The sequence below is a fragment of the Capricornis sumatraensis genome, chromosome 13, assembly GCF_032405125.1.
Source record: "Capricornis sumatraensis isolate serow.1 chromosome 13, serow.2, whole genome shotgun sequence".
In the NCBI taxonomy this organism is placed as follows: Eukaryota; Metazoa; Chordata; class Mammalia; order Artiodactyla; family Bovidae; genus Capricornis; species Capricornis sumatraensis.
In genome coordinates, this window is record NC_091081.1 from 83,378,373 (window position 1) to 83,441,560 (window position 63,188).

At 47.8% G+C, this 63,188-nt stretch overlaps 1 protein-coding gene across 2 annotated transcripts; it reads left to right on the top strand.

Annotated features, from left to right (window-relative positions):
• The first annotated feature begins 869 nt into the window (after window positions 1-869).
• On the top strand, window positions 870-38,795 carry LOC138089829 (solute carrier family 22 member 1). Of its 2 annotated transcripts, XM_068985386.1 has the most exons (11): window positions 873-1,337; window positions 7,146-7,249; window positions 10,186-10,340; window positions 13,287-13,455; window positions 13,925-14,039; window positions 14,287-14,393; window positions 18,552-18,766; window positions 22,909-23,017; window positions 32,817-32,929; window positions 34,913-35,012; window positions 37,448-38,795. In XM_068985386.1, the coding sequence occupies exons 1-11, from the start codon at window positions 942-944 to the stop codon at window positions 37,554-37,556; spliced, it is 1,692 nt and encodes a 563-aa protein (XP_068841487.1). In that variant the 5' UTR covers window positions 873-941; the 3' UTR covers window positions 37,557-38,795. The 2 variants fall into 2 exon arrangements, with proteins under 2 accessions (XP_068841488.1, XP_068841487.1); XM_068985387.1 differs by lacking the exons at window positions 22,909-23,017; window positions 32,817-32,929; window positions 34,913-35,012; window positions 37,448-38,795 and adding an exon at window positions 19,365-20,313 and having other exon boundaries at window positions 870-1,337.
• Window positions 38,796-63,188: the final 24,393 nt, after the last annotated feature.

Sequence of the window (63,188 nt, forward strand, 5' to 3'; positions counted from 1 at the left end):
CAGTGCTCAGCCCAAGTAGGGAAGTAGTTTGCAGAGCTGCAGCCTCCTCCTGTCTCACCAGAGCAGCTGGTGCACCGCTGGGCTTGGGGCCAGCTCCCCGTGCCCACGGAGCAGAGAAATGAGGGTCCCGGGAACGAGAGGGCACCCGGCACTCATTCGTCTGTTATCTGTCCCTCTTGCATGCGCGGAGGGGGGACCCAACCTTAATGTTCTGTGTCCTCCCAGGCTGCAGTCGTGGAGGGGGAGGTGTTCTCTGCCTGCGGCCCTTTGATCTTTTCTACCAGCATCTCTGCCCAGGAAACCCATCAGGATCTGTGCTCAGAGGACCCCTGTGGCCCACTTTCCTGGGGATTCAGGGTGGGTGCATCACGGTCCAGCGACCACGGGCCTGCCTGCGGACATAGTGATGCCAGGAGAAGTCCTTTGTGGGTCCCGAAGAAGGCAGTCGTCCTACCCTGGGACAAGGACGTAAGGACCAGTCTGGGAAGCGTGGCTCTCCCATTGCCCGCGGCCAGACCCTCGATGCACACTGCTTGAGACACCCCATCGTGAGTAGCAGGTCCGATAGCAGTGTGCTATCCTTGTTTACCTGGATGATAAAACATCTTTCAAGAAGAGGATCTCTTTGGAAGAGCCTGAAAGAGACTGCTGGGAGGGTCACGGCCACCTTCGCTCACTCCCTTGGCCCTGGGAACCCTGGTGCCACAGAATCAGGTCCTCGGCCCAGGTGACTTCCCCCAGAGCAGCAGTCTGACCAATCGTCATCCTCCTATCCTTGCCTGAAACCTGCCCTGCGGGTGAAAGATTGTTTCCAGCTGGTTGGCTTCCAATTGCTTAGACAGCAATTCGACTTCAGACCAGCCCATTGCAGAGAAACCCACATAAGTCCCTGACCCCGGGCCCTGTGGTCCACTCAGAGCGATGTGCGTGGAGGCTCAGTCATGCTCACCGTAGATGATGTACTGGAGCAGGTCGGGGAGTTCGGCTGGTTCCAGAAGCAAACCTTCTTGATCCTGTGCCTGCTCTCAGCCGCCTTCGCCCCCATCTACGTGGGCATCGTCTTCCTAGCCTTCACCCCGGACCACCGCTGCCGGAGCCTGGGGGTGGCGGAGCTGAGCCGGCGATGCGGCTGGAGCCTGGCGGAGGAGCTCAACTACACGGTGCCGGGCCCGGGGCCCGAGGGCCAGTGCCTCCGCTACGAGGTGGACTGGAACCAGAGCACCCTCAGCTGCCTGGACCCGCTGGCCGGCCTGGCCGCCAATGGCAGCGCCCTGCCCCTGGGCCCCTGCGCGCAGGGCTGGGTGTACGACACGCCCGGCTCCTCCATCGTGACCGAGGTAAGAGCGGGCCTTTGCTGCGGGGATAATGATGCGGTTTCAGGGCAGAGAGGAAACATGATGGATCCTACAGGCTTCGACCCCACATCAGCAAAGAGGCAGCGGGGTCGTGCTCTCTGAACTCCGGCGCATCAGACTCCGTCCCGGGCACTGCTGTGCCTCCCTTGTTCAATCCTCTGCACACTCTGGGTGTTAGAGGAGGGAACTGGGGCGCAGAGACACCATCGCCTGCCAGGCTGAGCTGGACTGCTTGGATGGGGGGCCCCCGAGGAGACTGGCTCCTTCAGCCTTCTGCCCCACTGGCTTCTCCATGGGTCTGCAGAATCCACCTGGGGGCCAGTGGCCCCACCATCAGAGATGTGAGGCCCCATCCCTCCATTCACAAGCCGTGGACATGTGACAGCTCAATGCTGGTCTCTGAGGTGGTGTGGAAGCTGCCCTGGAGTCCGACTGAGCCCCAGCTATGCCCCGAGTTGGCTGAGTGTCGCTTTGTAGGTTACTCAGCCTCTCTGAGCCTCAGTTCCCTCATCAGTAAACCAGCGATGACAATGCCCTGCTTCCCAGGGGTCAGCCGAGGACAGCGAAGGTGCTGATCAGACAATCCAGAAGAGTGGCCAGGTCAGCACCCCTGGGTGTCCAGCACCCAGCTGCACCGGGTATCCTCTCCACGGCCCACAGGAGAGCAGGATGGTGGCAGAGCGCTTGCCTGGATAGGTTGCTGGTTTATCTGAGCGTTTGCTTTGAGAATATCTTACCGAGAAGCTAGCAGATTTCTCTCCTTCGTGGGCCCTTTGGAAAGTGCTATGCTGTGTCAAGCATGGGCACTTGGAAACTGACCTCAAGGTCGCTTGGTGAAGTCACAGGAGACGTTTAGACACATTAGTTGCTCAGTCATGTCCGACTGTTTGCAACCCCACGGACTGTAGCCTGCAAGGCTCCTCTGTCCATGGGATTCTCCAGGCCAGAATATTGGAGTGGGTAGCCATTTCCTTCTCCAGGGGATCGTCCCGACCCAGGGATTGAACCTGGGTCTCCTGCATTGCAGGCAGATTCTTTACCATCTGAGCCACCAGGGAAGCCATTTGGTGAAGCCACAGACCAGAACTACGCAGAGTCTGTCTGTTAGCAAACTGCTCACCTGAAACAAGGTAGCTGAGTGGCCTGAGCAGCACACGTCCAGCTGGAGAAAAGCGCCGTGTCCACCCCTCCAGCCCCACGGCCCGCTGTCTTGGGGGCCGGGGAGCAGGTATGGGTGCCCTTGCTCAGACATCCAGTCTCTGAGGCGTCTCCAATCGCAGATGTCCAGGTAGAGGACTCGCCTCCCAGGGATGCTGAACTGGCCGCTCTTCTTGCTGGGAATCTAGAAACAGACCCTGACGGGGATGTATTGTTCTCCGTGGCTGCGGCACACTCTGCTTGGAAAGGATCAGCTAGATGCATGAATTCATCTATTCACCCCTCCATCTATTCCCTCAGTAACCATGTCCTGAGCTTTTCCTCTGTTCTGGCACTGGGTATGATGCCAGGAGGGACACAGAAGAAGCCCGTGAGGTTCAAGGAGTTTGCAGTCTCCAGGGAGTGAGGGAGGGGTGGTGGCCGTGAGAATAAGATCAGTGTCTCAGACAAGGAGGGGGACCTTATCGTTCAGCTGGCCGCTGGGGTCTTCCCGTGGGAGGCGGCAGACTTTCTGCACTGGAGTGTAGCTGATTTACAGTGCTGTGTCAGTTTCAGGCAAGGTGATTCAGCTATGCCGTCCCAGACTAAGTCGCTTCAGTCGTGTCCGACTCTTTGCGACCCCATGGACTGCAGCCCGCCAGGCTCCTCTCTGTCCGTGGGATTCTCCAGGCAAGAACACTGGAGTGGGTTACCGTGCCACCTCCCTGACTCAGTTATATACACATAGATATCTATTTTTCTCAGATTCTTTTCCCTTCTAGGTTATTACAAAATATCAGGTATAATTCCCTGTGCTACACAGTACGTCCTTAGGAAAGAGTATTTGAATGGGGCCTAGGGTGGTATTTTGAGCTGCTAGGAGAGCAAACAGGGTGCGTCGGGGAATGTGAACCGAAGCTCACGGGAGAGGGGGCAGGGACCACGTTCAGGGAGCAATAGTTGTTGAACTGACTGGAATTCAGTAGAGGAGTCATGAACAGAATGGTGGTGGCTCAGCTTTGGGCCAGAGTGCTGAGATCTTACATCAGGTCACCAGATAAAATGCTGGACGCCCATTAAATTTGAATTTTGGGTAAACAACGAATATTTATTTAGGATAATTAGGTCCCAGATATTGCATAACATTTGATACTGACAGCTGAGGCTGGGGATTCAGATACTGCTGAGGACATGATTGCACTAAAAAAAAGTGTTGTTTATCTGAAATTCCAGTTTGGAGGGGCACCCCATATTTTTTTTTTTGCTCTAAAACTGGCAACCCTACCTTTGTGCCAAGTGGCAGTTCAGGCAGCGGAAGAAGACAGTCCTCACGGGACCTTGGGAATGGTCCAGGCGCTGGTGCGGAGTGGGGGTGACGCTCCCCAGAGGTGGGGAGAGCTTGAAGAGGCCGACATGGGCCCTGGCAGGGCTGTCAGTCAACGCGGCTGCCACAGGGTCGAAAAGAAGGATCGATTTTAGAGACGCAGACCCGGCAGGGGTTGGGGAGGAGGAGGGGCCCGATTTGCCAGAGGGTCCTGGCCAGGGAGGCAGGGCGGCTGAGACCCTGAACAGTGAGGCTGGGACACAGGGAAGTAGCAGGTCATGCATGTGGGGGGCCTGGGCTGGGCGGGGGCCTGGGGAGGGGACACAGCCCCGACTGGCTGACGGTGGGACCCGCGCACTCTGGGGAGGGCTGGGGGAGACGGTTTGGGGTTGTGGCTAGGGCTCAGCTGGGGGCACGCTAGTGTGCTGGGGGTGGGACCCAGCTGGAGGTGATGCAGGCGATGAGACGCGGGGCCTCAGGAGTGGAGGACCGCTTCTCCTGGGCGGAACGCGCCTCCTCTGACTCACCCTTCCCACTGCTTCACAACAACTTTTGCCTCCCCCCCTTGGCTTAAGCTGAAGCTTATTTGGGGGAGAACCCTCCCTAGTTATTCATTTCTGCAGAAATAATCTTTAACATGGCCTTGCCTTGGACGTTGGAATTGGCTGAAGGAAAGACGATGAGCTGACCTCTTTGAACACCCAGCTCCCCGTCCCTCCCCACCCTGAGGGCAGAGGTCAGGGTCCATTTGGGGCAGGAAGGTGCTGGTTTCCCAACTCACCTGATCCCTGGGATCACCTGGATTCCAACCCATGATCTGCTGAGACAGAACCCACGGGAACCTGGACTCTATCGAGGACGCTGGGTGACTCTGTGCCCTGTGAGCTTGGCCAGCCTGCTGCTCTATGGGTCACGTCCACCATACAGCCTGGCCCCGGAGAAATCCCCAGTGAAGTCCCAGCAGGGAGAGGGATCCGATCTAGGAGACCCCACCCCACCCCGTGTGCCCCCTGTACAAACCCAAGGCTTTCTGTCTTCCTAGGGGCACAGAGGGGCCCCAGGGACAGTGGCTGGGTCTGGGATCACAGAGGGCAGGCAGGTGCCTGCAGACAGAGCCCCTAGGCATAGCTGGGGGCAGAGTTCTTAAGGGAGGCGGCGTCAGTAGGGAAGGCCAGGCCCCCTTCCTCCAGTTCCATGAGCTCCCCGGCTTCTGCACGCCCCCAGAGCAGAATGGCACGCAGGGCATCTCAGGGAGGGTGGCAGAGACAGGGAGGGTGGCAGAGACATCTTACAAAGATGCTGATTGCAAAGAGTAGAAGAAACACCCCCAAACCATCGCCCTGTGGCTTTGGGGGCATCTAGTACACAGAGAACATCGTCCTGGGTGACGTAGGTGGAGGCTCCAGAGAGGCCGCTGGAGAGGCTGACCTGGGCCAGCGAGATAACAACTCCCAGGAGCGGCCTCCCCTGAGTTCCACTGATGGGGCCCAGGGCCGCAGACAAACCAAACAGCAGCAGGAGAAACTCCCCAGGGTGGTGTGCTTCCAGCTGAATTTTCAAGGGAATAAACACCTGGAGTGAGAGTTGGACCATAAAGAAAGCTGAGCACCAAAAAACTGATGTTTTTGAACTGTGGTGTTGGAGAAGACTCTTGAGAGTCCTGTGGGCTGCAAGGAGATCCAACCAGTCCATCCTAAAGGACATCAGCCCTGAATATTCATTGGAAGGACTGATGCTGAAGCTGAAACTCCAATCCTTCGGCCACCTGATGAGAAGAGCCGACTCACTGGAAAAGACCCTGATGCTGGGAAAGACTGAAGGCAGGAGGAGAAGGGGGTGACAGAAGATGAGATGGTTTGATGGCATCACGGACTTGATGGCATCATTGACTCTATGGATATAAATTTGAGCAAATCCCAGGAGATAGTAAAGGACAGGGAAGCCTGGCATGCTGCAGTCCCTGGAGTTGCAGAATCAGACATGCCTGAGCGACTGAACAACAAAAAGTAAAGCCTCCATTTAAAAAGTTAAATGGTTCAGTATTTACTAAACCACGGGCACATGGTTTCTCCCGCAGTGCCCACAGGGGCTTCACGAAGGTGATCGGAGCAGCTCCACACATGCCTTCCAGACAGGAGACCAAGGCCCCCCTGCTTGCTGCCCCTCTGTGCTCCAAGTGGGGATGCTTCTGCACTCGGGCCTCCCAGAGCACCCAGGCCTACTGGCATCACCACGCATGTGCCAAGCACGGAGGGGCGATCCCTGGACCTCACTCCCAACAGAGACCAGGCAGATTGGCCCCTGTCTTTGCCTCTGTCCTTCTGCCCTGGTTCCTCCCAGGCACATGGGACCCTCCGCATCTCCTGCCGTCTCTGGGCTCCCCCATCCCTGCCATGCAAGGCTACACAGGGCTGCTCCCCAGATGCCCCCACCAGCTGGCCTCTGCGTCTTTGGTAAGAAATTCTCACGTTGATACTGTTCCATCAGTCATGACATATTGACACAATTATTGGGTAGAATTTATGGAATAAAACATGTGATTCAGTTCAGTTCAGTCACTCAGTCATGTCCAGCTCTTTGCGACCCCATGGACTGCAGCACACCAGGCCTCCCTGTCCATCAGCAATTCCTGGACCTTACTCAAACTCATGTCCATCGAGTCGGTGATGCCATCCAGCCGTCTCATTCTCTATTGTCCTTTCTCCTCCTGCCCACAATCCCTCCCAGCATCAGGGTCTTTTCCAATGACTCAGTTATTCGCATCAGGTGGCCTAAGTATTGGAGTTTCAGCTTCAGCATCAATCCTTCTCAGGAATATTTAGGATTGATTTCCTTTAGGATGGACTGGTTGGCTCTCCTTGCAGTCCAAGGGACTTTCAAGAGTCTTTTCCAACACCACAGTTCAAAGCATCAATTCTTTGGCGCTCAGCTTTCTTAATTAAGGGTTTTTACCAATTCTGAGAAGCACGTCATATTTATTTTACATCATTTTTGTTTTTGGATAATTACTTTGCTGTATTTCCTTTAGAAACCTTACCACTTGGCCACACTGTCCTTTGAAAACTATCAGGGGTACCTGACAACAGACTCTTTAATTAGTGTGTATTGAGGGTAAACCCAAGATAAAGATATCAGGCATATAATGACACTGCCTGAGATTCCTCAGAAACCTTGCATTTGTCTTATGAAAATGTGGTGAAAGGAAAGACTGTGAGGGGCCCCAGGATCCCGCATTTTTGCGTAGTGCATTGACATTTTCTGCAGGGAAAATGGTAGGCGTAGTTTAATTTACAAACGGTCTTTTGTGTCTTGGCCCTTCCGACCCGCAGTTTAACCTGGTGTGTGATGACTCTTGGAAGGTGGACCTCTTTCAATCCTGTGTGAACTTGGGCTTCTTCCTGGGCTCTCTGGGAGTCGGCTACATCGCAGACAGGTATGTAAAGGCGGATCCGACCAAGCACAGCGCCAACACCGTTGGGGAGAAGGGACTTCAGCAGCCGGAGGTGGGAGAAGTGGCCAGAGGGAATCTTCGCAGAACTTGAGACCCGACACGGTAGGGAGTGAGGGACGATGTGGGGCAAGGCAATGGGAGGAAGCTGGGGACTTAGGGGGGACTTCAGAGGTTGAGACCGCAGGTGGGTTGTGTAGCTGGGATGCAGGGCTCAGAGGAAGGGGGCAGAAAGCCAAGGATTATGCTTCTGGCAGATGGGTGGAGGGGGGCAGGGCCATTTTTTGAGACAGAGAGGGTTAAGAATATCCTCCACTGCAGCTTTTAGGAGATGTGTTTCAGAGCATCGTGTGAGACAGAGAAGAGTGCCAAGTAGACAGTTGGATACATAAGGTTCAGGCTGGAGTTAAGTATTTGGGATTTGCCACCAGTAATTGGTATTTAAAGCGATAAACCAGGTTTGAGATAAGCTAGAAGAGGGTGTGCAGAGAGAAGTTCAACATGTAGAAGCTGGTGAGCAAGGACAGTGTCAGTGGGAGGTTGGAAATGAGAGATGAGCAAGCGGATTTTTGTGTGCGGACAGCTCTTTCTCCCCCCGCAGTATTTCCCTAAAGCGTGTTAATCATCTTTGCATGTGGGAAGTAGGTAGAGCGAATGGTTCCATCACTAATATTTTTAGGATTTATCTATTTATGTATCTATTTTCAGGAGTAGATAATTGTCATTAGAAGCTATATTTGTTTTGTTTCTTAAATCTTGCGTATGAGTGAGGTCACATGTTATTCGTTTTTCTCTGACTGCTTTCACTTAGAGCCTTACCCTCCATGTCCATCTGCACTGTTACAAATACATCCTTTCTTATGGCTGAGCACTACTGCATTGTCTACATATATATAATATATAATAATATAATATATAATAATTATAATATATAATATTATATATATATGCTGCTGCTAAGTTGCTTCAGTCGTGTCCAACTCTGTGCGACCCCATAGATGGCAGCCCACCAGGCTCCCTCGTCCCTGGGATTCTCCAGGCAAGAACACTGGAGTGGGTTGCCATTTCCTTCTCCAATGCATTAAAGTGAAAAGTGAAAGTAAAGTCGCTCAGACGTGCCTGACTCTTAGCGACCCCATGGACTGCAGCCTACCAGGCTCCTTCGTCCATGGGATTTTCCAGGCAAGATTTATCTATTTATGCACCTATTTTCAGGAGTAGATAATTGTCATTAGAAGCTATATTTGTTTTGTTTCTTAAATCTTGCGAATGAGTGAGGTCACATGTTATTCGTTTTTCTCTGACTGCTTTCACTTAGAGCTTTACCCTCCATGTCCATCTGCACTGTTACAAATACATTCTTTTTTATGGCTGAGCACTACTGCATTGTATACATATATATAATATATATAATAATAATGTAAATATAATATAATATAAATATATAATAATAATATATAATATTATATATACACACACACATATATATACACACACATCTTTATTCATTCAACTATCGATGGACACTTAGGTTGCTTCTGTATCAGTTCAGTTCAGTTCATTTCAGTCACTCAGTCATGTCCAACTCTTTGCAACCCCACGGACCACAGCATGTCAGGCCTCCCTATCCATCACCAACTCCTGGAGTCCACCCAAACTCTTGTCCATTGAGTCAGTGATGCCATCCAACCATCTCATCCTCTGTCATTCCCTTCTCCTCCTGCCATCAATCATTCCCAGCATCAGGATCTTTTCAAATGAGTCAGTTCTTCACATCAGGTGGCCAAACAAAGTATTAGAGCTTTAGCTTCAGCATCAGTCCTTCCATGTATTGCTTATATTGGAATATATTCCATATATTGCTTTCATATATTGGCAATTTAGCTAATACTGCAATAAACATGGGGCTGCAGATGTCTTTTTGAATTAGGGTTTTTGTTTCCTTTGGAGAAATATTCAGACCTGAGATCGCCGGATTGCATGGTGGTTCCATGTTTAATTTTTTGAAGAACCTTCGTCCTGTTGCTTCCGTTTTCCATGATGGCTGCCTCAGTTTCTATTCCCATCCACAGTGTCCTAAGCTCCCTTTTTTTCACGTCCTTGCCAACACTTATTGTTTATTGTCTTTCTGATAATGGCCATTCTGATAAGCATGAGGGGATATCTCATTGTAGTTTTTTTAAAAATGTTTTTTAAAAATTATTTTTAATTGGAGGATAATTGCTCTAGAATATTGTGTTGGCTTCTGCCGTACGCCAGTGTGAATGAACCGTAAGCATACACATGTCCCTTCCCTCTTGAACCTCCCTCCCCCACCCCCACCTCACCCCAGCCCTCTAGGTTCTTACAGAGCGCCGGTTGAGCTCCCTGTGTTTACAGCAACTTCCCTGCTCTCATTTGCATTTCCCTGATGACTAGGGATATTGGGCATCTCTTCACGTGTTTGTTGGCCCACTTTACTCACGAAAAAAGAAAGGAAAAACACTTTTCAATAATTATACTATTAGAATTAAATATTTCCCCAGAAAAACCTTATGAGCATTGATAAGGTTAACTATGTGGGTGGGTGGGGACCTGATTTCTGGTGCACCCTGTTAAGTCTGTGAATAGTAATGCAATCTATTAAATACAAAGATAACGAGAGGGGATGAGTCTGAGGACTGGGCGGGTCACAGAGGGAGACCCTGGTCCTTGACTGAGAGTGGTCAGGATTCCTCTTCCGAGTGACTTCGTTAAACCTGCAAGAGTTGCCGGTCGCTGTCACGGAGTGGGGACCAGGTCAGGCTTGGAGAAGGGGCCGCGATGTGTGATGGACTGCACGATGCCGCAGAGAAACTGTCTTGTCTCCCAGTAGAGAGCCTGCTGTCCCTTCGTCCCTGTGAACACTCAGCGCTCACCTCACTGTCTGCTTGTCTCGGAAGGTTTGGCCGCAAAGTGTGCCTCTTAGCCACCACCATCACCTGCGCCATCTCGGGCGTCCTGACGGCCGTGGCTCCGGACTACGCATCCCTGTTGCTCTTCCGCCTGCTGCAGGGGCTGGTCAGCAAGGGCAGCTGGACGGCTGGCTACACCCTGAGTAAGCATCTGCTGGCCCGAGGTTTCCAGCCACTTTGAGAAGCCCGGGAGGTCAGACAGTGGGGTAGAATGGGACGAAGCCGAACGTGCAGACGGGTTTGTTTTGGAGGAAGCCTAGAGAAAGTGTGGCCTTGCTAGCTGTATTTGTGTTTGTGTGATTGGAACTGAGTGTGCCGTCAGAATGGCCTCTGTCTCTTTGTTTGAGAGACACTTATATAACCACTCATATGGGTCCTTGTTTCCATATCAACTAATCTGTTTGAGAAAAGGAGATCACATGTGATGTGTTTACAGTGATGGGGTGTGTAGGAAGGGGAGACAGGTGGGAGAGTATTTTAACATTTTAAATATAAACTAACCAGCCTCTTCCAAAAGAAATACAACAAACTCCACTAGTTTGAAGGACGCTCAAGAGTTAGGCTGCAGTCCATGGGGTTGCGAAGAGCCGGACACAACTAAGCGACTCCACTTTCACGCCTTGGAGAAGGAAATGGCAACCCACTCCAGGGTTCTTGCCTGGAGTCCCAGGGACGGCGGAGCCTGGTGGGCTGCCATCTATGGGGTCGCACAGAGTCAGACACAACTGAAGCGACTTAGCAGCAGCAGCAACAGCAAGAGTTAGGGGAGAAGATACAAGAGGAAATAAAAGAAGCTCTTATACTTTGGCCGACTCATTGGAAAAGACCCTGATGCTGGGAAAGACAGAAGACAGCAGGAGATAGTTAGACAGCATCAGCCACGAATGGACATGAGCCTGGGAAAACTCTGGGAGGTGGTGAGGGACAGGGAAGCCTGGCGTGCAGCTGTCCATGGGGTCTCAAAGAGTCGAACATCACTTGGCGACTGAACAAGCAAATCAAAAAAGAGATAGATACAATGATGAAAAAACTCAAGTGTAAAACAATGTAATTCTATATACTATTTTTTCTTTCAAGTTTTCTCTGAAGAGTAAGACTAGAAAATGAAAAATACTTCTGCAGAAGAAAGCATAATAGCCACCTGTGTATCTCTCAGCCCATCAGACAGCCAGAGGATGGCCCAGGTTTTCACCAGGTCTTGCCATCTTTGAAAACAGTCTCTTATGGCTTGACATTCTAAGAAATAGTTCACTAGGGCCAAAAAACCCCCCTGTTCCTCCCCCAAGAAGTCATGAACACACTAGTTTAGTGAGTTTAGCCCATATCAACTGCAACAGCCCAGCCATCTAGAGGCTAAACGTGCAGTATTTGGCACCTGGTGACAAGGATTAATTTAAGGTCAAATCTACACCCAAGTCTGACCAGCAGTGTGGTCCTGGGCACGTTCCATAATCTCTCTCTGCCTCAGGATCCTCCACGTGGGGACCGCGGTGCCGTGAGGTCGATGAAGGGCCCCAGGGGGAGCCCAGAGCCATGCCTGCCCCTTCTCCTTCCTGTGTGGCTGTTGCCCTCGGGGCCCGAGATGCCGAGATAGATAAGGCCTCCCATCCTACTCTCAAGACACCAGTCAGTCCCAAAGGATATCAACCCTGAATACTCATTGGAAGGCCTGTTGCTGAAGCAAAAGCTCCAATACTTTGGCCACCTGATGCAAAGAGTTGATTCGTTGGAAAAGACCCTGATGCTGGGAAAGATGGAGTGCAGGAGGAGAAGGGGGTGAAAGGGGATGGGATCGTTGGATGGCATCACTGACTCAATGGACATGAGTTTGAGCAAACTCTGGGAGAGAATGGAGGACAGACGAGCCTGGCGGGCTATAGTCCATGGGCTACCAACCAACCAGTGAAGTTGCTCAGTCATGTCCGATTCTTTGTGTCCCCATGGGCTACAAGCCAGTGCAAAGAGTCGGAAACAGCTTAGCAACTGAACAACAACCTCTGTCAAGGAGCTCCCAGGCTAGAGAGAAAGGAAGACAGACTCGGAATGCTACCTGTCTGTGATGGAGTGCGTGCTACCCTGGCTTGCCTCCTTCCTATGGCTTTCTGCCTTGCTTGGAGGCCCCATACCCCCTGGTCCTGCACCAGGGACTCCCCTCCAGTCTGCGTGACCGACCCCTCCTCTTTTCCCAGCCCAGGGCATCTTCCTCCTCCACCCCCAAGCCTGCTCCCCCTGTGCCCCTCTCCCCAGCCCCTCATCTGCTTTCCTTTCAGAATACCTCCGGCACCACAGCCCTCTCGCTCCTCTGCTGCTTCTGCCGGGCCCCCCCACCACGCTGGGCTCCGCTCCACACTGGTCTACCCCCGGGGTGCCCACAGGCAGCAGCGTGGTGGGGGGGCCTTTAGCAGACGTAACGTCGGGTCACCCCTGTGCTGCGGCACCTCTGTGCCTCCCGCACTTGAAGCCAGTGTTCTCCGCAAGCCTACGAGACCTGCCCACCCCCCCTACCCCAGGAGGGCGCACGGCCCCCATGACCCGACCTCACCCAGCGGTCACCCGGGCTGCTATCCCTCTGCCTGGAACTCGCTTTCCCATTCTGGGTTCTGTTGACTACTGCTCCTCCTGATGGCTCAAATTTCCTCCACGAGCTCTGCTCCACTGCTCTCTGAAAATCTGCGACCCCCGGAGACTCCCCCACCTTCCTGGCTATTTATGCTTTCTCCCATGTGGCCCGCAGCATGCCAAGACCTGGGTGTGATGAACACAGTGTGTGTGTCTGGTCCACCACCTCTCATGAGGCTGTGAGGTTAGGAGGGCGGGACTGTGCCCACAGAGCTGGAGATGCATCTGAACACCTGTGACAGGGCCAGGTCCCTGGGGTGCACTCAAAGGTGTTGGTGGTGTTAACAGCACTTCCTAGGGGGTTGTGGGAAATACTCCAGCTAATCCTGGAGCCGACGGGAGGAAGGTTCTGGGCGGGAGAGCCCTGTCGATGGAATACTGCACTGTGCAAAGGCGGGGGGAGCTGCAGATAGCAAATGGGGGATTTTAAAGCGGATGGGAGCCCGCAGGTGACATTTCTCCGGTTTCAGTCACAGAGTTCGTGGGCCTGGGCTACAGACGGACGGTGGCGATCCTCTACCAGACGGCCTTCACCGTTGGGCTTGTGCTGCTCTCCGGACTGGCCTACGTCCTCCCGCACTGGCGCTGGCTGCAGCTGGCCGTCTCCCTGCCCATCTTTCTGCTCCTCTTCTGCTACTGGTACTGTGTCCCCATGGGGACCCGTCTTCCCAACAGCCAGGGCGGTCCTACCCGCAGGCCCGGGGCTTCCAGCCACCCACGCCATCTGGGGTGCTCCGTCATGGGGTAGCCCTCACTCCTGGGGGGAGCCACTCTCAGCCACCCTTTAAAGAAACAAATTCACTTCACCCAGAGAGAGGCCTGAGATGCTAAAAGTCGGACAAAAGTTCACCTCGCCATGAAGTAGGCATCTGCTCTTGGATGAGCTGGTGAAGGAGGAGATGAAGGAATGGAGCCATCTCTGTGAGTGTGCCCATCAGACAGGACCATCGGCAGAATGGATGAGGAAGCTGTGGTTCATACACACAAGCAATATTTCTCAGCCATAAAAAAGAATGCATTCGAGCCAGCTCCAGCGAGGTTCTCTTTCGATCTTAACCTCAGACGGGCTCTGGGGGAGACGCCAAGTGGGGATGATCTGTGTCCTCAGGTTTGTGCCCGAGTCCCCCCGATGGCTGTTATCGCAAAAGAGAAACACTGAGGCGATAAAGATCATGGACCACATTGCCCAAAAGAACGGGAAGCTGCCTCCTGCCGACCTGAAGGTGACTCACTTGCAAGGGTTTTCTCTCCTCACTGAATGCTGGGTCGGGTTTATGACTTAGCGCTTGCCTGTGGCACTTGCGTGGGGAGGCGGGAAGGTGCTGGAACTCTTTGGGGTGATGAGTATGATGACCGACCTCGGGGTGGTGGCTGGTGGGAGGCAGGGGGCGGGGTGGGCGAAGGGCTCTGATGGCGATTCCTGATCACGGTGGCAGCCTGGATGTGGCTGATGCCCTGACTCTCTCCTAGATGCTGTCTCTAGAGGAGGACGTCACTGAGAAGCTGAGCCCCTCATTCACAGACCTGTTCCGCACGCCCATCCTGAGGAAGTACACCTTCATCCTGATGTACCTGTGGTAAGGGGTCTTTCCAAGGCCCCGCGCGCTTCCCTGCATGCCTGGGTACACGTCAGAGACGGTGGGCCAACTTATGGAGGGGGGGGGGAAAGAGAGGCATGAAAAGGCATTTCCAGATGGCCTTCCGCTCAAAGAGCTCTTAAAAAGACACCCATATTTCTCCCTTGAGGACATCCCAGTAGAGGCAAGGCCTCATTTTAGTAAGAAGAAATCCCCATGTAGAAAAGTCAGTAGTGAGTTGGAGGGAGGTGACAGGGTTGCCAGAAACCCTGTGCTTCAGGAGCCAAGTGCTGACTTAGCCCTGGTAGGTAGATGAGATTTCAGGGATTCCCCAGGACATCAGTCTGGTGGCTCAGACAGTAAAGCATCTGCCTACAATGTGGGATATCCGGGTTCGATCCCTGGGTTGGGGAGATATTGGAGAAAGAAATGGCAACCCACTCCAGCACTCTTGTCTGGAAATCCCATGGACGGAGGAGCCTGGTAGGTTAGAGTCCATGGGGTCACAAAGAGTCGGACACGACTGAATGGCTTCATTTTCCGGGCTGTCAAGGGGGAAGAAGTCTTCCTCACGTCTGAGGACTCGACAGAGCCTGCGGAAAGCACATGCGTGCTTTTTTCACACCGATTAGGAAACGCCTGTCCACGCCCAGCACCCCTTGCACACCCCAGGGCCGTGTCACTCTCCCCGGTGGCTTCCTTGAGATGGGGTCTTCTCCCTCTTCCCTTGGGGGGCTGGGTCAGCTCCCCACCTCAGCACTTGCTCCTCCAACCCCGGCGGCCCTCCAGTTACTTCTGGAAACCCCTGGGCCGAGTATCTGGGTTCCCTTTCCACTGGGGTCACTCTGCCACCCTGCCCTTCTTGCCCTTCTGTGAAATAAGGGTTCCAATGACGAGGGCAGTGCCTGGCACATAGCAGCCACTCTGTAAATATTTGTGGGAGCTTAAATGAGTAACCAGTGTTCCACAGAGTCATCCTGAGTTCTCTAGACGCTGGGTTGTCTCCTGGTCCCCAGGCCCTGTGTCTGCAGGCTGGCCCTGGGAGCCCTTGTATCCGCCGTATGAGGGGCCCAGGGACCCCTGCAAGCATGCCAGGTGCCTGGTGTGTTTCTCTTGATTCTCAGCATCTGGCGCCATGGTACCTCTGGCGCCAGGACCCCACAGACAGGAAGGCTTGCTCCCCTCCTGTATCAGCCCAGCTCCCATCTCCACCCCTAGCACCCCTGTCGAGGCGGTGATTCTGTCTCGTCAGCTCTCTCACACCCCTCCACGCAAGCTTTCTGCAAATCCCTCTCTGTCTTGAAAACCTATCCCGAACGTGCCATTTTCTCATCGCCTGTGCTCTTGGGTGTGAGTGTGGCAATCTCCCGCCCAGCTCATCGCTGTAGCCTCCTTGCTGGCGGTCTGCTCCCGCTCCTGTTCCCCCCTCCCCAGAGCACAGGTCACGGATGGCATCACCTTGTCCACATCCTCATAGACTTCCTAATCCACCGAGAAGAAACCTAGCTTCCTTCCACGGCCTGCAAGGCTTCATGCCATCTGGCCCTGGACACCTTCTCTTACTGTACACGCCCCCTGCCCCCATCCGCTCCATTCATTACAGCGACTCGGGGCCGGGGGGCCCATCACTTCCTGGCTGTGTGACCTTCAGGAAGCTTCGTGATCTCTGTGACTCAGTTTCCTCATCAGCCAATGGAGGCAATGATAGGATCTACTCACAGGCATGTTGGAAGAATTAATGTGATAATGCGTGTGAAAGGCTTAGAACTTAGGAAATGCCCAACAACGACAGACTGCTATTTTTATAGGAGTGTGAGAAGGAAATGGCAACCCACTCCAGTATTCCTTCCTGGGAAATCCCATGGACAGAGGAGCCTGGCAGGCTACAGTCCATGGGGTTGCAAAGAGTCAGACACTTGGCGAAAAAACCATCACCTCTACCTGTAGCAGTGTGTACATGCAGTTTGTGGGTTCTGCCAGAAGATGGCAGCATTGCACATTGTTGACTGCAGTTTGGTTGGTCAGTGGCTAAGTCCTGTCCAACTATTTGGGACCCCATGGGACCCCATGGATGGCAGCACGCCAGGCTTCCCTGTTCTTCACCATCTCCCAGAGTTTGTTGTGATTTGGGGTTTTTGTTTATTTGTTTGTGCAGGAAAATCAGGGCTCTATATTCCTTTCTCTTAGGTCAGTCGCTTTATGAGTAGAAGATGACTGTTGCCATTTAACCATTTAACCCGGAATAGAGAAGCTTCCCCTTGCCCCACCAGGCTCATCTAAACTCACCGAGTTGCAGGCAGTGCATTCTTATTCTCTTGACACTTTGTTTCAAACAGGAATAATTTAGGACTAGAAACAAAAGCATACCAGACTCCCCTGAATGCAGCTTTATAAAACCAGGGAGTGAGTGAGTGAAGTGAATGAAAGTCGTTCAGTCATGTCAGACTCTTTGCAACCCTATGGACTACAGCCTACCAAGCTCCTCTGTCCATGAGACCTTCCAGGAAAGAATACTGGAGTGGGTTGCCAGTCCCTTCTCGAGGGGATTTTCCCGACACAGGGATCGAACTGGGGACTCCTGCATTGCAGGCAGATTCCTAACCGTCTGAGCCACGAGAGTTGGACCTTATAAAACCAGGGGGGTGTAGTAATGAGAAATGTCCCCTGTGACCTCAGTTTTGGAACTGATGGGCAATTTGCATTTCTATAAGAAAGTTATTTCTTATCCACCAAAATCTCTTCCCACAGCCAGTACTTCATATCTGCAGGTTCTGCATCTGGGGATTCAATCAACTGCAGATAAAAAATAGTCAAAAAATTCCAGACAGTCCCCAAAAGCAAACCTTGAATCTGCTGCATGCTGGCAACTACTTACACAACATTTATATTATGTTAGGTGTTACAAGTAATCTAGCAATGGTGTCAGTCTTACGGGAGTGTGCCCATCCTACGCTGATTCATACGATTTACACGAGGGACTCGAGCATCCTCGGATTCTGGTACCCTGGGGGGGTCCTGGAACCAGTCCCCCATGGTAGTGAGGAATGACTGTACCAACAGAGTCATTCAATGCTCCAAAATTGTGCAGTTTGCCCAAAAGTGACCCATGGGATGCTACGTTTTCCCCTGAGTCAGAGTGACTGAGCTGGTCCCCATCCTGTGTGCCAGGTTCTGTAACATGGTTTTTCTTTCCTCAAATATGCGTGAATGGGTCGTATGCCGTGGGATATGGGGTGAAAGAGAGGAAGGGAATACTGCTGGTTCAAGATGGTGTGATGTGCGCAGGGGGCCCTCACTGTGGAGCTGGGAAGACTTGGCTGACTCCTCCCCGCCATGGTGCTCTGGATCCTGGCCCTGGGAAAGACAACCGTGACAGCAATAAAATCTGCTCTTCTCTGAGTGCCCACCTACACCAAGCCCTTCTGGTCCACAGCCTCAATGAATTCTCAAGACAGATTCACAGCTGAAGAAACTGAGGCACAGTTAACTTACGAAGACCACACAGCTCAGACAGCACTCTGAATCCTGAAACTGCTCACTCCCCACTGCTGTCTCCCGCCCTCCTTCACCTTGGAGGCTTGGGGCATCCGATGAGCTAGGGCCCTTGTGGTGTTCAGAGCAGGGCTGCCCACAGGGGCACAGTAAGGAGTAAACGATGGTCGCTACATCGTTTGCCATCTCTCGGAAACATGGGTCTGTCCTGTAAGTCACAGGCTCACAAAAATCGTGGAAGGAGCTTCTCAACCAGGAGGGCCCCTTCTGGATTTTGATGCCCCCCCCCACCCCCACCTCTTCTCATATTACGACTTCCCAGGTGGCTCAGATGGTAAATTGTCTGCCTACAATGTGGGAGACTCGGGTTCGATCTCCTGGGTTGGGAAGATCCCCCTGGAGATGGAAATGGCAACCCACTCCAGTATTCTTGCCTGGAAAATCCCATGGACAGAAGAGCCTGGTGGGCTATAGTTCTTGGGGTCTCAGAGTCGGACGCGACTGAGCGACCTCACTTACTTTCTTACTTCTCATATTGGTCTAGAACATTCTACATCCAGCAGTGGATGCTTCCTTCCAGCTCGCAGGGGCCTCTATCCCGGCCAGTCTCCGGGATCTCCCTTCTTCCGAGGAGCTCACCTTTGACCCACCTCTCCTGCCGCCCAGGTTCACCAGCTCCGTGGTCTACCAGGGCCTCATCATGCACGTGGGCGCCACTGGCGGGAACCTCTACCTGGACTTCCTCTACTCTGCTCTGGTCGAGTTCCCCGCGGCCTTCATCATCCTCGTCACCATCGACCGCTTCGGCCGCCGCTACCCGCTGGCCACGTTCAACCTGGTGGCCGGGCTGGCCTGCTTCCTCATGATCTTTATCCCACATGGTGAGTGGTCCACACACATTGTCATCCGGGTCGTTGAACTGTGGGAAGAGTGTTGGAACAGGAACAAAGACAAGGTGCTTACCTGAGTCTAGAATTACCTTTTAAAAATTTTAAGTAGAGGTACAGCATACCAACAATGAGCCCTTTTAAAGTGTTCAAGCCAATGAATTTTTCACCTGTATGTATGCCTGGGCACTGCGACCTATGCCAAGATAAGGAACATTTCCAGCACCTCGGAAGGTCCCTCACCTTCCTTGGCCACCAACGCTCACCACCCCTGCCCGGGTCACCGCAACTCTGGTCTCTGCCACCGCAGATTAAAGTCGGCTGTTCTTGAACTTCATACAATTGAACCATACTGCACCTACGCTTTGGATCGCCTTCATTCACTTACTGCGGCGTCTGCAAGGGTCACCTCACCCACATTGTCCCAAGAGGGTGTCACTTGTACTTTTTCACTGTTGGGCAGCCTCGCATTGTAGGAATCCCTCACCCTAAATCCAGGCCTCTGTTGACTTCAGGCTTCCTAAGGTCACCCTGGACTGCCGTATAAAGAATTAAAGTCTCATCCCTCTTCCTCCTTCTCTTTTCCCTCTAGAACATAAGCTCCAAGAAGCGGAAACATTCTCTGCTTTGCTCACAGCCGAGCTCCTGTGGCAGAGACACCACTCTATCACGTACATAGAGGAGCTTCCCAGGTGGTGCTACTGGTAAAGAGCCTGACTGTCAGTGCAAGAGGCGTAAGAGATGCAGGTTCAGTCCCTGGGTTGGGAAGATCTGAAGTCATCCAGTGTCTGCCTATTTGGATTGAGGCTGCAGCGAACATTCCAACGCATCTTTTCGTGGACACTCACTTCCCTTGCTGGGTCAGGGGGCGGGACACAGGTTAGTTTTAGTAGATACAGCCAGACAGCTTTTCAGTTCACGCTCCCATGGTGACGCATCAGCTTTCCAGTGGTTCCACAGACTCACTAACACATGGCATCATTAGTCTTTTCAACACCAGCCATCTTGGTGCCTGTTTGCTTGAGTCCATAATTCTTAGCAATCCAAGATAAGCCAAAGCAGAATCGTTCGGGCCACTTTAATTTGAGTACATACATTGCCTTTCTCATCTGCTACTTTTAGAAATGTTAAAAAAAAAAAATAGGAGAGCAGATTTGCTATTTTCTCAGTTTTTATTGCTTGTGCTCGGCAGTTGTTGGTTTAATGAGTCATTTTGGCAGGCTTTGGGGGCAGGATATTATGAGAAACATCCCATGAAATCCCTGTTCTCAAGAATTAGACTTCACAGAGCAGGCTGGAAATTTTAAGAGGTAGCAAAAGGTAGCTCAGGTGTTTTTTTCTCCCTCCTTTCATGAGCGAGTGAGTGAGTGAAGTCGCTCAGTCGTGTTCGACTCTTTACGACCCCATGGACTGTAGCCCACCAGCTCCTCCATCCATGGAATTTTCCAGGCAAGAGTGCTGGAGTGGGTAGCCGTTTCCTTCTCCAGGGGATCTTCCCGACCCAGGGATTGAACTGGGTCTCCCGCAATGCAGGCAGGCGCGACACTGTCTGGGCCACCAGGGACAAGGAAGAAGGCAAAGGTGTCGAGCATCTGAAATCGGCTCCCCCCATTTCCTCCCAGTTCCCTGTTTCTAGAATCCTGGTAAAGCTGAATGAATGAGCAGAGGTTTTCGTTGTTGCTGTTTTTTAAATAACAACACCAAGTACTGAGAGGGAACCTGGGATCTGCGGCCATTTGGTTATCACCTGGAAGAAGCTTGGGTACTGCGTCCTCTGTCCCGCACCCTCCCAGGACCCTCTCCCAGCTCCCACTCTCGCCACTCGCCTTTACTGGTCTTCATCGCATTCGATGACGAGCCTTCGTCTCCTGCTCCAGAAACTATTTCAAGTACCTTCTATGTATTTGTGTGCAGGCATGCTAAGTCACTTTAGTTGTGTCTGACTCTTTGTGACCCTCTGGAGCAAAGACCCTTTGGAGCCCATCAGGCTCCTCTCTCCATGGGTTTCTCCAGGCAAGAATACTGGAGTGGGTTGCTGTGCCCTCCTCTAGGGGATCTTCCCAACCCAGGGACTGAACCTGCATCTCTTATGTCTCTTGCAGTTGGGTTCTTTACCAGTAGCACCACCTGGGAAGCTCCTCTGTGTACTTGACAGAGTGGTGTCTCTGCCCCAGGATCTCAGCCGTGAGCAAAGCAGAGAAAGATTCCACTTCTTGGAGCTTACGTTCTAGAGGGAAAAGAGAAGGAGGAAGAGGGATGGGGCATTAATTCTTCGTATGGTGGTCCAGGGTGACCTTAGGAGACCTAAGTGAAGAGGGGATGAGCCATTTAAACAGCCGGGCAAGGAGGTTTCCAGAAAAGGGAACAGCAAGAGCAAGGACCCTGAGGATGGGGAGAGCTGGGCGCTGGAGGAGCAGCCGGACCCTGGTGAGCAGGGGACAGGGAGAGATGCCAGCGTGGGTTTTATCCCAAGCGTGGCAGGAAGCCACGTGGCAGGACTGCAGTTGTAAGTGGTCCCTCCGACTGCTGGGGTGAGTGACCTGGGCCCAGAGGAGGCAGGGCGGTTCTCTGAGGGCGAGGATGCCGTGCATGTCCAGGAGAGCATCTTGCCAAATCCATCAAAGCTGCGGAATTTGTGACCAATGCCCTCCTCCAGGGGTCCGAGTGAACTCCCTTATCTTGTATCTCGTAGGAGCCTTAACTAAAGGCTCCGCATGGGCTCTCCTCCAGGCAGAGGGCAGCCGAGACCTGGAGAGACCGCGCTGGCTGGCTGGCTCTCCCCAGAGCCTCCCGCTGGCGAGGGGACGGACGCCTGTCTTCCTTGAGTAGCCGGCTCGTGGGGATGAGGGTGAGATGACACGCTGTCTGGGACCCTGGAGGCTCTCTTAGTGAGCCGGCCTGACTCAGGAGCTACTTGTGGTTTGGGGTCTGGGTGAACACCTAACATCCAGGTGAAGCAGACAATGGTGTCTAATGCTTTGACGGCTCCCCAGGAAGGAGAAGGCTTCTGGACCTGCCGCTAACTAAGATGCAGAGCCATCTGTTAGGAGGAGATGAGGCTTTGCATCCCTCATCCTCTCAGACCAGTGAAAGATGCTTGGGTTAAAAACATGTGTTCTGAGGACTTCCCTGGTGGTCCAGGGGTTAAGAATCCAGCTGCCACTGCAGGGACATGGGTTCGATCCTTGCTCTGGCAAAATTCTGTATGCCGCGGGGCCACTGAGCCCAGGTGTCAGACTGCTGAGCCCAAGTCACAGAGCCCACAAGCTGTAACTCCTGAAGCCTCAGCATCAGACCTAGACAGTGGCCCCTGCTCGTACAACTAGAGAAAGCCTTTGCACAGCTGCGAAGGCTAGGTGCCAACAAAAATAAATAAAACATTTTTTAAAATGTGTTGGGAAATGAGTGCTGAGGATGAGAAATCCGGTCCACCAGCTCTAGGACTTCTGCCCGAGGGAACCACGTTGTTGAGGACCTACTGTGTTTCAAGAGCTGTGTCAGAAAGGACTCTATTGCAGGATAATAAAAAGCCAGGACTGGTGGGGTGGTCACGACGCACAGCTGACATGTGTTATCTCTAAATTTCACCACCACCTTTAAGTTGGGTAAGATTATTCCCATTTCATAGCTGAGGAGACTGAGGCAGGCAGAAGTAAGCCATTTGCCTTGTCACTCTGCTGACAGGAGGCACAGCTGAGATTCAAAAAAGCACATTCTGTCCTCTGCACAGTGAAGTCTTCCCTCAAGTGTCATCAAGTCCCCAAATCTCTCAGGACTCCGTTTAGTTCACGTTAGTAGTGGTCGCTAAGTCGTGTCTGACTCTTTGGGACCCTATGGACTGTAGCCTGCCAGGCTCCTCTGTCCACGGGATTCTCCAGGCAAGAATACTGGGGCGGGTTGCTGTTTCCTCCTCCAGGGCATCTTCCCAACCCAGATATCAAACCCAAGTGTCCCGCACTGCAAGCAGATTCTTTACCATCTGAGCCACCAGGCTCAGTTTACTGATCCAAATCTGGAGGGGTCGGATAAGACAGCTTTTCGGGCCCTTCCAGCTCTTAAGTCCAAGCTCCCAGTCACGGCGTCCCCTCGCAAATCTATGGCTCTAGCTCTCACACCCTCTGTCTCTTTCCTCCCAGATCTGCCCTGGTTGAACATCACGGTAGCTTGTGTCGGCCGAATGGGGATCACCATCGTGTTCCAGATGGTGTGCCTGGTCAACGCCGAGCTGTTCCCTACATTCATCAGGTGAGTGTATCCACGGGGACAGGGTGGCTAGCTGCTGACAGGGCTGTGGGCCAGCCGGGCTCACTGAGGACCACTCTTAAAGATGCCCCCCAGGGTGGATGGGTTGACATTGAGATGGGGGTTGGGCATCAAAGACAGCCCACGCCTGATGCAGTAGAGAAGGTGAGATGGACAGGTTAAAGTGGACTCAGGGTCACAGCACGTGCCGTATGGAGGGCCAACATAAGAGAAAAGACATCTGGTTAAGGGCAGTTCCTATTTGGACCGTGACATACAGAGCATTGCCACACATGGCGTGCAGGTCATCCGGTAAAATTGCTGTTACCCGCCTTTCACATGTGAGCAGACCGAGGTTTACAAAGGGAAGGCGACCTCCCCAGGATCACACAGCTAGAAAGTGGCAGGGTCCAGGTAAGAACACACCGCTTCGCCCCTCTTATTTTTTTTCAACTGAAGTACGGTTGATTTACATTGGTGTGTGTGAATTTCTGCTGCACAGCCAAGAGATTCAGTTACACGTACCCAGAGTAATACATTCTTTCTCATGTTCTTTTCCACTGTGGCTTCTCACAGGGTAGTGAGTGACATCTGCTGTGTTCTACAGTAGGACCTGGCTGTTTGTCCGTCCTCTTTACACTCGTTTGCGTCTGCTAGGCCCAACCTCCCACTCCATCCCTCCCCTCCCCCTCCCTCTTGGGGACCAAGAACACACTTCTGTCTGCCCTTGAAGCTGGTATTTCCCTACAACGACAGAATACTTTGTAAGCATAGCAATGGGCCCAGATCATTCATTGTTTCAAGTCAGGTTTATTGAGGTAGAATTTTCTTAGAGCAAGATTTACCCTCAAAGGCACAGTTTGATGAGTTTTGATCTGTTCATTTCACCAGCACCATGATCAAGGTGACACAGATGCGTCTCCAACGTGTGCAAATGCGTCCTCCTGTCCCTTTGTGGTCCGCCTTCTCCCCTCCCACCTCCAGCACCGGGCAAGCCCCGATCTGGTTTCTCTCCCCATGGCTTTGCCGTTTCTTGAATGTTGCATACATGGAGTAACTTGGAGTGCAGGCTTTTGCATTTGGCTTCTTTCGCTTGACATCAGGGGACCCATCCAGGCCGTGGCTTGTATAATGCTCCATTCCTCCTTATTGCTGAGTGTGGTTTCCATGCGTGGAAGATGGACCATGATGTGTTTCTCTGTTTCTCAGTTCATGGAGGTTTGGGCTTTTTCCAGACAGAGTGATTACAATACAGGTGCCAGTAAGTATTCACTTATGGGTTTATGAGCTTCCTTGTGACTCAGCTGGTAAAGACTCTGCCTGCCATGCAGGAGACGCTGGTTCTATTCCTGGGCCGGGAAGATCTGCTGGAGAAAGGATAGGCTACCCACTCCTGTGTTCTTGGGTTTCCTTAGTGGCTCAACTGGTAAAGAATCCACCTGCAATGTGGGAGACCTGGGTTCGATCCCTGGGTTGGGAAGATCCCCTGGAGAAGGGAAAGGCTGCCCACTCCAGTATTCTGGCCTGGAGAATTCCATGGACTGCATATAGTCCGTGGAGCTGCAAAAAGTCGGACACGACTGAGCAACTTTTGCTTCACTATAGGTCTTTGGGTGGACATATGTCTTCATTTCTCTTAGGAAAAAACTTAGGGATGGGTCATATGGTAGTTGTGTGTTTAAATTCATGAGAAACTAACAATGTTTTCCAAAGTGGCCACACCAGTTTCTATCCCACCAGCTGTGTGAGACACAGGTGATTGCTCTGTATCCTCTGCTGTCCTTGGTGTCACCAGCTTAAAAAAAAAGCCATTCTTGGAGGTGGTGTTATTATCGTGACTTCGATTTACCTTGTCCTAACTACTGATAATGTTGATCACCGTTGCATGTCCTTATTACCATCTGTATCTTAGAAGGCTTAGTCTAAATGAAGAGTATTTTTATTGTAAAGGATTAACCCCCTTAAAGTTTAAATTCTGACCTTTGTTAGAGTTTGGCACATTTCTGCGAACACTTCCTCCACCCCGCCTCACTTTATAAATTCTTTCTTCTCCCCATATCATCAGACCAGTGATGTCTAAGAACTATTCCAGCTCTCCATCCTTCTCTTACACCTGGGCAGCCCTCAGAACCCTTTCATGAGCCAGAAGACACAGGTGACTGATTCAGTCTTTCCTGCACATCCCTCATTAAAAGGCCCTGTCTCATCTGGAAAAGATTGTTCGGAATGGGTACAGAGAGATAAAGGCAAATGAAGGAGAAAAATCTACAATTGGCAGTTCTGAGCCCAGAGTTTAAAACGGCTGGGCCAAACAATTCCATTGTCATGGCCACTGGACCCAGGGGACTGACTCAGAGTGTAAACTGCCAGAGGTCCTGAGTGCCTGGTCCAAGGCAGTGGAAAGCCAAGTGGCCCATCCTCAAGGGGCAGAGCATCCATTTGATGAGGATTCTCAAGAACCAGGAAGGAAAGCCAGATATTCAGAAATAACTTTAAACTTGATCCACACACATCACATGCCAAAGTAAGATAGTCATGAAAGTTTGGGTCTTTTCAATCAATTGAATCAAATCTCAATTGGAAAAAAAAGGGTCATTTCTGTTCCTTTATTACTTTATAATCGCTTCAGGTTGACAGAGTTTCTATTTAGACCATTTGACCCTGCTTCTTATGCACAGGAGGCTTCAGAGTTGAACAGCATCCTCCTTCTAACTGTCTGCAACATATACTGTCAAGACCCAGGTGTCACTAGTTGTAAAGAACCTGCCTGCCAGTGCAGGAGACACAAGAGATGTGGGTTTGATTCCTGGGTTGGGGAGACCCCCTGGAGGAGGGCATGGCAACCCTCTCTAGTATTCTTGCCTGGAGAATCCCAAGGACAGAGGAGCTTGGTGGGCTACAGTTCTTAGGGTCGCACAGAGTTGGACATGACTGAGGCGACTTGGCACGCAGGCACGCGTGCTCTGCCTTGTATTGAAAATCATCCACCCATTTTTACCTCTTCTCTATATTATGCGCTCCTTGAACACAGAGACTGCACAGCGTTCTTGTCTGCACCTCCTGAAGCTGCTCTGTAGCTCTACTAACCAGGCAGCTGGTGCTTGCAGAATGAATGGCTGAAGTGTCCCAGAGACCTGAATTTTCTTAATTTTATTTTTTAAGATATTTATTATTTTAAATTACATTTGGCTGCACTGGCTCTTCGCTGTTGCACGTAGGCTTTCTCTAGTTGGGGCGAGTGGGGGCTACTCTCCGGTTGCAAGACACGGGCTTCTCATTGCTGTGGCTTCTCTTGTTGCAGAGCGTGGACTCTAGAGCAGACTCAGTAGTTGTGGCGCACGGGCTTAGTTGCTCTGTGTCCTGGGGGATCTTCCTGGGCCTAGGATGAAACCGTGTCCGCTGCATTGCAAGGTGGATTCTGAACCACTGGACCACCAGGGAAGCCCTATGAGTTTTAAAGATGGAAGCTAGTTTCTTACTTCTTCTAGCCTCTGTGTGCTTGTAAAATCTTTCTCTTTTTTAAGACTTATCCTCTTAAAATTATTTTTAAAATGGTGATTTTTTCCCCCTCCTCTTGGAAACCACACTAAAGCTACTAGAAGAATGAGAGGAGCACATGAGGGCTTATCTTTATTATTCACTGCTGCTGCGTGAGAATCTACATTTTCATCAATGAATATTTCAACACAAATAATTTAATAGCAACAAAAAGGAAGGAGATGCAGAAAAGAAAAAAAAAACAAACCCTGCAAATGCCATCTTTGAAAGTAGGACGACCTTGAAAGAAGGTGTAGGAAGAAGGGCTGCCTAGTACAGTGAATATAAAAGGGTCTAGAAGACTCCAGGGAGGTCCACTGGGGCAGCAAACTTGAGACAAGGCCAGAGGTTTTACAAGGTAGGAAGGGAGCTTGAAGAATCTAACCCACAATCCCTTGTTGGAGGAACAAGATGGGTCCAAGCTTCCCTGTCCTTCCCTATCTCTCAGGTCCATTGAGTCAGTGATGCTATCTTGCCATCTCATCCTCTGCTGCCGGCTTCTCCTTTTGCCTTCAGTCTTTCCCAGTATCAGGGTCTTTTCCAATGAGTTGTTTCTTCTTATCAGGTAGCCAAAATATTGGAGCTTCAGCTTCAGCATCAGTCCTTCTAATGAATATTCAGGATTGATTTCCTTTAGGATGGACTGGCTTGATCTCCTTGCAGTCCAAGGGACTCTCAAGAATCTTCTCTAGCACCACAATTTGAAAGCGTCAATTCTTTGGCACTCAGCCTTCTTTATGGGCCAACTTATGCATCCGTACATTACTACTAGAAAAACCATAGTTTCTACTAGATGGACCTTTGTGGCAAAGTGACGCCTCTGCTTTTTCATATGCTGTCTAGGTTTGTCATAGTATTCCTTCCAAGGAGCAAGCGTCTTTTAATGTCATGAGTAGGGATAAGAGAGTCAAAGCATTTAATCATAGACATCCCTGGCCAGAAAGAGAATTTCTAATAGCTTAAACATGCCCTGGTCCTTCTCCACAAATCCTTCTAAAATAGCTGCTGCAGGAAGAAATAATAGTGTTGAATGCTGAATCACACATAAAAAAGTAACTTTCCCAGGAGCTATACAAATATATCATGAGATAAAAAGGAGAAAGAAAGAGGAAAAGCAAGTGACAAATGAAGAAAATGCATAGGGAAAATATTATCAGAAAGCAAATGAAAAGTATAGCCAAGTGTACTATGACTAAGTACAAAATAGTAAAGAATTAGCCATCTCTGTAAAAGAAGAGTGTAAGGCAGAGAATGTAAGTTCTTCAGAGAATGTGTGATAAGACAAGAGATGAAGTCAGCTCAGGCTGAAAAAAAAAAGAAATATTAAAATATTTTACAAATGAAAACCACATTGAAAGCAGTACAAGGGAGAATTGATAAAGGAAAGGTAAGACAGAATTAAGAATTGCAAAATAAGATTGAAATAAGCAAAAAGTTTAAAAGGCTTAGAGATTATGCTTATACATATGTCCCAAAGAAGATCATTGAACTAATGAAACCAAAGAACTTAAAGAAATAAAAAAAACTTAAAAGAACTTCTGGAAATAAAAGAATGCTTGGATCTATGATTTGAAGGTGGCATACAGTGAGAGTTATAGGAAAACTTGATTCTAAGCAATATTAACAAATATTCCAGTTAAGTGACTGTGCTTCAGAGATAAAGAAAGACTTATGAGGTACCCAGGCTGAAAGTGTAAGTCACATGTATCAGGAGAAAGTCAAACTGATACCATTTGATGAAGCTTGTGAAACATCCTGCAATGATCCCAAGGAGAAGAAATGTAACTCAAAGAATTTTATCCAAACTCTCATTCCCAAATAAAAACAACATCCAATTATTTTGTTCCTTAAAAATATGGTTACTATAAACTTTTTCCAAAAAAGCTATTAGAGAAAAAATTCTCAGTAAACACAATAAGTGGAGTAATACTTCAAAGTTATTGATGGTGATTACTGAATTTGAGATTAAAACCCTCAGTTTCTGTTTTGATTACAGAATATAAATTGACAATACAGAAATGCTATAACTAAAAATGGACTTTAGCTTTCCAGGTTTCTCTGTCCATAGAATTCTCCAGGCAAGGCTGCTGGAGTCATTTCCTTTCCCAGGGGATCTTCCCAACCCAGGGATAGAGCCCAGGTCTCCGGCATTGCAGGCAAATTCTTTACCATCTGAGCCACCAGGGAAGCCCAATAACTAAAAAAATTTGGAAAGGGAAGAAAGAATGTTGGAGGTGGTGTGATACACTGATTTTCTCAATACTTTCTCCAGGAAAAAATATATCACTAAAAGCTAATAAATTAAGTAGTTTTATAGGCATATTTTAAGAGATGAAGGCAAACAGTAAGAACAATGATATTATTAACTACAGCCAGTGCATGGAGGGATGATTTGAGGAGAAAGTAAAAATACACTAATTTTAAAGTTGTTCTTAATAGTTAACCAATACTATCTAAAGAAATAGAGTATTAAGTATATTCTCAAACCTTCTTAAGTATCAGAAAAAAATACACATAACCAACACAAACTGAGAAATAAAAGACACAGAAAACAATAAAAAACATGGCATATGTTAATATATTTATAAAATGTTAATAAACAGTTAATGACAGAATTAAGAACAAACATTTCTGATATTTAAATAAATATAAAGAGACTCAACTCCTTTATTGAAAAACAAAAGTAAAAAGGCTCTAATTTCATTGTAAAGCAAAATCTAACCATCTGCTGCATAGTTGGAGTCTAACTTTTCCTCAGAAAGGTTGAGAAGCAAGGAATGCACAAAAGCAGGTGCTTCCCCAGTGGCTCAGTGGTAAAGAATCCACTTGCAATGCAGGAGACTCAGGAGGCATGGGTTTGATCCCCCGGCTCCCCCGGAGGAGGAAATGGCAATGCTCCAGTGTTCTTGCCTGGAGTCTCCTATGGACAGAGGAGCCTGGCGGGCCACAGTCCTTGGGGTCGCAAAGAGTCAGACAGCACACGCACACTGGGTAAATGGAAGCAAAACTGTAGCAAGAACCACGATGTTATCAGACAAAGTTGAATTTATGGCAAAACTGTATTAAGACAAAGAAGACCCTAAATCGTAGTTAAGAGAGAATCCACAATGCTTTCTCAGGATAGTTTTACAAAATATTTAATTAATAGAAAACTTCAGTGATCCACAGTTCTAGAGTATAGGAAAAGGAGGAAGTTTTTTTAAAAAATTGTTTATAAGCTCTCATGATGTTGATGTCAAATAGCAACAAAAATAAAGGAAACAAGAAAACTGCGAATATTATTTATGGATGATAAATTCAAATCCTAAACAGTGTATTATCAAGCAGAATAGTGGAGCACATTAAAATAATAACACATAGTATTTGGGCTCCAAAATCATTGCAGATGGTGATTGCAGCCATGAAATTAAAAGACGCTTACTCCTTGGAAGAAAAGTTATGACCAACCTAGTTATGACCTCTGCTATATTTAAAAGCAGAGACATTACTCTGCCGACTAAGGTCCGTCTAGTCAAGGCTATGGTTTTTCTTGTGGTCATGTATGGATGTGAGAGTTGGACTGTGAAGAAGGCTGAGCGCCGAAGAATTGACTGCAAGGAGATCCAACCAGTCCATTCTGAAGGAGATCAGTCCTGGGATTTCTTTGGAAGGAATGATGCTAAAGCTGAAACTCCAGTACTTTGGCCACCTCATGCGAAGAGTTGACTCATTGGAAAAGACTGTGATGCTGGGAGGGATTGGGGGCAGGAGGAGAAGGGGACGACAGAGGATGAGACGGCTGGATGGCATCACTGACTCAATGGACGTGAGTCTGGGTGAATTCCGGGAGTTGGTGATGGACAGGGAGGCCTGGCGTGCTGTGATTCATGGGGTCGCAAAGAGTCAGACACGACTGAGCAACTGAACTGAACTGAACTGAAGATGAGTTATTCCAGGAATACAGAGATAGCTTAATATTAGAAAATCATAGTATAGTTCATGCTAATAAATTAAAAGAAAATTGCACTCTTCTCTCCATGGATAAAAGAGGCATTCAATAAAAGTCAACACCTATTTTTGTTTTTTAAATCTCTCAATAAACATGGATAGATAATTTTTCATGTAGTTTTCTCAGTATGTTTTCCAGCTAAAAAGAAAGATATTATTGAAAGCTGGTGAATCAAGTAAATTACAAAGCATATTTAATGATTATAATGGCAAACGCTAAATAAATAACTAAACTGAGGTCATAGAGGGAGACTTTGGGAAGGGAATAAAAATGTACTAATGTTATAATTACTCATTTTAGGGAGTAAGAAATTGTGCAAATGGATGTAATAGAAGAAGCTTAAAAGGATAAAACTTTTCTTGATTTATCATTCCTGATTTGACCATGTCTTCGACCCAAAGCTCAAGATTATTTATAGGAATACCCTGAAGTGGCTATATTCATATAAGACAGAATGATCAAAAACTATTGTCAGGGATAAAGAGGTCATTTCAAGTTGACAGTTTCCTCCCTAGCTTTCTTTGTCCTTTATTTCTTAATCTCCTCTCTTTATCCTTCCTGTCCCTCTATGTGAAAGCAAAAACCCTAGTCAGACCAACCAGTTCTCCAGACCATTGTTATAATCCAATTCCGACATTCAGTTCAGTTCACTCAGTCCTGTCCGACTCTTTGTGACCCCATGGACTTGTAGCAATCCAGGCTTCCCTGTTCATCACCAACTCCCAGAGCTTGCTCAAACTCATGTCCACTGAGTTGGTGATGCCATCCAACCATCTCATCCTCTGTTGTTCCTGTCTCCTTCTGCCTTCAATCTTTCCCAGCATCAGGGTTTTTCCCAATGAGTCAGTTCTTCGCATCAGGTGGCCAAAATATTAGAGTTTCAGCTTCAGCATCAGTCCTTCCAATAAATATTCAGGACTGATTTCCTTTAGGATTGGCTGATTTGATCTCCTTGCAGGCCAAAGGACTGCAACACCACAGTTCAAAAGCATCAATTCTTCGCCACTCAGCTTTCTTTATGGTCCAACTCTCACATCCACACATGGCTACTGGAAAAGCCATAGCTTTGACTAGACAGGCCTTTGTTGGCAAAGTGATGTCTCTGCTTTTTTATGGGGAGGGAAGTGGGAGGGGGTTTCAGGTTTGGGAACACGTGTACACCCATGATGGGTTCATGTTGATGTATGGCAAAACCAATATAGTACTGTAAAGTAAAATTAAAAAAAAAAAGAAAAGAATCTGAAAAAAAAAAATGCTGTCTAGGTTGGTCACAGCTTTTCTTCCAAGAAGCAAGTGTCTTTCAATTTTATGGCTGCAATCACCATCTGCAGTGATTTTAGAGCCCAAGAAAGTAAAGTCTGTCACTGTTTCCACTGTTTCCCCATCTATTTGCCATGAAGTGATGGGACCGGATGCCATGATCTTCATTTTCTGAATGTTGAGCTTTAAGCCAACTTTTTCACTCTCCTCTTTCACTTTTATCATGAGCCCCTTTAGTTCTTCTTTGCTTTCTCCCATAAGGGTGATGTCATCTGTGTATCTGAGGTTATGGATATTTCTCCCAGCCATCTTGATTCCAGTTTGTGCTTCACCCAGCCTGGCATTTCCCATGAAATTCTGACATTAACTACCTGGAATTAGCAACCTCCCTCCTGGAGTTCATTCATTTGCTATAAGGCCCATGGAACTCAGGGAAGCACTTGCACTTACTCATTTGTTATAAAGGTGATAAACAGGCGGCCAGAGGAAGAGATTCGCAGGCAGGGCTGGCAGAGTCCTACCACATGCACTCTGTCCCCCCGGAGCTGGGATGTGCCTTTCTCTTAGCACGTTACGTAGGTGCGGGTGATGAAATCGTCAGTGATTCTTTTTTTTTCAAGAATATTTATTTGTTTATTTTTGACTGTGCTGGGTCTTTGAGGCTGTGCTCGGGCTTTCTCCAGTTTCCGTGAGCAGGGGCTACTCTTCCTTCAGGACCACAGGCTTCAGCAGTTGCAGCACACAGACTCAGTAGTTGTAGCGTACGAGCTTAGATGCTCCTCGGCATGTGGAATCTTCCCGAACCAGGGATCAAACCCACATCCCCTGCATTGGCAGGCGGATTTCTATCCACTGTGCCACCAGGAAGTCCAGTCATCAGGGATTAACCTCATCGCCAGCCCCTCTCCCCTCCCTGGAGGTTGGGGAATGGGCGGTGTAATTGCTGTAGCGAAAGTTTACCATTTGGAAAACTGATTCACAGAAATGTCATATTTTTTGGTCTCTGTATTTTACCAGGAACCTTGGCATGATGGTGTGTTCCTCCCTGTGTGATGTGGGTGGGATTCTCACCCCATTCCTGGTCTTCAGGCTGATGGAGGTTTGGCAAGGCTCGCCACTCATTTTGTTTGGTAAGATTATTATTTCTTATTCACAGCCCAGTGTGAATAGTCGATAACTACTGGACGAGTGAATGGCACCCCCCGAGGGTGCAGAAGGGAAGGGTGGTGCCGGCCCTTTCATTGTCTCCTGGCTCCTCTGTCTTGCTTCACAGGAAAGATAAGATGCCGTTCTTACATCATGGGCCAGAGGTGTACGTCCTGTGGCTCTGGAGTCCAATAATTCCTTCTACAGAATAGAACAGGAGAGCATTTGTGATGCAGCCTCCTGGTTTCTTAGTGAATTTGACGCCCAGCTTTGGTGAACTTCCCATGTGATCGCTAGATGTTAGGTTGCCGTCACTCCTCTTCTGCTTCCAGATCGTAACAACTGACAACAGACACAAAGGGGCAATGGGAACCCAAGTTTAGTACCTGGTTTGTTACTGATTATATTAGGTTAGAAGAGGAGGAGGGAACTCATCCACTTCTCCCCAAACCTGCCACTTAGCGGAGGGCAAATCGACTGCCTGTGTGTGGAGAGCTGCCATGTCTGGGCCAGGTAAACCCCTGCGGGTAGGGTAGAGTGGGAGTGGATGAGTAGCAAGAGAGGCCCACACTGCCCACATACACATCACCTGGGCTCCATATCGTGTACATGTAGTAGCTATAAGATCCACTGTATAGTTTATATATGGGCATCCCAGGTGGCGCAGTGGTAAAGAATCTGCCTGCCAGTGCAGGAGATGCGGGTTCAATCCCTGGACGGGAAGATCCTTTGGAGGAGGAAATGGAAACCCACTCCAGTACTCTTGCCTGGAAAATCCCATGGACAGAGGAGCCTGGTGGGCTGCAGTCCATGGGGCCACAAAGAGCCAGACATAACTGAGTGACTGAGCATGCGTGCATAGTTTATATTATACAATTATATAATATATCATACTACATTATATTATATATATATAAATCGGAGAAGGCATTGGCACCCCATTCCAGTACTCTTGCCTGGAAAATCCCATGGATGGAGGAGCCTGGTGGGCTGCAGTCCATGGGGTTGCTAAGAGTCGGACACGACTGAGCAACATCCCTTTCACTTTATTGGAGAAGGAAATGGCAACCCACTCCAGTGTTCTTACCTGGAGAATCCCAGGGACGGGGGAGCCTGGTGGGCTGCCGTCTATGAGGTCACACAGAATCGGACACAACTGAAGCAACTTAGCAGCAGCAGCAGCATATATATAAATATAATGAGGGCTTCCCAGGTGGTGCTAGTGGTAAGAAACCTGCTTGCCAATTCAGGAGACATAAGAGATGTGGGTTTGATCCCTGGATTGGGCAGATCTCCTGGAGGAGGGTGCAACAATCAATTCCAATATTCTTACCTGGAGAATCCCATGGACAGAGGAGCCTGGTGGGCCATAGTTCATGGAGTCTCAAAGCATCGGACATGAGTGAAGTGACTTAGCATGCATGCATGCATGTATATAATAGTAGCTACATATATACTTTATATATATAGTTACTAGTCAAAATTGAGTTTTCTATTGTACCTGAATCAATAAATCCCCCTAATATTTAAGCATCAGTTGCTGTAGAACTGTATTCTTAGGTAGATGTACAATGAGGCTTTCTGGGTAGCTCAGCTGGTAAAGAATCTGCCTGCAATGCAGGAGACCTGGGTTGGAGGAGGGCATGGTAAATAACTACTCCAGTATTCTTGCCTGGAGAATCCATGGACAGAGGAGCCTGGTGGGCTACAGTCCAAGGGATCACAAAGAGTCAGACATGACTGAGCAACTAAGCACAGCACAGGTGTACAAGGAGGGAAGTATTTCCTTTTCTTACTCTGCCGTTTCCCCCGTTACCATATTGCTTTTAGTTTTCTAGACATCGCTGACTTTTCGAAGTGGCCCTCACACATGTATTGCCTATGCATCTCTTTAATTAGCTGTCATCATCTGTAAATGGTGTTGGCCATGCTCTAACGGCTCCATGTTGAATCTGTCTCGTTTGAAGCGGCCTTGGGGCTGGTTGCCGGGGGAATGACGCTGCTTCTTCCGGAAACCAAGGGGGTCACTTTGCCAGAGACCATTGAGGATGCTGAAAATCTGCAGAGGTGAGAGCCGGCCACTGGGGGACCCAGAGCCCCATGTTAGACTTGCCCTCCCTGTTATGAAACTCTCCATTTCCTGTCTTCTGGGAGGGCTTTACTGGTCTTGTTTGGCCTGTTATCACCCCAGAGCTGTTACAGAGAGAAACACAAAGCAGTGACTGTTGGCTAAAAAGGAAAGCAGGGAGAGCCGGAGTGTATGTTTTTGGTGGGCAGTCATCTGCTCTAAACCGCGAGTCGCAAGGTTTTGTTTATTGTTTATGATGCCGACCACGCGGAGCACCGCGGCCCCTAGCTCACCCCAGAGTTGTTGGGAGCTATTTTTAAATCAATCTTCTGTCTTTTTTGTGACTGTTGGTTCAAATTCCTTAGTGACTTTCTTCACAAAGAAGAATGACTTAAAACTTTCACTCCTGTAACAGGGACAAGTGCTTCAGTGGAGTCTCAGGTCCTACTCTTAAAGCCATCAAACAGGAAAGGAAAAAAAGTGTCTGATGACGTAGTCATTACAGGCTTGGTTCTCTGGATTCTATGTAAGGACCCACGTGTCCCTGGGAAGTAGAGCAAGAGACTCTGGGGACTCACTGAGGCTTAGGTTCAGTCCAGGGGCAGCCACCTACTTGGCCATGCGACCTTGGGAATATCATTGAACCCTCTAACCTTCGTTTCCTTGCCTGAAAAGTAGCCACAATAATACTTAACTGAGAAGTGTGCTGTGAAAATTCAATGAGGTTAAGTAGGTGACAACGACTTAGCCACTGCCTGGCACATAGTAGGTGTTCAACAAATTTTGGATTCTTACCATTCTTCCTGCACACTGCGTGATTTCCTCAATGATTCTCAAATTTACTCTGCAGAGGAGTCACAAATGGAGCTTGCTAAAATGCAGATTCCTGGGCCCTTTCGGTTTTTGACTTCATAAGTGAATGGGGGAACATGATCTTTTCATGATGATCAATACCCGTCAGTGCACTTCACTTTGAGAAATTCTTCATCTCTCAGTACTGATAAGGGACACACACTCTGTGTGAACTGTAAGCACATTTTGTCATATGGGTAGTAGACACACATAGCTACACATTGGTCCTTGCTGACAGTACCTTCCTCTGGTCCCAAGGAGTAGACACATATAGTAAGGTTGACTACCTGATTTTGAAAGTTTCGTTATAATTCGTTAATAGGCACTTGGTCATCTTTTACGGTGTTGGCTCCATCACCAATGACTCCATCGTCAGAGCCATTCCTGCCTGGCCAGGGGAGGCCAGGGCTTCTGCTTGGAGCTCCATGCCGCCATGGACACACTTTCTTCTTGATAATGCCCTTCCCTATGTATAATCACCACTTATTTCATTATCTGTCTTCTCTGCTATACGAATTTCATAAATAGAGAGATCATTTCAATGATACCTTCTTGGGATGTCCCACGTGGTCCAGTGGCTAAGACACCATGCTCCCAAAACAGGGGGCCCGGGTTCAGTCTATATTCAGAGAACTAGATTCCACATGCTGCAACTAACATATCCCACGTGCTGCAACTAAGATCCCTTGTAGCCAAATCAATTGAAATTTTAAAAAATGACACTTTCTTCCCTACTGTCCAGGAAACAAGCTCAGGGAATGGGAGTGACGGGAGCTCTGGCTAATAGACGTCACACTGCGTCAGCTTCACTGAGTTTCGGGTGCCGTCCACCCCATCCTCGCAAAACACTGTGAGGCAGCTGTTGTCATCAGCACACCTGCTCTACAGATAAGGGAAATCGTGATAGATGCTCCCGAGCCCCAGCTTCAAGGTGGCATGCTGACTCTCAGGGGATGCTGTGAGACAGACACACAGATGCTCTGTGGAAGGGTCAGAAACCCTTTCTGTAAAGGACCAAGGAGTAAATACTTCCGGCTTTGGGGACGTGCAGTCTTTGTCCCCAGGTTCTGCCCTTTCAGAACGAAAGCGGTCACAGTTCATAAACGAATGGATGCGGCTGGGTTCCAGCACAACTTTAGGTATGGAAGTTGACACTGAGATTTCATCCAATTTTCAAGTGTCAAGAAATAATATTTAACACTTGACTTTCAAGAACTATTTTAAAATGTAAGAAACCATAGCAAAACAGGAAGAGAACCAGAAACTGGCCACCCGAGGTCTCTGCTCAGCCTGTTCTTCTTCATCACCTGCTATGTACGTTCTCACCTTCACTTTTGAGACTTATTCCCAGGTGAAACTTTGCAACAGATTCTTAAAAAGCCATGATTGATTTTAACTTAAAACCTGAAAAGAGATATTTATTTCTTTGGCTGCGTCAGGTCTTAGTTGTGGCAGGCAGGACCTAGTTCCTTGACCAGGGATCGAACCTGGGGCCGCCTGCTTTGGGAGTGCGGAATCTCAGCCACCAGACCACCAGGGAAGTCCCTATGGTAACTTAAATTTTTCTTTTTGGTCGCTGCAGGAAAGTAAAACCCAAAGAACACAAGATTTACCTGCAGGTTCAAACATCAGAACTCAACACACAGGCGCCCGAGAGAGATGCTTCGCAGGGGACAGCGCAGCAGAAATGAAGACCGAATTCTCACCCTTTCAGAAGCCCTGAACGCTTCCTCCCACCTGCCTGCCCTCAAATCAGTATCAGTTCTAGAGAATGCTAACTGTGCTTTGCTCTATTTTGTTTTCTTAAAGTCTCTCAAAGCTCTGGCTATCTTTTATCTACTTATCTTCTCTAGTGAGAGCTATTGGTGGTTAGCAGGTACTTGCTTAGCCAAAGTATTTTGAAAGCCCAGTAGCATTTAAATGCTGTTAGACCAGAGGCCTCTGTCATTGGTTTCCTAGAATAACTATTGTTTTATTCACTCTCTGAAAGAAAACGTCTTTGTAGGCATCATGTTGGCATTTTAGCATCTAGGCTCCTTGGAGGACTACTGGTTTATGAATATGGTGACTCTTCCAGCCAACTCTACCCCAAGCATGCTTATACACCTGTGATGGCACAAAACAGGCTCCTTATTCCAAGACCAGAAGGTCTGCAAGATTTTGGGGGGGGGAGAGTTTCGGCAACCCACATTTTAGGAATGCTTCATTCTATTTCACTCTGGCTTTTAGTTCTTATTGGTGATTCTAGAAGGTGACCTCATATGCCAACAATGGAATATCACAGTGGACATATAAACAAAGGAGTTCAGCTTACTTCTTTTTATAATTTTTTAAAGAAACGTTTTGACTTCACTGCATGGCACGTGGGGTCTTAGTTCCCTGACCACGGATTGAACCCATGTCCCCTGCCCTGGAAGCGTGGAGTGAACCCACTGGACCACTGGGGAAGTCCCAAGTTCAATTTACTCTGAGTTAGTAGTACCTGGTTCAAGTTCTAGTTCAAGAAGTGATTTCGGTTCCTGGAGAAAACAGAAACTTTATTTATTTTAAAAGTTCTTTATTCGCGAGACAAACCACAAATGAGGACCCTTCAGAACACACTGTGGGAGAAAAGATTCTGATGCAAATTGGAGGTGTGATCGAACACATGTGGTATTTCCTTATAAACACTTCTGGCCAGGTTGGCTGAGCTGAGGGATGGCCTCGCGGACTCGAGATACTGGGATTTCGTTCTGGGCAGCACTGATCTTCCTTGAGAGTGGACGTGGGCTAATCGGAAACCTGAAACTCTGTCATTGGTAAAACAACGAAAACAAAAAAATCAACTAGATTCGAATTTTTTAAATTGTAAATAAATAAATAACTAAAATAAAACCACATCTGGGGCCCATGGAGGGGACCTAGCGCTCCATTTCAGCTTTTCCCAAGCAAAGCCCTGATTCTGAGTCTTCTCTTTCTGACTGTCAGAGTTATACTCTTTACTGGCAGCAAATATGTTAATTGTAGGCTTTGAATCAGTTTTTCAAATGTGTATTAAAAAATACCCTCTCTAATTTTTCTTAGAATCTTGGGCAAAACTTCTGAAGCAGGCTTTAGACGGAGAGGTTGCTGCTGTTTCTCACTCTCTAAGTTGTGTCTGACTCCCAGCAGCCCCATGGACTGCAGCACATCAGGCTTCCCTGGCCTTCACTATCTCCCGGAGCTTGCTCAAACTCACGTCCACTGAGTCGATGATGCCATCCAACCCTCTCATCCTCTGTCGTCCCCTTCTCCTCCTGCCCTCAATCTTTCCCAGCATCAGGGTCTTTTCCAATGAGTCAGCTCTTTGCATCAGGTGGCCAAAGTATCGGAGCTGGGTTATTGTTAAAAACAACAGTAAAACCTCTGATTTTCTTTCTGCTCAGAAGACATGTCTGGACAAAGTAGACATGTGGTTCTGGGAGAGAAGCAGGCCGCCCTTGAACATCACAAGGCTTTGGATCAGAGTGAAGCCTGTCTGAACCGTGAAAGAGTGCTTCTCTGCCGACCCGGGAGCAGCTTCTCCAGGGCACAGGAGGAAAGCCACGCGTCAGGACAGGGCACTGGGCCCCTGACTCCTCGCTGTAGCTACACCAGAGCCAGAGTCAGTCCTGCCGGGGCTAGGGGTGGGGGGTGGGGCAAAGAAGTCACGTGAACAATTGGAGCACCTGGGAGGTGTGACTCAGGCCTCAGGACGCAGGCAGCTCCTGGAAAGGGCCCCAGGCCTCCTCCCTGGAAGAAGTCCTGTTCCTTCAGCATGTATCTACTGAGCACCTGCTGTATGCATGCCTCTGTCATCTTGGCCCCTTAGAGAACCGGAAGGCAGCTATAGATGTGCTGGGACCAATGCTCACACAAGGACTCACAGTAGAAATGAGGCCTTTGTGAGGTCGTTCCAGCCATCCTGTTGGACGAGGAGGAGCAGCACAGCCAACCTCACAGGAAGTGGAGGGATGGGAGGGTCTCGACATCAGCTCCCCAGCCTGCCCCAGAGTTTCCTGCAGTGTCTAGAACCCCACGATTAGAGATTTCTCCCTGCAGGTCTTGAAAGCTAACCACTGATGGTTGAGCGCTAACCACTGATGAGACAGAGGAAGCAATGGGGGCGGGGCTGCCTGCCTGGTCGGACCCAGTGGGGACAGGTGGGCAGGGCCAGTGTCTACAGAGGGCAGGTGATTGCAGGACAGGAAGCGTGCTTCCTGGGACACGGCGTGGCCCTGAAGTGGCAACCTTATGTCACAGAAGGGGACCCAACCCTGGAAGGAGCCGAATGTGACTCCCACGCCTCCTCCACCATCTGCTGATTTTATGGCCTTGTCCCAGCTCCAGGCCCCTGGTCCCCACATCTGCATGGCCCAGGGGACCCTCTGAGCTCCAGCTGGAGAAACCACTGAGCTATCCACTCCGCAGTCCCTGCACTGGTTGCTAAGGGCAACATGTGCTATTTCCACCCGACTATGTCTCTCTGCAGGCGAAGGTCCAAAATCGGACATTTCAAGGTGCTGGCAGACTCCCCTGGGGGTGCCTTCATTTAATGCCGTGCTTTAAATCCGCCTGTGACTGCAATCTCCCAAGCATCCGAAGCTTAAACAAGATGAAAGTTCTTGCTCACATTGAAGAAGTTCGAGGCTGTCTGTCCGGCGCTGGCTGATGGCTTGGGGACCAGTTCTGGTGCCACCATTTCATTGCTCTGCTGGACAGGGCTTCCCAGGCCCCAGGTGGCTGCTGGGGCCACACCCATTGTACCCACACCCACTGCTGGGGAGGGGGCCAGGCCCCACTGCAGGGGACAGGGCACAGCGGGGAGGACACTTCCTGGAAGAGTGAGGACTTCAGATAAAAACTAAGTCCGAGAAACACAAGATTGCATTTCTCACACACTTGAATTTCGTGGCCTGAGAACTTGTGAAGTGATGCCATACACACTGGTCTGCAAGTTAACTTTCTTCCATTACAGCCACATGGGTCTGGTTCTTTGTAATGACTGTACAGTGATGCATTGAGCAAGAGAATTTATTCAACCACTACAGTTCCTAGAAAGCGTCTGTCTACAATGCGGGAGACCTGGGTTCGATCCCTGGGTCGGAAAGATCCCCTGGAGAAGGAAATGGCAATCCACTGCAGTACAATTGCCTGGAAAATCGCAAAGAATAAGACACAACTGAGCGACTTCACTTTCACTGGAAATCAAATGACAGTGTTTTTGTTGTTATTGTTGTTGGTTCTCCGGCCCCATCCTGCTTTGCCACATTCTCTCTGCATGGCCTGTCCTTGGAGTGGCCAGGCTTTCCCTCCTGGACAGTCCACAATCTAGTCCTGCCCTTTCAAGCATTTTGTGAGCTAAACACATTTTTCTTGCTGATCCAAATTCTGTTTGTCTCATCTTACCAATTCATTTTGTTCTCTCTTTCTCACACATTTCACATGGCATATTATGTTACATATGAAAATCACCCCAAACATACAAGACTGCATGTAAAATTTCTTACCAGGTACATTTTCCAAAATTCTCCAAGTGAGGATTCAACAGTACATGAACTGAGAACTTCCAGATGTTCAAGCTGGATTTAGAAATGGCAGAGGAACCAGAGATCAAATTGCCAACATTCGCTGGATCATAGAAAAAGCAAGAGAATTTCAGAAAAACATCTGCTTTATTGACTATGCCAAAGCCTTTGACTGTGCAGATCATAACAAACTGTGGAAAATTCTTAAAGAGATGGGAATACCAAACCATCTTACCTGCCTCCTGAAAAATCTGTATGCAGATCAAGAAGCAACAGTTAGAACAGGACATGGAACAACAGACTGGTTCCAAACTGGGAAAGGAGTATGTCAAGGCTGTATATTGTCACCTTGCTTATTTAATTTACATGCAGAATACATCATGCAACATGGTGGACTGGATGAAGCACAAACTGGAATCAAGATTTCAGGGAGAAATATCAATAGCCTCAGATATGCGGAATATACCATCCTTATGGGAGAAAGCAAATAAAAGAGCCTCTTGACGAAGGTGAAATAGGAGAGTGAAAAAGCAGGCTTAAAACTCAACGTTCAGAAAACTAAGATTGTGGCATTTTGTCCCAACACTTCAAGGCAAATAGATGGGGGAACAATGGAAACAGTGACAGACTTTATTTTCTTGGGCTCCAAAATCACTGCAGATGGTGGCTGCAGCCATGAAATTAAAAGATACTTGCTCCTTGGAAGAAAAGCTATGACAAGTCTAGACAGCATATTTAAAAGCAGAGACATTACTTTGCCAACAAAGGTCCGTCTAGTCAAAGCTGTGGTTTTTCCAGTAGTTATGAATGGGTGTGAGAGTTGGACCATAAAGAAAGCTGAGCTCTGAGTTGATGGTTTTCAACGGTGGGTTTGGAGAAGACTCTTGAGAGCCCCTTGGACTACAAGGAGATCAAACTAGTCAATCCTAAAGGAAATCAGTCCTGAATATTCATTGGAAGGACTGATGCTGAAGCTAAAACTCCAATACTTTGACCACCTGATGTGAAGAACTGAGTCACCGGCAAAGACCCTGATGCTGGGAAAGATGGAGGGCAGAAGGAGAAAAGGATGACAGAGGGTGAGATGCTTGGATGGCATTACCAACTTGATGGGAATGAGTTTGAGTACGCTCCAGGTGTGGATAATGGACAGGGAGGCCTGGTGTGCTGCAGTCCATGGGGTTGCAAAGAGTCAGACACGACTAACCAACTGAACTGAACTAACATTTTCCAAACATCTCAGTTAAAATTTTTGCTCTGTCTTAGTTAAATACCTCCCCTCCCACTAGGTACTTTATTGTTGTTCTTGTTTAGTCCCTAAGTCTTGTCTGACTCTTTTGTGACCGCAAGGACTGTAGCCCAGCAGGCTTCTCTGTCCATGAGATTCTCCAGGCAAGAATGCTGAAGTGGGTTGCCATTTCCTCCTCCAGGGGATCTTCCTGACCCGGAAAGAACCAGATTCTTTACCGCTGAGCCACCGGGGAAGCCTGCTAAGTACTATCCTTATCTCTCAAATGCAAGCAAACGTGTTCTGATCTTCTGCCCTTCGAGGGATGTGAAAGGAGGCTACTGTCCCCTTGGGAAGTGACCTTGTAGATCCCAGGAACCACGTGGCCTTTTCTTTAGCAGATATGCCTCCCTAGGTCCTTTTGGGAATGAAAGGTGAGTTGGGAAGGTAATAAGAAAACAAAGAACTGGCTAACCTATAACTTGTAAAACTGGAAGCTCAAAGCTGCCTTCTAGGTTAAAAATGGAGGGACAAAGGGCATCTTTAGAAGAAGGGAAGAAAGTTGGAACAAAGATGTGGAGTATAGGGCACATCTGAGCATGTGACCCCCACAGAGGTCAGGCAGTTCCCATGTCCCACCCACCACCTCCTTAACTTGCCAAGAGAGAAGCAAGCACACAAAAGACAGCCATGTGTCCTTCAGCTCATTCTCAGTTATGACAATGACAGGGTGAGGTCTGTCGTATGCCTCCTCTCATCCCAACCACAACACCCTCCTCCGTTTCCACCCCCCCGCCCCCGCAGCAGCCTGAGAACAGAAAGGATCACAGTTGCCAGGTGGCCCAGAAGGTACACACCACCTGCTTTTCATGCACCCTGGCTGCTGATGTCAGGTGGAGTCTCTCCTGGCTCCAGGGGGTATCATGGGGTATCTCAAGAGCTAACAAACAGCTGAGATGAGAACTTGGTGATACATGGGCCTTTCTTTAAGTCTGATTCTAGTTTTGTTTCTTCGAGGGTCTGGACTTTTAGAGGATCACACCTAGCCATTCAGTTAGCCTCATCCAGAGAAACCCCAGTGTCCATCTGTTAAGGACACCACTAACTGAAACTGCCCAGCCTGGCCAGCACCATAGTAAACCACTGACATGAGTTACAGGAGGTCCTGGTGAGGAAACTGGAACTAACAAGCGACCACCAACAGGAAGAATTCGGGAAGGGTCAAAAGGAGACACCAGTCCAAATGTCCTACCAACCTCCCAGAATCCACCTCTCTGGAATCCATCTTGGTGCCACCAGGAAGGGCCCTGAGTCAAAACGATTGGCCAGAGACAACCCGGAAACTAATCCCGTCACCATAAAACCCGAGGCTGTGAGCCACATAGCAGAGCAGTCCTCCTGGGTTCCCTCACCCTCCTGCTCTCTGCTCAGGCGCCCCTTTCCAAGAAAGTCTTTGTTTTGTCGGCATGCATGTCTCCTCAGACAATCCATTTCTGAATGTTAGACAAGAGCTCAGTCTCAAGCCCTGAAGGAGCCCTCCTTCTGGTAGCACGTCTATGCTGCAGGGACCCTCTCGTTGTACTAAAATGTTCCTCCCCTTCCTGGGAGGATTTCAGGCCCTTCAGCCTCCATCTCTGCGACTTCTCCTCCAAGTGCTGACGTCCCTTCTGATTCCAGACACTGGTGCCTATGACCCACCCTTTGCAACTTACTGTCCAGCCCCAAACTCCTGATCTCTCTCTATCTGTTCAGAGGAAGTTTGGTTTTTATCTGCTCTGTTATCATAGTCCCAGACATTAATATTAGTGATAAAATCTAGAGTTGCTAATCATTAAAAACCAAAGCAATATTGTAAAGCAATTATCCTTCAATTAAAAATAAATTAAAAAAGAAAAAAACACCCCAAAGAATCACAAGGAAAAATCAGGGTAATTCATTGCACCAAAAATGAAATCTCTAAAAAAACCCCATATAACATTAGAAAGGCAAAGAAAAGTAAGTGTTCTTTAAACATTTGCTAATTGATCTGTGAACGGCAAGCTTTTGTGGCCTAATCTTGGTCTCAGTCCAAATTTGAACTTTTGACTAGTTATCTTCAAAATATTTGTAATTTTACTTAGAGCTGAGGCTCCCTCTGAGGCCTCTCTGCCTGCTGTCAAAACCCATCAGCCCATCTCATGTGTACTTGAGGTACCCAGATTTTAGTTTCCTATACAGTTTGTCTAAAAGAAATTAAGATCCCAGGAAGAGCTGCTGTGACTAGACCTAGAGACAAGGAAAATCCAAAGTTCAAAAGTGGGAGGAAACGTTTTTGCCAAACAACAAAGACTGTCAGAGATGATTAAGGTTGTGTTCAAAAGACAAAGATGCCTACAGTATGGAGGGCTCCTCATGGCCCAGCAGGGACAATTTCAGCATCATAAAATTATAGTAATTATAGTCTATTGGAACAAGCTGAGACTATAAAAAGAGTCACAAGTCCATGATAATACTTAAAAGGAACACACAGGAATTGTGCCAATGAAAAAGGACGCATCCAATCCTAATAAAGTTTATAAGGCATTCTGTTAATTGTTCAACACAAATTAATATGAGTTTGCTACTCAAAGTTAGATTAACATCAAGGTTAACAACCATAAGTAAGAAACAGATATAGAAGGAAAGAGAGCGTGCTTAAAATATATAATGTCTATGATTTGATTGTTTTATTTCATTTTTTAATATTAATTCTTCTGAACCATGAGCATAGTGAAAGTTTGTGGCTGTGAGCCGTGAATGACAGCAGGATTCGTGGCCTCCAGAGGAGAGGAACTCCGTCTGGAGCCAGAGATGAGGCTTGATCACTTGGAGCTTTTGGGTAACAGAGTTTTATTAAAGTATAAAAAGAGATAGAGAAAGCTTCTGACATAGGCATCAGAAGGGGACAGAAAGAGTGCCCCCTTTCATATCAGTTAGCAAGCTGCTAATCAGATAAAAGAAACACCTCAAGACTGAAAGGGTCACACCAGGCCCCTCTCACACAACGTGTATTTTGAGATAGAATGGCACAGGGGAGTCATTTCCAGGCATAAAACAATGACATGACTCTTGAAGAAAGACAGATTTTCAAGCAAATACAGTTTCACTAACATAGTTTAAGAAAACGTTTCCAAGAGTAAAACGTACTGGTTTGCTGAGACATGATCAGCACAAGGTTTGGGAAAAAGATTAGTTTTAAGCAGAACTGATTTGAAGAAAGGCAGATTCCAAAGTAAATCAGTTCAGTTCAGTTCAGTTGCTCAGTTGTGTCTGACTTTTTGTGACCCGAGGGACTGCTGCACACCAGGCCTCCCTGTCCATTACCCACACCTGGAGCTTACTCAAACTCATGTTCATCAAGTCAGTGATGCCATCCAACCAACTCATCCTCTGTCGTCCCCTTCTCCTCCTGCCTTCAATCTTTCCCAGGATCTTTTCCAGTGAGTTTTTTTTTTTTTTTTTTTGCATCAGATGGCCAGAGTATTGGAGCTTCAGCTTCATCATCAGTCCTTCCAATGAATATTCAGGACTGATTTCCGTTAGATTGATGGGTTGGATCTCCTTGCAGTCCAAGGGACTCTCAAGAATCTTCTCCAATATCATAGTTCAAAAGCATCAGAGCTCAGCTTTCTTTATGGTCCAACACTCTCACCTATATATGACTACTGGAAAAACCATAGCTTTGACTAGGCAGATATTTGTAGGCAAATTAATGTCTCTGCTTTTTAATATGCTGTCTAGGTTGGTCATAGTTTTTCTTCCAAGGAGCAAAATCTTTTAATTTCATGGCTGCAATCACCATCTGCAGTGATTTTAGAGCCCAAGAAAACTAAGTCTGTCACTGTTTCCATTGTTTCCCCATCTATTTGCCATGAAGTGATGGGACGGGATGCCATGGTTTTAGCTTTTGAATGTTGATTTTTAAGCCAACTTTTTCACTCTCCTCTTTCACTTTCACCAAAAGGCTCTTTAGTTCTTTGCTTTCTGCCATAAGGGTGGTGTCGTTTTTCAGTTCAGTTCAGTCGCTCAGTTGTGTCTGACTCTTTGTGACTCCATGAACCGCAGCACGCCAGGTCTCCCTGTCCATCACCAACTCCCAGAGTTTACCCAAACTCATGTCCATTGAGTCAGTGATGCCATCCAATCATCTCATCCTCTGCCGTCCCCTTCTCCTCATACCCTCAATCTTTCCCAGCATCAGGGTCTTTTCAAATGAGTCATCTCTTCACATGAGGTGGCCAAAGTATTGGAGTTTCAGCTTCAACATCAGTCCTTCCAATGAACACCCAGGACCAATCTCCTTTAGGATGGACTGGTTGGATCTCCTTACAGTTCCAGGGACTCTCAAGAGTCTTCTCCAACACCACAGTTCAAAAGCATCAGCTCTTTGGCACTCAGCTTTCTTTATAGCCCAACTCTCACATCCATACATGACTACTGGAAAAACCATAGCCTTGACTGGATGGATCTTTGTTGGCAAAGTAATGCCTCTGCTTTTTAATATGTTGTCTAGGTTGGTCATAACTTTCCTTAAGCATCTTTTAATTTCATGGCTGCAGTCACCATCTGCAGTGATTTTGGAGCCCCCCAAAATAAAGGCAGCCACTGTTTCCATAGTTTCCCCATCTATTTGGCATGAAATGATGGGACTGGATGCCGTGATCTTAGTTTTCTGAATGTTGAGCTTTAAGCCAACTTTTTCACTCTCCTCTTTCACTTTCATCAAGAGGCCCTTGAGTTCTTCTTAACTTTCTGCCATAAGGGTGGTGTCATCTGCATATCTGAGGTTATTAATATTTCCTCCCAGCAATCTTGATTCCAGCTTGTGCTTCATCCAGCCAATCATTTTTCATGATGTACTCTGCATATAAGATGAATAAGCAAGGTGACAATGTACAGCCTTGACGTACTCCTTTCCCAATTTGGAATCAGTCTGTTGTTCCATGTCCTGTTCTAACTGCTGCTTCTTGACCTGCTGACAAGTTTCTCAGAAGGCAAGTAAGGTGATCTGGTATTTCCATTTCTTTAAGAATTTTCCACAGGCTGTTGTGATTCACATAGTCAAAGATTTTAGTGTAGTCAAAGAAGCAGAAGTAGATGTTTTTCTGGAATTCTCTTGCTTTTTCTATGATACAATGAATGTTGACAATTTGATCTCTGCTTCCACTGCCATTGCTAAATTCAGCTTGAACATCTGGAAGTTCTCAGTTCATGTACTGTTGAAGCCTGACTTGGAGAATTTTGAGCATTACTTTGCTAGGGTGTGAGATGAGTGCTATTATGCGGTTAGTTAGTTAGTTCAGTCGCTCAGTTGTGTCCGACATTTTGCAACCCCATGAATTGCAGCACGCCAGGCCTCCCTGTCCACCACCATCTCCCAGAGTTCACTCAGCCTCACGTCCATCGAGTCCGTGATGCCATCCAGCCATCTCATCCTCTGTCGTCCCCTTCTCCTCCTGCCCCCAATCCCTCCCAGCATCACAGTCTTTTCCAATGAGTCAACTCTTCACATGAGGTGGCCAAAGTACTGGAGTTTCAGCTTTAGCATCATTCCTTCCAAAGAAATCCCAGGGCTGATCTCCTTCAGAATGGACTGGTTGGATCTCCTTGCAGTCCAAGGGACTCTCAAGAGTCTTCTCCAACACCACAGTTCAAAAGCATCAATTCTTTGGCGCTCAGCCTTCTTCACAGTCCAACTCTCACATCCATACATGACCACAGGAAAAACCATAGCCTGGACTAGATGGACCTTAGTCGGCAAAGTAATGTCTCTGCTTTTGAATATACTATCCAGGTTGGTCATAATTTTTCTTCCAAGGAGTAAGCGTCTTTTAATTTCATGGCTGCAGTCACCATCTGCAGTGATTCTGGAGCCCCCCAAAAATAAAGTCTGACACTGTTTCCACTGTTTCCCCATCTATTTCCCATGAAGTGATGGGTACCGGATGCCATGATCTTCGTTTTCTGAATGTTGAGCTTTAAGCCAACTTTTCTGCTCTCCTCTTTCACTTTCATCAAGAGGCTTTTTAGCTCCTCTTCACTTTCTGCCATAAGGGTGGTGTCATCTGCATATCTGAGGTTATTGATATTTCTCCCGGCAATCTCGATTCCAGCTTGTGTTTCTTCCAGTCCAGCGTTTCTCATGACGTACTCTGCATATAAGTTAAATAAGCAGGGTGACAATATACAGCCTTGACGTACTCCTTTTCCTATTTGGAACCAGTCTGTTGTTCCATGTGAAGTTCTCACTGTTGCTTCCTGACCTGCATACAGATTTCTCAAGAGGCAGGGCTGGTGGTCTGGTATTCCCATCTCTTTCAGAATTTTCCACAGTTTATTGTGATCCACACAGTCAAAGGCTTTGGCATAGTCAAGAAAGCAGAAGTAGATGTTTTTCTGGAACTCTTGCTTTTTCCATGATCCAGCGGATGTTGGCAATTTGATCTCTGGTTCCTCTGCCTTTTCTAAAACCAGCTTGAACATCAGGGAGTTCACAGTTCATGTATTGCTGAAGCCCGGTTTGGAGAATTTTGAGCATTACTTTACTAGCATGTGAGATGAGTGCAATTGTGCGGTAGTTTGAGCATTCTTTGGCATTGCCTTTCTTTGGGATTGGAATGAAAACTGACCTTTTCCAGTCCTGTGGCCAGAGTGCTGAGTTTTCCAAATTTGCTGGCATATTGAGTGCAGCACTTTCACAGCATCATCTTTCAGGATTTGAAACAGCTCAACTGGAATTCCATCACCTCCACTAGCTTTGTTCGTAGTGATGCTTTCTAAGGCCCATTTGACTTCACATTCCAAGATGTCTGGCTCTAGATTAGTGATCACATCATCATGATTATCTGGGTCATGAAGATCTTTTTTGTACAGTTCTTCCATGTATTCTTGCCACCTCTTCTTAATATCTTCTGCTTCTGTTAGGTCCATACCATTTCTGTCCTTTATCGGGCCCATCTTTGCAAGAAATGTTCCCTTAGTATCTCTAATTTTCTTGAAGAGATCTCTAGTCTTTCCCATTCTGTTGTTTTCCCCTATTTCTTTGCATTGATCGCTGAAGAAGGCTTTCTTATCTCTCCTTACTATTCTTTGAAACTCTGCATTCAGATGCTCATATCTTTCCTTTTCTCCTTTGCTTTTCACTTCTCTTCTTTTCACAGCTATTTGTAAGGCCTCCCCAGACAGCCATTTTGCTTTTTTGCATTTCTTTTCCATGGGGATGGTCTTGATCCCTGTCTCCTGTACAATGTCATGAACCTCATTCCATAGTTCATCAGGCACTCCATCTATCAGATCTAGGCCCTTAAATCTATTTCTCACTTCCACTGTATAATCATAAGGGATTTGATTCAGGTCATACCTAAATGGTCTAGCGGTTTTCCCTACTTTCTTCAATTTGAGTCTGAATTTGGCAATAAGGAGTTAATGATCTGAGCCACAGTCAGCTCCTGGTCTTGTTTTTGTTGACTGTGTAGAGCTTCTCCATCTTTGGCTGCAAAGAATATAATCAATCTGATTTTGGTGTTGACCATCTGGTGATGTCCATGTGTAGAGTCTTCCCTTGTGTTGTTGGAAGAGGGTGTTTGCTATAACCAGTGCATTTTCTCGGGAAAAGTCTATCAGTCTTTGCCCTGCTTCATTCTGCATTCCACGGCCAAATTTGCCTGTTACTCCAGGTGTTTCCTGACTTCCTGCTTTTGCATTCCAGTCCCCTATAATGAAAAGGACATCTTTTTTGGGTATTAGTTCTAAAAGGTCCTGTAGGTCTTCATAGAACCATTCAACTTCAGCTTCTTCAGCATTACTCATTGGGGCATAGACTTGAATAACTGTGATATTGAATGGTTTGCCTTGGAGACGAACAGAGATCATTCTGTCATTTTTGAGATTGCATCTAAGTACTGCATTTCGGACTCTTGTTGACCATGATGGCTACTCCATTTCTTCTGAGGGATTCCTGCCCACAGTAGTAGATATAATGGTCATTTGAGTTAAATTCACCCATTCCAGTCCATTTTAGTTCGCTGATTCCTAGAATGTCGATGTTCACCCTTGCCATCTCTTGTTTGACCACTTCCTATTTGCCTTGATTCATGGACCTGACATTCCAGGTTCCTATGCAATATTGCTCTTTACAGCATCGGACCTTGCTTCTAACACCAGTCACATCCACAACTGGGTATTGTTTTTGCTTTGGCTCCATCCTTTCATTCTTTCTGGAGTTATTTCTCCACTGATCTCCAGTAGCATATTGGGCACCTAATGATCTGGGCAGTTCCTCTTTTGGTATCCTATCATTTTGCCTTTTCATACTGTTCATGGGGTTCTCAAGGCAAGAATACTGAAGTGGTTTGCCATTCCCTTCTCCAGTGGACCACATTCTGTCAGGCCTCTCCACCATGACCTGCCCGTCTTGGGTTGCCCCGCAGGCATGGCTTGGTTTCATTGAGTTAGACAAGGTTGTGGTCCTAGTGTGATTCGATTGACTAGCTTTCTGTGAGTATGGTTTCAGTGTGTCTGCCCTCTGATGCCCTCTTGCAACATCTACCATCTTACTTGGGTTTCTCTTACCTTGGGTGTGGGGTATCTCTTCACCGCTACTCCAGCAAAGCACAGCTGCTGCTCCTTACCTTGGATGAGGGGTATCTCCTTACCGCCGCAGTTCCTGACCTTCAACGTGGGATAGCTCCTCTAGGCCCTCCTGTGCCTGCGCAGCCACCGCTCCTCGGGTTGCTCCTCCCGGCTGCCGCCCCTGGCCTCAGGCTCGGGGTGGCTCCTCAGGGTCACCGCCCCTGACCTCAGACGCGGGGTGTCTCCTCCCGGCCGCCACTGGCCTCGGACGCAGGGTAGCTTCTCCCGGCGGCTGCCCTGACCTCGGACGCAGGGTAGCTCCTCTCAGCCGTTCCTGCGCCGTCTCAGCCGGGCACTCTAGGCCGCTGCCGCTGACCTCGGACGTGGGGTAGCTCCTCTCAGCCGCACTTAGTGCGCCAGCTCGCCGCCGCCGCCTGCGCTTAGTGTGTGGTAGTTTGAACATTTTTTGGCATTGCTTTTCTTTGGGATTGGAATGAAAACTGACCTTTTCCAGTCCTGTGGCCACTGCTGAGTTTTCCAAATTTGCTGACACATTGAGTGCAGCATTTTCACAGCATCATCTTTCAGGATTTGAAATAGCTCAACTGGAATTCCATCACCTCCACTAGCTTTGTTCGTAGTGGTGCTTCCTAAGACCCACCTGACTTCACACTTCAGAATGTCTGGCTCTCACATCATCATGGTTATCTGGGTCATTGGGATCTTTTTGGTACAGTTCTTTTGTGTATTCTGCCACCTCTTCTTAATATCGTCTGCTTCTGTTGAGTCCATAATGTTTCTGTCCTTTATTGTGCTCATCTTTGCATGAAATGTTCCATTGGTATCTCTAATTTTCTTGAAGAGTTCTCTAGTCTTTCGCAGTCTATTGTTTTCCTCTATTTCTTTGCACTGATCATTTCCAAAGCAAATATATAGTTTCATTAACATGGCTTAAGAAAAACATTTCCATAAGAAAACTGCACTGGTTAGCTCAAGGTTTGAGAAAAATTAAGTTCAGGTGGAACCAGGTGTCATCATGGCAACACGGGAATAAGAGAAAAGAAGAAAGAGATGCCTGCGAGTTGCAGTTAATTTCCTCGTGCCGCTTGGGGAGCCCTAGCCTTCCTGACTGTTAACCTTCTCAGTAGCGTATCTTTTCTCTTATTATTTATTTTTAAATATTTGCTTTATTAACTTTGCTGTGCTGGGTCTTCATCGCTGCTCTTGGGCTTTCTCTCTCTGCGGCGAGAAGTGGGCTTCTCATTTCGGTGGTTTCTGTTGTTGCGGAGCTTGGGCTCTAGGTTCGGGGGCTTCAGCAGTTGTGACACTCGGGCTTAGTTGCTACTTAGCATGTGGAATCTTCACAGATCAGGGATCAAACTCATGTCCCCTCCGTTGACAGGTGGACTCTTAACCACTGGATCACCAGAAAAGTCCAGTTTGATCATTTTAAATCGAAACCTGTTGGTCATCCAGAAGTAAACTCATCTGAAAGTGAAAGTGTTAGTCGCTCAGCCATATCCAAAACTTTGTGACTGCATGGACTGTGGCTGGCCAGGCTCCTCCATCCATGGACACCAGGCGAGAGTACTGGAGTGGGTTGCCATTCCCTTCTCCAGGGGATCTTCCCAACTCAGGGATCAAACCCAGGGCTCCCGCAGTGCAGGCAGAATCTTTACCCTCTGAGCCACCAGGAAGCCCCAAAAATCAGGGCAGGCGACCCCCAAACCCTTCCTTTCCCAGTGAATATCCCACCCCTTCATTTGTAGCCCCTCGGAACCGGCTTGCTGAAGAAACCCGGGGCAGCAGCTCCTCACCTGCTCGCCGCTCTCCCTCTCAGAGCATATTCTTGCTGAAATAAAGTCTCACTTAACTTTCTTAACCTCCCTGCTTCCTTTCTGAGTTCCTTCATGATGAAGAAAGAACCTTACAATTCACCAGAAGCAGCTTCAGGCTTCCCCTGAGTCCCACAGACAGCAGAGGAGTGCTTTGCTCAGGATGGAATGGGGGTGGGGGTGGGGGGTCCTGGGAGTGTGGAAAGAGGAAGAGGGGCAGGGAGCCCTCCCCTCACGGCAAAGGTGTGGCAACGCCCAGAGTTATTGGGTCGAGACAGAGACCTTCCATTTCAATTACACCAAAGGTACCTCTCGAGTAGGGAGGCAGCCCATTTTTTACCCATTTTGGTAAAAAAAAAAACTTCTATATGTGAAAAATTCCCCTCCATCCCAAACCCCTAAAAGGCCAGAGGCCAACTCCAAGACACAAACTGAGGATTCTATGCCAAAGTGTTACTATTCCTAATATACAAAAGGCTCTTACCTGTTAATAAGGAAAAGCAGACGATTTCGAAGAGAAAATGGGCAAAGGGCAAAAATAGTCACGTCACAGCAAAAAGAAAATTGCCAAGAAGCTTGAAAACACGTTCAACCTCACTGCTCAAAGAAGCACAGGTGAAACAGCCTTGAGGTGTGATCTTTGGCGGATCCACTCGGCAAGACTCCGTGCCAGTGGTGAGTGCGTGTGCGGGTGTGAGAGAGTGAGTGAGTGAGAGAGAAGCTGTGGGTGGGGACGTCGGCATGGAAAAGCAGGCTCTCCTGTGGTGTGTCAGTGCAGTAATTTCTAACACCTTCGGAAGGACAATTCGATACTTGCCGCAGAAGTCTTTAAATGTGCGCCGCATAGCTAGTAAACGGAGCAATCCGTCTCAATGCTAGGTCAGCCCTTACCCACTCTGCCTCTCGCCTCAGCAGTTGCAGAAGCTAAGTAGCAGCAGTAAAGACAAGTCAGACCTCTCTCTCAAGGCCGTCTCACTTCTCTCTGACGCTGTCTTCCCCCTTCATCTTCTGCTGTCTGTTCACCTTCGCCTAGTTTGGTCTATTGGAGAACCCTGTTTAATCGGTTTCACGGGACTTCCTTTCATTCCGGACATGTGCTCTTAATGAATCCCCCCTTCTCTGGATGCTTTAGAAAGAATGGCTCACTAGTTGAACTTGGCCAAGTTCTCTGGAGCCACATTTGGAAGAAGGGAGAGGGACTCTCTTCTTTAGACTTCCCCCTTTGTCCTCTCGTTACCTTAATTACCACGCCCACCGCACTTAGCAGTCTCTTGCCTTTGGAAGAGAGAAAACGGTGATTTTAAGATGTGTTTGAGCTGAGACAGTGATGCGTCAGTGTCTGACCCTGGACGGTCACTTCCAACAGACAGCTGGGCATGGCTTTGGAGGAGTCCCTGGACAGCACCAGGGGCTGCTCTCCTTTAAAGACACAGGAATAGATGTTTTCCTGGCCTCCCAACTCAGCATGTCTCCGAGAAGAAAACAACGCACGTTGTCGGCTGTGGGAAAACATTGCTGTGCCGTTTGTGTGATAAGGGGGTTAAACAGAGCCTGAGAGAGGGGTTGGAGCTTTGGGACTTTCTCCCGGTTGAAGGTCCCACCAGGAGATAGGAAGCCTGGGGCAGGCATACGGGGATGTGTGGAACAGCCTCTCAGATCAGAGTTGGCCAACACGCTAGTTATCTGTGACGGCTGAGGCTCAGAGTCTAAATGGTCATTCGGGATAGGGAATTAGAAAAAGAACTGCAAGATAAACCCAAAGTAAGAAAAATGAAGATGAAGATAAAAGCAGAAAGTAATAAAAATATAAAACGAAGATGAAAGTAGAGCCTGAAATTAACTGTATTTCAGTAACATTTTAAAAATATATATAAAAAAAGTTGATATCGCTAAAATAAGACCACAGGCCCCAAAAAGATTCACTTGTACTACATCAGGGTACCAAACCAGGGGCTTAATACCTAACTTAACTGAAGCTTCAGACTCCCCCAGAAATACAGCCTTAACCTGTTGGTCAGATACTTTCCGGTCAGCACCTTCTCCATGCCCCAAAGGAAGGTGAGGCAGTGCACCTGAAAGACCCCTTTTCCACTGAAGAAAGATGATCTGAATCTGAAACAGTTTTGTTTCCATGTTTACAACTTCCTTGTCCTGCCTTTGGGGCTTCCGAGGGGGCTCAATGGTAAAGAATCCACCTGCCAACGCAGGAGACGTGGGTTCTACCGCTGGGTCGGGAAGATCCCCTGGAGAAGGAAATGGCAACTTACTCCAGTACTGTTGCCTGGAGAATCTCATGGACACAGGAGCCTGGCGGGCTACAGTCCATGAGTTTGCAAAAGAGCTGTACACCACTTAGCCAATGAGCACACACGCGCTCCCTCATATCCATCCTGTCTTTAGCAAATTTCTCTTTCTGTCACCCTTTGAAGCTTCTTTCCACACAATGCGTGGGATGCTGCCTGATGCCTGAATTGTTAATAAAGTCAATTCGATCTTTAAAATGTATTCAGTGGAATTTTTGTTTTTTAACAGGATGCATACACACATTTGTGTGTGTGTGTGTCTGTGTGTGTGTTGCAAGTTCAAAACAAGGAAATCGGAGAGACAAAATCTGGAATAGTTGTTACCTTTGGTGTGATGGAGGCTAGATCAGGAATGAATTCAGAAAGGAAATCTTTATCGGTGACCCATCAATCACGTGTATTTTTATAGGCACCATATCCTGCCTAATGCATTTTTTTAAAGTACATGCATTGTAGAAAACTGAGGAAATGCCAAAGTTATGAAGAAGAAAATGTAAAACTACCTTCTTCTCAGTCTTAATGTTATTTCTCTTTGAACCATTTAAAGTGTTTCTAAAATGTCTTTTATTTTTTCTTTCCTTCTGAAAGAGTACTTGAGAATACTTGAATCCGTTTTTGTGATTTCTGGTTGCTTTGTGGACAAAAATTCCTGTGTGATGCTCTAGACACTGATGGCCTCAGGACCTCTGAACATGCTCCCGGAAGTGTCTCCAGGCTGTCGAGCTTGTGCAGTTAGGGTCTAGTGTGTTCGTTATGGGATAAATCTCATTGCTATGCTCTTCTTAAACGCCCCTTTAGCCTCTGGCTCCACAGCTAATAGTCATCCTTTTTCTTTTCTCCCTAAATCTCTCTCATCTGTCCGCTTCTCTTGGCTCTGTGCCTCCTGCTGCCCATCCCATCTCTCCCTGCCCAGCTCTCTGCCCACAAGGTCAAGGTTGGGCACCCCTGGCCACTGTGCCTGCCTCTCCCCCTCCTGCCCAGCTTATCTTCAGCCTCTCGGGGTATTGTCCCCAAACCCCAAATTGTCCTCCAAGTATTCTCCTTTGTCTGTGAACTCCTAGAACTGTACTATCGGCTCCCCAGGGAGACTTGTCCCCGCTCAAGAAGCAAGACCAGCTTGACTTTGGGAATCTGGGCACTTCCCTCTTGGTCCTCAGGCTAGCTCCACATTGCGCTGCCATCACTAGGGTATTTCCCCCATCTACCTGCGGCGTCAAAGCCCGCACCCATCTTGTTCATCTTGTCCTGGTGAACAGCATTCCCGAGTAGAGGAGACCCCTGCACTTTGTGCCGTGGTTAGTGGTCTGAGGTTGTTTCTCTAGTGATGAGGGACACCCCAGACAGGGTCCTGCTTACAGCACCCATTTGTTGTGTTTGAACTGGGCCCCTGCGGGGTTGTGAGCTCTGTGGGCTCAGGCACTGGGTGGCCTCTACCGCCTCTGTGGTTTCTGAACCTAGTCTTTCTGCCTGATGGGAAAATCATCACTGAACATCTGTCCTGGGGGTAAAATACCTGTAACATTCCACAAGATTTCCTGGGGATGACAGATGGCTTAGAAAATGTGCAAGAAAGATATGAATACGGACCTCTACAGAGTTCTTCCTCTTTTCAAAATCTGAAGATGATAAACATTTTTGTCACTGGCAGTAAAATCTCAGTGAGAAATGCTGGTTACCAGAACCCTCATGCTAAGCAGCTTCAGTTGCGTCTGACTCTGCGACCCTATGGACTGTAGCCCGCCAGGCTCCTCTGTCCATGGGATTCCCCGGGCAAGAACACCGGAGTGGTTTGTTATGTCCTCCTCCAGGGGATCTTCCCGACCCAGGGTTCGAACCTGCATCTCCCATGTCTCCTGCATTGGCAGGCAGGTTCTTTATCACTAGCGCCGCCTGGGAGGCCCACAGAAACCCTCAGCATGTCTAAATAGAGATGTCTGCAGCTGGGAAGAGTGTTCTGGGCTGGCGTCTCGGACCTGGGAATCCAAGCCAGCACTAGTGTTCTGAGTCATCTAAGCACTGAAATGATTGAACGCTGGGATAGAGACTGCTAGTTCCCACAACCCAGCAGAACTGGTTTCCAGAATTAACACCCTCTGCCCCACAGGTCACTCCCCAGCTGATCCCTAAGATTCTGGGGCATGGAGCAGGTCTTTTTTGATGAGGGGTCAGAGGGGAGATTGGCTTGCTCAGTCGTATCCAGCTCTTTTGTGATCCCATGGATTGTAGCCCTCTAGGCTGCTCTGTCCATGGAATTTTTCAGGCAACACTACTGGAGCGGGTTGCTATTTCTTCTTCCAGAGATCTTCCTGATCCAGGGATCGACCCTGGGTCTCCTGGATTGCAGGCAGATTCTTTACCTGCTGAGCCATTGGTGGCAAAGGGCCCTGGTGTGGCCAGGGAGGGTGGGTGTGGGGAGGAGGAGAGACAGGGAACCTGGAACACGGACGCCTCAATTTTGCCAGGCCCGGCAGTGATCGAGGTGGCGCCCTTGTGTGCTTTATGCTTGATGGCAAGCACTCCTGGGGCGAGATGCGCTGGGCTCTCGGCAGGGAAATGCAGATTGAGGGCACATGGAAATCACACAGACCCCCAAATTACAGCAGCCAGAGAATGACGGACGTGGTCCCCTCTCACTCCACATCTTCCTGCCTTGGACAAATCGTTGCTGGAGACATCTGAAAGTGAACCTGAGCCCGAGACCCGCCTGCCGGATGGTGTAAGCGTAGAGTCAGACTGTTTGGGGAGAGAAGTCTTTGCCAAGTCAGTTTTGATTTCAGAACTTTTATGGGGGTCACCCAAGTTCACAGCTTCAGAGTTCTAGTTAACTGAGGATACTGTGCTAAGACCTGCCAAACAGGGAAAAGGGACGACAGCTTTACTCTTGGGGTTTGATCAGGGTCCTAGTGTTTTAGACGTATTGTCCTATTTGTCAAACTTGCATGAGAGAAACAAGGGGAGTTCTATGTTTTGTTGAACATAGCGGCACTGGGCTTAGAAGGATCTCTTGAGACCAGCCTCCAGTGAACTGGTTTACAGAGCGACACCCCCCACCCCGCCCTGTGAATGTGAATTCTGTGTCCTGATGAAGCAGGATGCCTGAGTGTGTCTGTGAGGGTGTTTCAGGATGAGATTGGCATTGGAAGTGGTGGACTCAGCAAAAGTGGATGCCCCCTGCCACTAACAACCTGGGTGGGCATTGTCCAGTCCGTGGACTGAGCAGAAGGAGGAGAGGAGGGAGTGTTGTCCCTGGTTGCCATCCTCCCTTCCTGCTGCGGAGAGCGGCATCTGTCTTCTGCCCTGGGACTGGGAGTTACGGCATCGGCTCTCCCGGTCTTTACAGCTGGCTTTCCCGGGTCTCTGGCTTACAGATCGTGGGACTTCTCAGCCCTCACAATCGTGTAAGCCAGTTTCCTTTCACGTATGTGTATATATCGTGGGTTGGTTCTGTTTTCTCTGGGGAACCCCGATGGGCACACCTTCTGTCTGTGAAACTGTAACAGATCAGAACCCGGTGGGACCTTCCTGGGGCAGACCCCTCCCCGCTATCCTCTGCTGTAGCTCCTCCCTGAAGCACAGATCACGGTATTTCATGCTTATTTCCTGAGTTTGTCAGATGCTACCACCAAAGGGAAGAAATTAACTGCTTGATGGTACTGAGCACTGTAACCCCCAGATCTAATGGAGCCTAAGGATTGCTCAGGGTTACCCCTGTGACAATGCCATGTTACCTTCCCATCAGCCAGTCAGAAACGACACAGGAACTGATCACAAACCCTGCCATACTTCCCACCCCCGTCTTTAAAAATGCTTTGCTGGACTCCTTCAAGGAGTTGATGGGTTTTGGGGGCAAGAGATACGCATTCTCCTCACATGATCCTGAGGTTTGCAGTAAACCTTTCTCGGCTCCAAACTCTAACATTCAGGTTTATTTGGCCTCGCTGTGTGTCGGGCACACAGTCTTGCGTGGGTAGCAAAACCAGCTGGAGAGCCCTCAGCTTGACTAGGTGGCCACATTCTAATGTGACCACCCATCTGTGTCTCTTAGCTGAGTTACAGGAGGACCAGGGATCAATTAGATTTGCTCCTAAAGCTGTTTTTTTTCTTTGAACTAGATATTGTGATTACCTAATTTGATGACATCATGTAATCTGATAAAATAGAAAGGCAAAAATGCATTTTTAATGCCCAATTCAATTGAAGTAAGTTAAATCAACAGTCCCCTACATTTGGGCACCGGTGACTTGTTTCATGGAAGACAATATTGCCACTGGCCTGGGTGGGGTTATAGTTTTGATTTTGCCTGCCCAATGCTCACCTCCTGCTGTTCATCCCAGTTTCTAACAGGCTACAGTCTGTGGCCTGGGGGTTGGGGACACCTGAATTAAATGCTTTCTCGATATTCAATAGAGTGAGTCACTAAAAATGTCATGTAAACGTGGACAAGTCAAATATTAAAGAAAAAAAGTACGGTAAAAATCTGGAATTTTGGATCCAGGTTGTTTCAAAGTGTTTTGAGTTTTGGTTCTACTTTAAAGAGACTCAAATTGCAAATGATCAACAATGCATTAGGAACGTGGCTTACGCCAGAAAAAGCCAAAGAACTCCTAACAGGAGACATATTCTTAGAGAAAAGACGTTCCTCCTTCATTGAAGAAATAAAAATACATTCTTTTTGTTTTAGGTTAAATGAAAATAATAGTCTCTGATGAGTGGGACTTTTTAGATAACGGGGCTTCTACTGAACACATTTTACAATGTGGATAGAGTGGTCCCTGACTCTTCCCCTCCCAAGTCGCCCCTCCCAGTTTCCATGGCCACCCCAATCTGCATGGCCCACCTAGTTCTTTTCCTCAAGAGTGCTGGGGCTTTCGGGAAGCACCACACCCAGAACACGCCCCAAGGCCACTGGGCAGCCCAACCCACCTCAGGGCACAGGGAAGGAAGCCACAAGGGGCCCTGTGCACAAGCGTGCTGGTGTAATGTGAGCTCTTCTTTCCAAACTGCCACCTTCTTACCTGACTTCTTGCCTGTTCGCTTACACAACTGGTATTGCATTCCAGGCACACAGAAGAAGGAACACAGACTTTAGAACGTGAATAGTATTGCCTTTTCTGTGGTTTTATTGCTTTTTTTAATTCCAACATTTCTTTCACTTTACAGAGGTGGGATTCTATCCAGAGGTCAGCAAACTTTTCCTATAAAGGGCTGCTGTGCTGTGTTTAATTACTCAGTCATGTCTGATTCTTTGCAACCCCATGAACTGTTGCCCACCAGGCTTCTCTGTCCAGGGGGATTCTCCAGGCAAGAATACTGGAGTGGGTTGCCATGCCCTCCTCCAGGGAATCTTCCCAACCCAGGGATTGAATCCAGGTCTCCCGCATTGCAGACGGATTCTTTACCACCTGAGCCACCAGGGAAGCCCACGAATACTGATGTGGGCAGCCTATCCCTTCTCCAAGGGATCTTCCAGGAATTGAACTGGGGTCTTCTACACTGCAGGTGGATTCTTGACCAGCTGAGCTATCAGGTAAACCCCATAAAGGGCTAGATAGAAATATTTTGAGGTTTGTGCATCAAAGAATCTTTGCAGCAGCCACTCACTCTGCCGCAGTGGCTGCAAAGTTGCCTTAGGCAATGTAGAAGTCAATGGGTGTGGCTGTGTGTCAATAGAACTTTATTTAAAAACAGGCAGCATGCTGGATTTGGTTTATCGACTGAAACTTGTGTCAACAGCAAGAGTTCTTAACTGAGTGAGGGATTGGTAAAAGCCTGTGAAAGTATATGCAAATTTTGGGTATGCAGTTTTCTGGACAGAGGAACCATAATTTCCCTCGGATGTCAAAGACATTTTGAACATTAACTTTAAGAAACATTGTTACAGAGAAGTGGCCTCTTCTGGGTCCCCATAGCATTTCATTTTTAAAATTTTTAATTTAAAAAATTAAAATAAATTTTAATCTTTTATTTTGAAATGACTAGATTCACGGGAATTTACAAAGGTAATCCAAAGAGATTCTGGGTCCCCTTCACCTGGTATTCCCCAATGGTTCCATCTCACATAATTATTGAAAGTATCAAAACCGGGAAACTGACATTGGTGTTCTGTGTGAATATAGACCCATGTCACTTTATCACACGTGTGGATTTATGTGACCACTACCGTAATTAACTACTGATCTGTTTTCCATCTCAGTAGTTTTTCCTTTCATGAGTGACCTTTGGAGACTGGCCTTTATCAGTCAGCCTAGCACCCTTGAGATCCATTCAAGTTGTGTGTCTTGTTGCTTTGTTCCTTTTTCTTGCTGAGGAGCGTTCCTTGGTATGAGGGACATTTGATTATTTCCAGATTTTGTTTAACTAGAGACAAAAACTGCCATGAGCAATTGTGTATGGCATTTTGTGTGGACGTATGTTTTCCTTTCTCTGGGATAAATACCCAGGAGGGCAATTGCTGAGTGATATTGTAAGTACACGTTTAGTTTTTAAAGAAACCATCAAACTATTTCCCAGTTAATCATTTATTTTTTAAATGAGCATGCCACAGATCAGCACATGGAAAAGTAAAAATGCAAGAATTGCAGAAAAAGTAAAATCTTTCTAGTCATTCCTGTGCAATGCAGTCCCATTGCTCCCCCCAGATCATTAGTTAGATGCACATCCTATTATTTCTACATGCTGCTGCTAAATCACTTCAGTCGTGTCCGACTCTGTGTGACCCCATAGACGGCAGCACATGAGGCTCCGCCGTCCCTGGGATTCTCCAGGCAAGAACACTGGAGTGGGTTGCCATTTCCTTCTCCAATGCTTGAAAGTGAAAAGTGAAAGTGAAGTCGCTCAGTCGTGTCCGACCCTCAGCGACCCCATGGACTGCAGCCTTCCAGGCTCCTCTGCCCATGGGATTTTCCAGGCAAGACTACTGGAGTGGGGTGCCATTGCCTTCTACCTCCTTATTCTACATCCTTATTCCAAAACTCACCTTAGCCCTTCACCATGAAGGTCTTTATATGGAGTAGCTATATATCATTTTCACTCTTTTTCAACTGATGAGTTGATATACCATAGTTTATTTAAGCATTCCTCACATACAAGGACTTTGGTTATTTCCAATTTTTGCTCTCATCAGCAAATGATGCAATGAATACCTCCAAGATGAATCTGTATACACTTTAGTGTTTCTCAAAAATAGATACCTAGTGGTGAAATTGTTGGGTCCAGATGTGCACATTTCTAATATGAGCACAGACACTGCCAAGCTGCTTTTTAAAGACTAAACCAATCCACTCATGCATGCCAGCAATGCAGAAAGTTCTTTCATATCCTCATCCATACTTGATATTTTCAATTTTATTTTTATTAATTTTATTAGTTAATCTGAAGAGTGAAAATATTTCATTATTATTTCCCTAACAGTGAGGATATACACCTTTATATATATATATAAAACCTAACCATTTTTTAAAGCTATTTCTATAAATAACTTTGTATTCTTGAACCATTTTTTTCCTATGGTCTGTCTAAAGGATTATCATTTCTTTATTGACTTTTAGTAGCTTTTTATTTATTTTGGATATTAGCCCTTTAATATTTTCTATGTGGCAAATATCTCCCCGAATCTGTCACTCATCCATTAAATTTACTTTTGGGGTGTGTTGAACAGCTAGCCTCATTTAATTTAGCCTTGTTTTGTGTAGTCACATCAATCAATCAGTCATTCACTTTATGTCTCTTGGATTATGCTTTTGCCTAATAAGTCCTCTTTATTTCAAATTGTGGAAATATATTTTTTCTGCTAACTGTTGGAGCTGATGCTAGATGCTCCGGCCAGCACATTAAGTCTAGAACC

Excerpts from the sequence above, each read along its gene's own strand:
- LOC138089829 (XM_068985386.1), top strand. The coding sequence starts at position 942 with ATGCTCACCGTAGATGATGTACTGGAGCAGGTCGGGGAGTTCGGCTGG. Across the intron at positions 23,018-32,816 it reads CTGTTCCCTACATTCATCAG|GAACCTTGGCATGATGGTGT; the intron begins GTGAGTGTATCC and ends GTATTTTACCAG. Across the intron at positions 32,930-34,912 it reads CTCGCCACTCATTTTGTTTG|CGGCCTTGGGGCTGGTTGCC; the intron begins GTAAGATTATTA and ends TCTCGTTTGAAG.